The sequence below is a fragment of the Fundulus heteroclitus genome, unplaced genomic scaffold (genome assembly GCF_011125445.2).
Source record: "Fundulus heteroclitus isolate FHET01 unplaced genomic scaffold, MU-UCD_Fhet_4.1 scaffold_210, whole genome shotgun sequence".
Taxonomy (NCBI): Eukaryota; Metazoa; Chordata; class Actinopteri; order Cyprinodontiformes; family Fundulidae; genus Fundulus; species Fundulus heteroclitus.
The window spans coordinates 9-72,097 of NW_023396622.1; the positions used below are offsets into that span (position 1 = coordinate 9).

Here is a 72,089-nt window from a genome sequence, read left to right on the forward strand (position 1 = left end):
CCCCCCTCATGGCGTTCTGTAAAAATTCCCTTTTTCTTGTATTTCTTATCATTCAGCTTTATCACTGACCTCTCCGCCCTGCTCAGGAACAGGGTTCAAACAATGAACTCGAACAAAGCTTTGATGTGAAGACAGTGCTTTTCAGTAGCTGTTTGTCACAGATTTATTTAAAATGTTAATGTCACAAACCAGCCGTGTGATGGGGGTTAGAGGACACACCTCCAGAGGTGTTTCCCTCTTCCAGCCATTTCCAGGTCGGTTGAAAAACCTGTTTTTTTGTTTTTTTTAATGGGCAAAATTGAGTAGGTGGAAATGAGATTAATGTGAAAAAGTTTGGGACATGTGAAACTTTTGAAAGCTACTTTACAATTCATTGTGATTGTAGTTCTATCTCTAGTGTTTGTAAGTTGTTAAAGATGATGTTTAAAAAAACTTTTTGCTTTTCATATACAGTACACTTGTTGTCTTTTAATGTTGTCTTAGGTGGCAAGTTTTACAGTGTCCTGCCCCACCTCAGTTGGAAAACTGGTGCTGATAGAGCTTGACAAACAGCCGCTTGTGGTGTTTCCAGAGGATTCTTGGTTCCCTGCCAAAGTCGAAGTCAAATCACCCGAGGGAGTTACTTACAACTTCCCTATCTACCGCTGGATCACTGACAGCAAGGTGCACCACTTCAGAGAGGGAACAGGTTTGTGGAACAGTCTGAAATTGTATTAAATGCTTGTTTCTTTTAACTATAGGCAGACAGGAGCAGATTAACACCTAAAACTCAAAGAAAGTTTTTTTTTTTAATTTCCAGCACTGAAAGGGTTTGAAGACAATCATCATCTTGGCAGGTACAGCCGGGAGAAGGAGATCAAGCAGCGTCAGAAGGGACTATGGTGAGAAAATACAGAGGTTAACAGCACCAAACATCCGTCCTCCCTGTGTAAGTGCACATACCTACGGGTATGGCACTCATTTCTGTTAGTTTTGTTGAATAAGAATTATTGCTAATTAAAATTCAAAACAGAATTTACCAGACGCCCCCACCCCCAACCCTGTGGAAGAAATTCTAAACAATAACTGGCATGAGACAAAACAAAGACAGTCTATCCTACACAATCATCATCCCGCACAGTAGCTACGCCTCCCAAAACAAATGATTATTTTTGAAACCATGGTATTTAAAATTTTAACTGAATTACTTGACACAGACGAACATTTAGTCACATACAAACAATGACATTCAGACAAACAAACACACACAGGTAGGCCTGTTTTTTCTTACTACTTTACACAGATCTGTGGTCTTTCTCTTTTTTTTTTAACGTCTAGACTCCAAGCCAATGCCAAAATATATATTTTTCAATATGTTAAGTGCCTAGCTTACTTGAAAAGGGAGGGTGTGTGATGTTTACTGACCCCGACGTCTTACACGCGGTCTTATGCTTCAGTTCCGTAAGGATACATCTTTTTATCTCTCAGACACTTGGACTATTATTCCTTTTTCAAGTCATACGTCGATATTAGCAGTCTAGAATACATTTATTCATGACGGAAGTGTAACTAGTTGATCCCAAAGTAAAACTTACCCCACACAACGCTGTGCCTCTTTTAGATCCGGTTGTTTCATTTCTTTCTTCAATTTTTCCTTTTTTTTATTTTATTTTTATTCATTAGTAGCAGTACTGCAATATTAAATTAACCCCTCCGTGGGAAACCTGCATGTTTAATCCAATTATTTACGCATGTCATACTTTCGGACCCATACTTTCAGCATGAAATCAAACTTTCCCCCTGGGGAGAGATTGGCCCTGAAAACGGCCTTTAACTCATTAACGGATTTCTCTGCTTCCAGACCCATTTTTTCTATTTTGTTTATTTTAATGGACCTCCGCGAGGTCAACCGACCAAATGAAAGGCTTCACACTTATTGGTGTTCGGGTATAATGAGAGAAAATTCTCCTTTTCAAATCTACCTACGTCTAGATACAAATCAGATGCTTAAAGCACATCTGCCGCTTTCATCTAGCACTGAATACTGCACAGCCCCATGTGCCCCCAACAAGAGGTCTTGTGTTTCCAGGTGAAAATCATCAGCCCCCTCCTCCCAGCAGGAGTGCTCGTATTTCAGCTGAAAATGTTTATTTAATTTTAATTTAATTTAACCATAAAACTTCAGTCACTGTTCTGTATTTGCAAATCCTATTTTATTTGCTTTAAGGACTGAATATAATTCATTATTTAATACAGGCTTTTGTTTATTACTCCCTGGTAGGTTACAGATTTGCAGATTTTTTTCTCTTATTTTTAAATTTCTTGCACTATTTATGAAATGGGTTTTAAATTTTAAAGCTTGCAAGCATTTTGAAGAAATTGCATTTAAAAGTGCATGAAACAAAACAAAGACAGTCTATCCTAGACAATCATCATCCCACACAGTAGCTACGCAGCATTTGGCCCTGCAATCAGCAGGCCCGTGCTCACATGTCTGAGTGGCGTGAGGCCATAGTGACTTCAGAAAAATATTCCCATAACACCCACTCACCAAAAAAAACAAAAACATCTGCTTCTAGGTGTCAGCCTGCTGAAACGTTTTCGAATATACTGCATAGTATGTGCACCTAATACATGGTTCAGTACTCTTTAAGCACGAATTTCTACATTATAATGCCTCATGGCACAACATCAATCAAGATTCTAGACCTTTACTCTAAAGACCTAGACCTTTAATTTAAAAAGGAGACTTAATATTTGTCCTTAGCCCAGGTAAGGTTAAGTTTTTCCTTCCGCTCAATTTTCCAATAATATTTTGAGACACAGCCCTCTGTGAACACCCTGCTGCTTTCGCTGTGACCTTTTGTTGCTTATCACAACTTGTGACCTGTTGATTCTACTAGGCTTCCATTAACTATGAGACATAATCATGAAAATGAACTGAAATAAATGCTTGCAATATATCACTCTGTGCTAAACAATCTATATCATTAGATTAACTTCTTAAATCTTAAATTTGATGAAATTCTAACTTACTAACTCACTTAGAAGCAAGTGAATAGGACGATGTCTTGTTAACTATAACAGGATTTATAGCTGAAAGATAAAATGTAATTTTCCATGTGTGCTACACTAAAATAAAACTCAATATATATATTTCTCAGCTGGGATGTGTATGCAGAGGGAATTCCTCACTGCATAAAAGCAGATGACCTAGCTTCTCTTCCTGCTGAGGTCAGATTCTCCTTTGCCAAGCAGACAGAGTTTCTATTCAACTCACAGACAGGGTAAAATGTGAATATTTGGATACATTTCTGCCTTCAATCTGATGTTTTTATGTATATGAACAATTTAACACATTTCATTTCTGATTTTTCTTCATTAGACTTGCAGAGCTGCAGTTGAAGGGGCTGGCTGATAATAAAATGGGATGGACGAATCTTGATGACATCAGCAGAGTGTTTTGTTGCAAACAGACTGAAATATCCGGTATGCCTAAAGTGAATCCTACTGAGTCATAAAGCTTGTTCAGAGGGTGTGTGGGTTTGCTCTTTGTGGGTAGTAGAAAAAAATGTAATTTGCAAAAAAAATAGTATAAAGCACTGCAGAGAGACAACGTTGTTTGGTGGTTTGGTTGATTGGGTAGTAAAGTTCTTCCTAGTTGCTTCCTTGTTTCAACAATGTAACAGCCTATTGGGCTGCAACATCTTGGCCTTTTCTTATATTGAACTTTTTATTGACCCTTTTTTTCTATTATCGATATACATCTATCGATTGATATATATTGTTATTGAATTATCGTCTAGCCCTAGTTGGAGTACCCTGAGAGAATCCACACAGGCACGGGGTGAACATGCTAAGTCCATGCAAAAAGACCCCAGGCTAGGTTTGGAACCCGGGACCTTTTTGCTGCAAGGGAACGGTGCTTACAACTGCTTCACTGTGCAGCCCACATACTTCTGTTATATCCATCCATCTATCCATTATCTAACACATCTATCACTTGTGGGGACGTAAGGGGTGCTGGTGCCTATCTCAAACTGTCAGTGGGCGAAAGGCGGGGGACACTCTGGACAGGTCACCAGTGTATCGCAGGGCAACACAGAGACAAAAAGGACAAACAATCATTCTCGCACACAGTCACGCTTAAAGAGAATTTAGAGAGGCCAATTAACCTAACAGTCATGCTTTTTGGACTGTGGGAGGAAGCCAGAGTACCCAGAGAGAGCCGATGCATGCTCAGGGAGACCATAAAAACTCCATGCAGAAAGGGCAACAGCGCTGCCCACTATCCCACTATTCCACTGTGCAGCCCTATCATCATCATCATCATCATCATCATCATCATCATCATCATCATCATTATTTAAATTGAAGTCTTACATGTTTAACTTTTTATACTTTAAATTGATAACCGCAATAAAAAAAATTCAAAAGAATCCGTATGATTAATGCTGAAGAGAGGGGTTTCGATTTAGAAATATTTAAAGTACATGTTTTTCTTTTTTCTTTTTTACAGACTATGTCCAAGAGCACTGGAAGGAAGATGCCTTTTTTGGCTACCAGTTTCTGAATGGGCTCAATCCCATGCTTATTCGTCGCTGTGACGTCCTGCCCGACAACTTTCCTGTGACTGACGCCATGGTTTTCCCTGACTCTCGCTGCTGCTTGGTGGAAGAAATGAAGGTGACTGTACAAAAATACAGTTTATGGATATTTCTAGGTAACTTTGGAGCAGTTGCGTTTGTATGCAAAATTGGCTTTGACATTTGTGAATCTTTCTTAAAATTTTAAACAGAAAGGCAACATATTCCTTTGTGACTACAAGCAAATAGACGGTGTGAAAACAAACATCATCAATGGCAAGAAGCAGTACCTGATGGCTCCACTCGTCTTGCTCCATAAAACTCCTGATGATAAACTCATGCCTATTGCTATTCAGGTGGGATTAGCACTCAAATACAAATAATGACTTCAATTAAATGTTTCTTCTATGTACCAGAACATTACAGTTTAGCAGAAATAGGAAGAACAGGAAGTACATAGCTGGATGTGATCTAAAAATATTTAGAAAGAATTACAGAAAGAAACAAGGCACTTAGATACAAGAGAACCAATATTACGGTTACATTTTTCCAAAGACCAATCATGATCCCTATCATGGAAATCAACGCTAACACTATGACCATCCAAGATAAAAGTAATGATTCTAAAGTCTCCAGCTTGAATGGAAGTTCATAAGACAAAAACTTACATGATGATTTGTCCAATGAAGGGGAAGTCAAGAGAAATGTCTGATTGCACCAGCTACGAGACTTAAGAAAGGCAAAGCAACTTTATTTAGAAACTTTTCAGTATTAAGACAATTCAAAGACGTACCGGGTATAGGTCTGCTAATCTAATGCAGCACAGTAGTGAAGGACCACTTGTGATAAAACATGACAACATTCAGGTGTGCACCACCACCCGTTTTTTTCCAAATAACTGTGTAATTACAATACTTTGAGACATGCAGTGATTGTGTTAAACCTAGCAGCAGTGAATAGAAACATCTAAAAGCCTTACTTTTCAATAAAATAATCAGTTAGTGTGTTGCTCATCAGTGTTTAACTGCACTGCAGAAATACAAATATTCGAATGTTATTGTAACAGTGGCAGTTGCATCCCTATAATCCTACGACTATAGTCGGTCCACATTCAGTCACAGCAACCTCTCATTTGGCCCTAAAAAATCACTTCAAGCTAATGCTGCATGTGGGGTGTTGGAAGGGAAATAAAAAAAACAAACAAACAACAGCATAAAGTATTTCATTAATTTGTCACAGGCACATAAAAAACTTGAAGGCAAAGAATAAAATGAATAAAAACTTAGAAGTCAGATTAAAGGTTTATCACTTCAACCACTAGTCTGCTTTGTTCTTTCTTTCAGTAGTCAAAATATATATCTTCAAACACGCTCCCACTGCTGTTCTCTTACATTTCAGTTCAGACCTCAGGGTGGATTCTTTAAAGTCCTTGTTGAGAATTAGTTTCTAAACAAAAAATAAGTCTGTCATCAGAAAGAAAAACAAAATAAATAAATTACAGAATGTTTTTTTTGATTCATGTGGAATCATATAAATGCCTTTTAGACAGGGTGACCAAACAAACAGGTCTGCTCTTGGCAAAAGTGGCCTGCATGTATTATATCTAACCGTGTTACAACCCTGTTGCAGCTGAAGCAGAAACCAGCAGAAGACAACCCAATCTTTCTGCCGTCAGATTCTGAGTACGACTGGCTGCTGGCCAAGATTTTTGTGAGAAGTGCAGATTTCAGCGAGCATCAGCTCAATGTTCACCTGCTTCGCACTCACCTGCTGGCTGAGGCGTTTGCAGTGTCACTGTTGCGCAACATGCCCATGGTGCATCCTCTCTACAAGGTAACTGAAGCTGCAACGTTACACCGTGTTTAGCTGTGCATATTTCGACATATGCTCAGGATGATACAAGTTGTGGGAAAGTTTGTTGTTACTTTATTACTTATTCTTATCCAGAAGTTTTGGTTTTGTATTATTATAATCCAGGGAAGGAGCATGGTATAACACGTGCAAGCTAATCCTAATGTTGCCTAACATCTACTCACATCTTTTTCTCTTTTCTCAGCTTCTCATACCTCACACCCGCTACACTCTGCAGATCAACTTCTTAGCTCGGAAAAGACTCATATCTGAGGAGGGTGTTTTCACCAAAGTAGGAAAATGCACTCCAAGGGACATCATTATTTCTTCTTTTTTTTTACAACAATGTTTGTTTTTAACTTTGCTTTTACTTTCTCCAGTTTACATCTTCTGGTGGAGAGGGTATGAGCACAATTCTAAGGAGATCCCTGTTCTCAGTGACGTACAGCTCTCTCTGTATGCCTGAAGACATTGCTGAGCGTGGACTCGAGGACATGCCAAACTTCTACTACAGAGACGATGGACTCAGATTGTGGGACATTATCAACAGGTATAATGGGTTCCCTCCATTTTGCATCTTACTTTATGCTACTTCCTCTGATAACAACAACTCATCAGACAGTTTATTATGCACAGGTTCAACAATGCTATTTATTAGGATTAGGTATGTATGTTTCTAAGAAGACAAAATGGGTATTTTTATTCATCTCTCATCTGCCCTCTTTCTCCTAGTACTTTGTCCGATTGCTGTTTATTCTTACAGCTTGTAAGCAGTCATGTCTGTACAGAACTATATGGCCTAATATACTGTGAACCAGCATATGTACACCTAGTGTAACAGCATTTGAGAAATGTCTTAATTTAAATAAAACGTTGTTCATAATTCAGGAAAGGGTTTGGTGGATTTATTTTTGTGCCTTGTTATGTTGAAATTATGTCTATGCTGTAAATCAGGCTCACTTGTCCTGTTACTCATCTTAAAAATAATTGTATATTATCTACTGTCCTTTTGTTCATATAATACCTCATCTAAGAAATATCAGAAATATAAATTACTAAAAAAGAAAATGTTTTTTGTAAATGGAATATTACTTTAAAAAAAAACCTTCATAAAATGATTAACACGTTATTTACCATTGTGTGTCTGTCTGAAAATGTAGTTCATAACAATTTCTGTGTGAAAATGTAGTTTCAAAAATGTTTCTGTGTCTGACAGGTTTGTACGTGGTGTCCTAAGCTACTACTACAAGAATGATCTTGAAGTTCAGCAAGACTCTGAACTGCAAAATTGGATTTTGGACATTTTTGAACATGGATTCCTTTCCCATCCTTGCCCAGGTATGCTGTAACACAAATAATAGGGCCTTTTGGGCATATTACAGATTTCTGTATTAGAAGAATGTGGGCTGCACAGTAAAACAGTTGGAAGCGTTCCCTTGCAGCAAGAAGGTCCTGGGTTCCAAACCTAGCGTGGGGTCTTTTTGCATGGAGTAAGCATGTTTACCCGTGCCTGTGCGGGTTCTCACAGGGTACTCCAACCAGGGCTGGATGGTAATTCAGTTTTCATTCGTTTTGCATTCTAGCCTATAAGGAAGGTTAATACTACAGTCATTACATCCTCCTAACCAATCACAAACGCAGACCCAGGAAGTGACCAAGCTCTGCCCAAAGAGTTCAGAGAGCATGGGTTATTTTTCTTTTTTTAAAACGTGCAGATGGTAAAAAGTTGGTTGAATAAAGGGTTGAGTTTGAATTAAGTATTTGTGTGTTCTGTATCTAAAAATAGGTTGCCAAGCAACAGCATAAAATGGTCAGGACTGCACTTAAAATATATGTTTTGAATTTGCTGATAATTACCAATAATGATCAATTTGATTGCTATTTTATTGATATGCTTGTATTCTATATCATCCATCCTCAACTCCAACTTCTTCTCAGTTTCTTGACTATGTTAATTAAGCTCTCTAAATTGCCCTCGGATATAAGTATGTGTGTGTATGTGTGTGATTGTCAGTCTGCCCACCCTCAGTGATCTAGAGAGGACAAGCTGTGGATGTAATGAAAGCATCAAATATTAAATGTTCAAACGTTAACTTTATTATTTATAATTCTCAGGAATCCCGCAGAAACTTGCTACAGTGGATGAGCTCATCAAGTTTGCCACCATGGTGATCTTCACTGGCTCAGCCCAGCATGCTGCGGTGAATACTGGACAGGTAAAATCTTGGGATGAAAATGCTGAGATTTTGATACACAAAGTCATTTGATATACAAAGTCATTAAGTGTTAGTTTACATTTTTTGTGAGAATGCTACTACACATTACCAATTAAGCAGGGATTGTCTTCGAATCACATATTTTTCTGTAAACCCAGTTTGTAACATGTAGATTCATGTTAATTCCGATATTAAATGCTGTGAACATTCAATTTGCATTGTATGCTGCAGAGAATTGGGGTTATGTCTGAAATCATAGTTAAATAATCTTTACCTATGCTCTTAATGTGAATCACTTAATGTAGGAGTAAACACGTACTTGTTGACCTGATGGTAGATTTGATAGAACATTCTGTCCATGTTCTTTTTAATTTGTCAATAGAACGTGTCACAAGCCAAACCGAAGGAGCAACTAGTACCATGACTGTATTTTAAATGTAAACATTCTTAAGACAGGTTACCATTTCACTTTAAGAGGGTCAACGACAGGTTGTTGAAAAAACAAAAAATAATTTTTACCATCTAAAAATTGTTAAAGCAATATAGCCTGAATCCAGCGAACAGCAAACTGTCTTACCAGCAGATGGAAACTGACATTTTCTAGTATGACTACAACTATTTTGCCTCAAAGTTAATAGAGTTGTGTTTTGGACTTACTTCAGCAAAAATACATGAATACTACATCATTCATTTGTTTACCTCAGTTTGACTACGGTGGCTGGATGCCAAACATGGCAACCTCCCTGCAACTCCCACCGCCAACCAAAAAAGGGGAAGCGACTGAAGAAACGATGCTGAAAACACTGCCAGACGTCAACACCACAGTTCAGGGCATGGCCACCTTGTGGCTGCTCAGCCAGCAGTCCAGTGATTTTGTGAGTGTGTTGACTTCAGTATGCGATACAGCCAAACTTGTGTTCAAGGTTTTTCAAGAACTCTGGAACAGGTTCATATCAATAAATGTAAATATAATTTAAAAGCTAATTTATTTTAATAGTTCAAAAAGGGAGCTCATTCATTGTTAACTTTAATTACACAAATGGGGATCTATTCAAAGCACTCCTTACTGATCATTTTGACAATTATGCCTTACTGCTGATGAAAACCCAAAAGTAGTTTTTTGAAAACTTAAATAATACATGAGACCAGTACAAACATATTTCTAATTTTAAAATGTTATGTCATGGCCACAATCACAGGGAAGACTACTGATTTGACAGCTTATCAGCACACAGTCACTAACACCTTCTCACAAGGAGGCTTAACAATGAAAGACTATTATTAAAGCTAAATTAAAAGTAAGTTGAGTGGAAGAAAAAGGTGGTAGAAAGGAGTAAATAGTATAAATATATAATTTGTGTAATTAATCCTCATAAATTATGATTTCCACTTTTGTGTATGTAATGACTCAAATAAATTAGATTTTTCCATTAGTTCCTTAGTTATTGAGTAGCAGCTGTATGCCAGTAAAATGCAGTAGTCTATATTCTACAAATATTTGCATGTCAGTTGCAGAAAAACGAAGATTGTCATTGATTTCATCAGGTACCCCTTGGACAGTACCCCGAGGACCACTTCAGTGAGGAGACTCCACGTGAGATGATAAAGAACTTTCAAAAGGAGCTTGAGGCGTTAAGTGCAGCCATCAAAGAGAGAAACAAGGATCTGAACGTTCCGTACACGTACATGGATCCAGAGGAAATAGAAAACAGTGTGGCTATTTGAACAAAAAGGAGTTTTCTCTCAGCTTTCTAATAGCAACACACAGTGATGGGCTGCAAGGTTTTCTTATGGATGTTATTCGACATTTTTATGAACATAGGGGAAAACATGTTACCTGTCATGGGCGCCGTATAGGGGGAAAAGTTAAGACAATTCCAGTTCCCAGTTTTTGTGATGATTTAGATTTTTTTGGGGCCCAAAATTTCTGGTGACACCCCTGCCTGTTTCACTCTTCTAACAGTTTAGTTTAAATGTACATTTTCCAAAGTAGATATTTGCAATATACTAATCGGGATCCATGCTGAGAAATATGGAGACATATGTGTGAGTTTAACCTGCCTGTTAGGTTTTAGGCTGTTTTCTGTACATTAGAATGGGCAATGGCCTTTTACAAAATTTTAGACCAGCAAGGCACTGGCTGAGAACACTTTACATTGTGTTTTAGACAACTCTTCTTCACAAGCAATTGCTCAGAAAATGTAATGTCTCAAACTTCTTGTTTGAAATTTAAAAGATCCTTGTAAAACATCTGTTGCAGAGTGCAAATAAGAATACTGTCTACCAGAAAATATTGTGTAAGCCAATAAACGTTGGCTTACACTTTCAAGCCTAACAAAGTGCAAATAGGTAGGAATAATTCCCCACCACAGCCATTTGATAAGTTCTTCAATAAAGAGATGTCAGAAATTATTTACATCATTATCTGTCCATGCAGAACACATAATTGGGCTCTAAGAGAAAGAGAAGACCTGAGAGATTGATATATTAAAGAATTATTTTTGTTCTTTGACAATGTATTTTGGGGAAAAAACTGGTTAGTTTTAAACTAAGAACAACATGTGTTATTTTGCTATAACTTGTTTTAACTTGTGGTGGGACCTATGACAATGTGTTATGGGAAGACTGATTCTGTATTCCTTATTTTGCTTATATTTGTTGTATTCTGAGTTTGCAATATTATTTTGCTTCACACGCTGCTGAGATGCTGGGAACGGTTTCTGTTTTGGAAACATGTTTTGGGAAACAGGGCGGCTGTGGAGGGAGAAGTGGACATTCTTTCTCCACACCTGGCCCTTTGTTTATAAGTATATAAAGGGGAGACTGGCTTCAGTCCAGCGAAGTCTACCGTGGGTCCGAGTTGGATGCCTGGCCGCATGGATTGTGCTCTTACCGGACTGACCGGCTTCCAAGTTCTGTGCCAGGGTTAGGTGGTGGAACATCATGCTGGTCTGAAAGCAATGTTGCTATTAAGTGCTTGCTACTTTGCGTGTGTGAAGAGCTTGCTGTATTGTGTTGCTGTATTCTGTGGGGGATAATAAATATAAGCACTATTATCCTAATAGAAACAGTGTTTATGTGTTTATTTGTGTGTCGCCGATCTCTTCCGAATCTGAATAAAAATTTCATAAAACCGAGATGAACTGATTCTGATTCACAGCTATGACATAAAGATACCTTTAACTACAAGAAAGGCAAAACCAGAAGGAGTGGACTGATAATGTGTTGAATACTAAATTTGATAGGTCTGAGCATGAAAAAAATTAAACTTACATTTATTCCAACAGACCCAAAGTTCAGATTCAGTGGAAGAAGTGGAACAAATGGTTTAAGAGAGAAGGCATGAAACTTCCACTAACTATATGATCTGGACTCTTTAAAGGGTGAACTAAGAAATAAATTATTACCATAGCTATATAGCATTTTAGGGAACAGTAATTTTGTAAAAAAAAAAAAAAAAAAAAAAAAAAAAAAGTCAACTACTTTATTTGTTTTTCTGAAAATGTGTGCTTACTTCACTTCACATTAGCATTTCTGTAAAGGTGCATTTGTAACCCAGGTTAACATAGCCTTCACTAAACATAAGCCCTTTCATAAAGGATAACTACAAAATGCATTAATAAAGAATAAATAGGTCTTAATATAGATAAAAAGAAAATATAAAAATAACAATTGCAAACATTGTAAATGCTGTATTTCATGTTATTTTATTTTCTTTTGTTAAAATCGTATAAAACAGAGATTTATTTTGTTAGCATCTCTTATTTTGAAGGGTCACATTGATGTGTGGCCCATGTGACTTGTTCCAGCCAACCTAGTTGCTACGTGCTCTGGCGCTCAAAGAAGGGGAGAGAGCAAGAAAGAAGCAGAGAGAGCAAGGGAGAGAGCATTGAGCTAAGAGTTGTGCTGTGAGAAAAAAAAAAGAGAGTTAAGAAAAAATAGACAATTAAAAAGCGCCTGTTGTTGGGGAAACTTTTCCATTGTTGGGGGAGGAGCTTTCCACATTTTTCACCGACCGTGTTCAGCGTGTACACGTTGTAAGAACTGGACTTGGTGAGTTGAAAAAAGTGTATTTTATTTTCTGTAAATGATGTATTGTAAGATAATTTAATTTCATAGAAGTGGAAAGCTAAAGTAGTGGTTTTTATGTTGTTTTATGTTCGAAAACTGTGAAAGTACGGGACGAGCTGGTGTGGGTGAAGCATGCCCCACACAAGGTTCAGCCGCCAAAACGGCGAGTTTATTTTATTCGGTACAAAGCGAAGTTTAAAGAACTTTTGTTATGCTTTGTCGGATATTGAACCAGGCCTTTTTGAAGTTGCTGGAGGTTTGACCGGGGAACTTCGAGTCAATCTCCAAGTTGGATTCTGCTGAAGAGAGCGAAACAAGATGGCAAGCCGTAACCCAGGAACTCTGTAACTGCCGTCTAGCAGGAGCCACACATTCCGCTGGACAATCCCAATCATCCAAACTGGTATGATCTGCCCATGTTTCCTGCTGAGTTAGCATTGGGAACGGGATAAACCCTGCAGGACCATCAGAGGAAAGAGACATTGATCTAAACACAAATTATTCAGCCTTTTTCTTGTTGAATTGTGTTTTATTGTTTTCTTTTCCCGAAACCCATTCAATGTCCTTTGTGTGTATTGAATGTGAAATTGTCTGTTGGGTAGAAATGGAAATAAGAAATGGTTAAAACAGGAAATTAAAATCTTAACTTCCTTAAAGAGAACTCTAAATAGCTAAATTAGATTTAAAAGATTAGAGAATCGATTAGACTGTAAATTACTAAATTAATTCATATTAATTCATTATTCATCGGAACTAAAATAGAACTATAACCTAGGTTAGAAAAAATAAAATAGTAACCCTTTTAAAACCTAGCATTAGGGTTAAATTCCAAACAGGGGAACTATTTTAGGATCTAAATGTGTGTCATTGTATGTCAACTGTTGTAATATTGTTGTTGTTCTTTCTTTGGATAAAAAAAATTAAGCCGGCAGTTCAAACTATTTCCTGGTCTGTGGTCATACTCTTCCACATTTCTCTACTCCCGTAGTCGAACCTAGTACTGGTCTATTGTCTATCCAATTAACTGTAAGCACATCGTAAGTGTTACACATTCACAGATGTACAGTACATGATATCCCTATGCACAGTTGCCACATGGGAGTGACTTGTCACAAAGCGATGCTAAGCGAGGCCACAGAGGCAATTTTTAAGCTTTTGTATCTGTGACGTGGGGTGAAGAACTCTAGCAGAGACAAAGCTGTTTTCATTCAACATGGAAGACAAGCTTATAGTAGCAGTCTACGGTCAACCTGAGTTTGTGACTCAACAAATTATTACTACTGAGACAAGTCCAGAAAGAAGCAAGCCTGGAGAAAAGTGAGTTGTGGGACTGGAGTAGCAGTTAAGTGAAAGCATCACTAGATAGAGGCATTGTACTGCTGTATTTCTGGCTTGTCGCCTGCTGTGCAATTGTCGCGTGCTGTGCGAACGGCCGGCGATAATGTTAGGCGAGCAACAGCACGTTAAATTGCAGACTTTGTGGCACCAATCCGAACGCACCTTAATACATCACAAAAGACACCAAAACTGTTTTATATAATAATTTACAAGGCATGACAACAACAATCCCTGAAATAACTGGACAGGGATTTATCTAGGGACGCCACAACATTTGTACTATTCACTCTGTTCTCATATCTGCCAAATATATTTAACAGAATCTGATCTTTTGGCAGCAAGTTAAAAAAATAACACCCTAGCATAAGATATACAGGTACAATCTATGTGTTGCTTAATGGTCAGTACTAGAAACCACAGAGAAGCTCATTCAGTCAAGGAGTTTATGAGAGGAAATTACAGTTATTCCCCACAAGATAATACAACAATATAAAAGGGAATCGTTAAAATATTGAGTGAGAAAATATTTATATTTATTCTATTTACTACTAAGTAACCAGGCAAGCCAGCCGCCCATCAGTCAAGAGGTTTATACACAAATATAGATTTTTTTCACAGCTCTCAAAGTTTTGATTAGTTGATGAACATTCTGAATTAAATGCAATTTTCAATTGATTTTCTACTCTATTCATTTTTGCGTTGCGTGTTTCTTCGGTTTGAAATTGGATGCTATACTCACAACCTGTATACTTGCAACTTCTTTCCTTCTCTTATGATCTTCTTCAGGAATGTGACTTCATGACCTCTGCGAACGATTTAAACTAAACCAGCCTAAAACATGTGGGGACTAAATATTGTGACCACTCAGCTTGTGAGCATCTAAGTTATGTGAGTTTCTAAGACAATGATCCATAACATTTTCAGTTGAACTTTTCATAATAATGTTTCCTGTTGGGTGGGTGGGCACTTTCATCAAAGTATAACAGCCTCCTTCCATTGTGATGTTTTTTCTGCCATAAAAGATGTTGAAGTTAAAGAGGGGTTGTCTGTGTACTCAAAGTTGTAAAAATATGTGAACTATTAACCCATTCTGGCCTTCTGGCCCTGAGGCAAGATTACATTCTTCAAGACCAGAGGTTGGCAACACAAGGCCCTAAGATGACAGGTGGTGCGTGAGGGATTAACTCATGGCGTAAAGTACATTATTCCTAGAATGTGCATTAAAAATAAATATATAGCACAACCAGTGCAAGCTCCAAGGCTAGCACTGTAACGTTCCTGGAACTGGAGCTGATCTGATTATTACTCCACACACTCCACACTGCATGCAATCAGCCTCTACTGGTTCCACCTGTTGTCATCTCCATATAAACCCCGCTTGGATCAGCCTCCAGTGCCAGAACGTCTCTACTCTTTCCCTGCTCGCAAGCCGTTGGTAAGAGCTTTCCAGCATCTCAGTCTGCAAGCCTGTTTTTGTTGTGCGACCTGTTTGCGCTGTTCTCTGTTTCCGTACCTGCCTGTCCGTAAGCAACTGAGCCTGGAGGACTCTCCAGTGCTTTTGGAGTCCTGCCTGTTACCTGGACTGTCTTGCTGCTTGTTCAATCCTGTCAAAACTGCTGCTGGAGCTCTGTCATCCCACCTCAGACCTTGCCTCTGTCTTTGGCTGCTTATTGCAGCGTAACCTGCCTGTTTGATCCTGGACTCAGTTCGGTTTTCTGTTTGCCTGCCTTGTCCATGAATAAATACGTTAAGCATCAGCTCCGTGTCCGGTTGAATATCGGGTTCTGTTAAACCATTCAATACAAGCACAAGCTACTTCTTAATAACAGTAGCTTAGCTAACATCCTGCATACTAGGTTTGACAAGTGGTCGGCTAGAAATTTCTGACCATTTTGAGCTACTTTCCCAACTGATGAGCAGGACATTACTAGCTCATCAGTCTTATAAAATATGGCTTTGAAACAAGCAAAAATATATAGTACTCTGTTTTCTATGACAGAACAATGGAGTACTGTGCAGTAGAAAGGTTGTGCAGTATGCCCTTTGCCTCGAGTGTTGTTTGCACAACCTGCAGTGTTTACTGAAAACTTTAGCCACACCTGAAGGTTCAGGAGCAGATTTTATTGACAGACCAACGCGTTTCGGCTAGTGGCCTTCTTCGGGGTGAATTACCCTGAAGAATGACCCAGAGTCATATGTGCTCTTCATCCACCTTGAAAGTTGGCAAAGTTGTGCCTGAAACGTTAGGAACTGCAGTGACATGAAAAAACATTCAAGCATGAAGCAGACGGTTGAATCAATTACATGCCGTGTCAAGATATGAGCCACTTTTTCAACTACACTAAGCTATTGTCTTTCCATATTGCATTTTTTCCATCACCTGTGAAGTTTATTGATTTAATTTAACAGTGAAGATTACAATACTTGCAGATCAAGCATAAGAGCTTTCCAAAAAAAGTAAAAAACAAGGCAACTGGACTTGTTATCCGTAGTAGAAGACGTTTTGCTTCCTCTCCAGGAAACTTTCTCAATTCAAAAAGTCTGGAGTAATGTGGAGTAACCAGCTTTATACAAAGATTACACACATTCACCTGGCCAGAGTTCACAGCAGTGTGCTGAGCAGACACAGTGAGGATCACCATGGTAACAAACTTGATGAGCTCATCCATGGTGGAAAGTCTCTGTGAAACACATGAGAATCAAAAACACTCCTTGACAAGAGTACAACAGTGACATTTCTCATGACAATCAATTATTAAACAAAACTAATAATTTCCATAATCTGATTTCAATATCTGTCATATGTGTTTTCTCATACCATGCAGCCCTAGTTGTCTTCTGTAAATTGTGGCTGGGTTTGAGTTCCACAGCAGTCCACCTATCCAGTAACCCTATCTTATGCTAGTGATACTTGGAATACCTTATACTTTCAATTATTTGAAACTATGCTGTTTTGTTAACTGTTTTTTCCAACAGGAACTTTCATGAGGGTTCCCACACCCGACTGGGTAGGCCTAAATCCCAACATGAACTCAACACAGCTGATCACCTAGATGGTGTTCAGCCTTTGCCCACTTTGGGGAAGAAGCATGAGGATCACCATAGGAAAATAAACAATGTACTTTTTTTGGACATGGTCAGTAGCAACTTGCATTTTCAGACACCTTGTAAAATCTATATCAGTTTCTGTGGGTACATATTTAAGATGTTGTCAGTGCCTTACATGGTTGTCTGAAAGAACATTTTGACTAGAGATTTGTTACTGTTTCACCGTGTCCCGTCTACGGTGAAGCACCCTCGGTGGACCCAGCTCGTTTTACCCAGTCAGGCAACCCCCACTTACTTATTACCTTGAACGTAGGACGCATAAAACAGACAAGTATGCTTTTAGTTATATTTTATCTACGTAAAGACAGAGAAATAGTTACAGTCACACCAGTGCTGATGGGCCCCTGATCGGCAGGAAGGCCTCGAGTGCTCATCACACAAACATTATGTAGGGATCTCGGGACACACCCATACAAGGGCGGTACACATCCAAACTGTGACATCAGCAGGGAAACTGTGTCACCTCCGGGGTGGTATCTGATAGATATGTGCCAATCTTTTGGGTCAGTGCCATCTAAGTGTGCCATGCAGTTCTGGGATAAACAGCTCGTTCCACTTGACCTTGTTGATATCCTAACAGACCCCCTGATGATGTGTCATTATGGCACATCACCAAAGATGATCAAGCAGTGGAACGACAGCTCTCAGTCTGTCCCTCTCCCAGAACAGTCGGTCATTCCGTCCAGTCCAAGCAATCCACGCACGTCAGCTTCCGGCTTCCAGAGTCCATCCATCCGTGATCTCCATGGCAGTCGATAGTGCGGCTCAGTCTCTGGGGTCACACAATCTCTGCTGGTGTGCCCGAAAGGCACATCACAACGAAAACAGTTCCAAGGAATGGGCCGGACAAACCACAATGGAAACATCGTAGCATCAATCAGCATGAATACTTCATAATTCAGCATTTTTTACTCAACACCACAGTCCAAGCATTTTAACTACAATTTAGGGTTCAACTATTTGAGCTAGGCCTGTTTTAGGTTCCTATGCGCACATTATTTTAAGTTTACTTTAGACTAGATAAGCTAAAGGTGTACCTTAATCAAGGCCAAATTCGTGTACTCTACCCCCTGCAGATTTTCACTCTCTTGTTGTTTGTCGAGGCCTGAGAAGCATATGCTGAAATAATGTTCAGTTAGTTTTATCAAGCCTGCTATTTTGATTTCCTCTTTTTGGCATTTTTCTCTAGCCAACTCACCAGCATCAGCTGTTTTTACTTGTGCTTGGGCTAGTCTACTTTTTAACATTTGCAAACAGTAAGTGCACATTTGGGCTTCAGGTGGAGGTCCTTCTGTATCACCAAAAACCCCGTCTCCCCTCATTTTTTCACACCACTCCTCAAATTGTTTTAAATGGTTTTCAGCATCTTTCTGTGGAAAGCTTGCCATTATGCTCCCTTTTCCTGCCTCCAGCAGTGTTCCTAAAGAACACCCCTGGAGCTCATTTTCTACCTGATTCTCAGCCATTCCAGCACTCACACGTCTTGGCCAACCTGCTGGGACAGCGTCCTGACCCCGGTCCAATGAGAGCTTATTTTTTATCTCTCAGACACCAAAACTTATGTTCCTATATGCCTTATTATTGTGTTTTTACACGGCAGTTTCAATGAGCCAGTGTACTCAGGATGAGCAGGTTATATGTCACCTGAACAGGTGCACCCTTACCCTTCACTTCCAAAGGCTCAATGTAGTAACGTGTCTCACACACCCACACACACACACACTCTCTCTGGCCAATCTTTAGTTAACTCAGTAGGTACCTCCGGTCTTGCTCTCAATCAAAAAGGCTGCTTTTATATTACCGCAAAAACGAAGATTTTTATGTTCGTCCTCGCGGAAAATAAGGGAGCTCTAAACCCACATTTTCTAGGCTACACAATGTTTTAGAAGCCACGCGTGTTCTCAGTCTCATACGTGCTCGTTTTTCGAAAAAGGCTGCTTTTATATTACTGCAAAAACGAAGATTTTTATGTTCGTCCTCGCGGAAAATAAGGGGGCTCTAAACCCACATTTTCTAGGCTACACGATGTTTTAGAAGCCACGCGTAATGACGTGCCTGTCAGAATGGCCGCTTTTATGCTACACACAGAGGAACACGTATTTTCCTCTGTGCCTAACAAGGGGACCTTTTAAACCCTAAATTCTCAAGGTTCACAGTATTTTCAGAAACCTGGCCAGGGTTTCCCGGACTTTCACCTCTGTGACCGCACGCAAATTCCAAGTTCTTATCGACACGTTTGCAAACAATTATCCTTAAACACTTCTCTGCCTTTAGGAATACAAAAAAAACGGCCCTTCCAGGAAGAAAAAGACACTAGGAGATGAATGAAATCTCCTTACCTTATTTTGTGGCCGCAGGCTGTGTGTTTTTCTTCCAGAATGACGTCCTGGCCGGAAAACGGAAGGTGGTACGCCGCCTTTTGGGTCCGGGTGGAAACACCAATTTGTTACTGTTTCACCGTGTCCCGTCTACGGTGAAGCACCCTCGGTGGACCCAGTTCGTTTTACCCAGTCAGGCGACCCCCACTTACTTATTACCTTGAATGTAGGATGCATAAAACAGACAAGTATGCTTTTAGTTATATTTTATCTACGTAAAGACAGAGAAATAGTTACAGTCACACCAGTGCTGATGGGCCCCTGATCGGCAGGAAGGCCTCGAGTGCTCATCACACAAACATTATGTAGGGATCTCGGGACACACCCATACAAGGGCGGTACACATCCAAACTGTGACATCAGCAGGGAAACTGTGTCACCTCCGGGGTGGTATCTGATAGATATGTGCCAATCTTTTGGGTCAGTGCCATCTAAGTGTGCCATGCAGTTCTGGGATAAACAGCTCGTTCCACTTGACCTTGTTGATATCCTAACAGATTTAAGCTATAGCATTTTCTTCACACTAACCAAACACCATGCATTTGCAATATAATCGGAATTTAATAATAGGCAATTTTATATATGCACTTTATGTTTAACAAGGATTGATGTCCAACTCAAAAAGCTGTTCTCTTGAAAAAGAATATTCTGATTAATATTTTTTTTTGTTGTTTATTATTTTTGTTTATAAATATCTTTATCTCATGTTGCTTGTGGTTAATGCAGAGAAAAGTCAAAATCAAATTGCAATTATGGTTGAATTATCGGTATTTTGATCTTTAGCAAAATTGTACAGCCTTAATCCAATGGAACACAAACCATCTAATAAGGCACTGATTTGCTCTGATGACATTATCAGTGGTAAGGACAATTGCAGATGTTTAAAAACTGTGAGGTGAGTCAATAGTGTATTAAACTTGTTGCTGCAAAATATGTACTTTGTAAGCAAAGCTGCTAACTTGTAAGACAGATCCAACCCAAAATGGGCCCCTACCTTGAGGCTCACCTACACAGCAACTCCCTCAGAAACTGAGCACAAAAAGAGACTGTAAAACTAATCTGAAAATGTACAAGTGTTGTCCGTTGCATTATTTATTTGCAATCAGATTTAGCAGTTATGTACCTTGAATCTCGCCAGATGGATTTCGTTCCGCAGAGCTTCAAACATCCATCTGGGATTACACCATTGGAGATGTATTTCAGAAAGAGGCGCCTTATCAAAAATCCTTGCATGTGATTGGATAAACCAGTTGTCCATCATGTTTACTGACATGCTGCTTCAACCACTCACATCGAAACCAACCATTACTCTGACGAGAGGGATGCTAAGAAAACGGCCCAGATTTTTTGGCAGATTGGACAACGCTGATGAAATAGCAGCATCAGTGTTACCCAGACCTTGCAACAGAAAGTTCTATGTGAATTTATGTAAATTTTTTTGTTTTATCATTTGTACCCCTTCAATTTGAAGCGAAGCAGGAAGAGTGGTTCTAATCTGCTCTGTCTCATTTTTGTAAAAATGACAAGAGTGTCTCGGCCTGTGTGCTGGATAAATGAGACTGCTGAGTGGCATAGACTGACCTGTGCATGCTCAGTTGTGCACTTTCTAGTCTTTAAAAGCACGGTGGGAGTGACTTATTGTTAGTGAGCTTAACATAAAAATAAAGTAATGCTAACTTAAAAGACTAAGTATTTTGCACTTTTCACAATGCAAGTAACTGTTACTTCATAAATACAAGTCATGTTAACAATGCAGACAATCTAGTAAAATTAACTAATATATATATATATATATATATATATATATATATATATATAAAAATCTTGGTAGCTATTGGATTTTACAATGTGGATGATGAATTGCTAAGTTAAAGGCTTTGGTCAGCTTGGTCTCACCTGTTCGACATCTTGCAACACAAATACCCCGCTAGCCATAATACCATAATACGGATTTGTGACAGAGTGCTGCTGTAAGAAGAGGGATGAGGATGGAGGTGGGAAAGACGTGGGCATGTTTGACTCGTTTTCCAAATATGGTTGCAGCCAATCAGACTAGGTGTATCATTACTGTACACAACCTGAGGAGGGAAATCTGGCCTGTCAAAACAACCCCCTACAAAAAGTTGATGTTAATTGTTCTATGGAAATCTATGGAGAATTTAAATATGCCGTAATATCAATTACAAGAAATAGGTGAAACAATGATGTAATGACACGCCTATTTTGTTTTCTTCTTTTGGAAATTTTCTGCATTTTCCCATCGTAGTATGTATCTGTAAATCCAATTATAGCTTTCAAATAAAGCCCTTTTGCTGATAAAGAAATTCTAAACTATTTTCCTTTGTGCAAATTAATGGACAAAATAATTGTATATACTATATAGTATATGTTTATAGTGTATATGAGCCATATTCTGAATTAAATTTTGCACTTATTACAGATTGATAAAAATGTTGTGATATATAAAACCTTTACCCTGTTGGCTAAAACAAACCAAAACAAAACTTTGATTTTTATTTTCCACAACAAACAAAAATCTATCATGCTGCATAATTTTTGTGACTGTAATATCATTGTCCTGTCTCATGAGCTGGGTGTATTCTTACACCTATAGGCACCTGAACAATGGAGAAAGTGGAGCAACTTTAGATGTTTTTTTTTTGTTTTTTGTTTTTTTAATGTGGGGTGCAAACTTATGTTTTCGCTTATCCAATGTCTGTCCCACAGAAACCTAATCACAGCTGCTGATTTCAGCAATTTCACAAAGTTACTTCCCCTTACACTATTAAACTATCCAGAACATTTTTTTTTTAGAATTGATTCCAAAACATTCATTCCACCCTCCTTCTCCTCTGAATTGGTTTATTCCAGGCCACCCCATACGCCACAGTTGATTGGTTTGCAGAGTCTGTTTCTCTCAACTGATTGAATATATGTACAGGAAAGGTAAAATGAATGAAATCTGAATTAGTTTTTGAAATATATGTTAAACATATAGGTGAGCAATATTTGATCTAATTTACTGTCACTCTTTATACCATAATCAGGGTCTATGGTCACACCACTATTAGCTATCTCAATTGTTGGCATCTGAATGTGGCTTGATTGATGAAAATAACTTTCTAACTGTATTACTGCTTTTGTTAAAAAAATACATTTATCTTTTTGTTTAGGAAAAAACCCAAAACAAAACTTTTCTACCAAGAAAATTTATTGATCCAGTTAAACAGTTTATTCACAATGCTTGAATATCTAAAAAGTACATGAGGGTAAATTATAAGATTTGTGTGCGTGAAATTAATTGATTACAGCTTAAATCTTTCTTTGATTAAAAAAATTTAATTATTTTTAATTTCACTCAAAGATTAAAATTAAACTAAAAGCCTTCACATTACAGTTCTACATTTTAGTTAGAGGACCACACAGCAAACAAGATTTAAAGTATAACAGTAAGAGAACAAAGTTTACATAGTCATTAAACTTCTTTTATTTACTTTTTTAGCTCTAATATTTCTGGACCTGAATTTGGTGAAAAGTTGAGATGCTCCATCTTTTATTATTCAGATGGACACACTGTTCTCTACTTTCATAGGATCCAAGTATGTGTAAGGTACTTCCAGTGTCTTGTTTCTGGCATTGATGAGATTACTCAGTGCTTTTAGTTCTCTTTGGAATTCCTCTATCTTCTTGTGGGGAAAATCCTCAGTGAAGTGTTCCTCAGGATATTGGCCAAGAGGGACCTAATAAGAGCAATGACAGGTTTTAAATGTTTATCAAACATAAATCTCAACATTAAATTGTAAAAGGGTAGTCAGGATAATTTGGTAACTGTAAGTTATCTAACTCGAACAACTAACTTGTGGTTTGAAAATGTATTTTTTCTTACAAAGTCAGTAGACTGCTGACTGAGCAAAAACAGGGTGTCCATCCCTTTAACTGTTGTGTTGATGTCTGGGAATGTTGCCAGCATTTGGTCTTCATCTGCCACCCCCTTTTTGGTTGGTGGAGGAAGTTGCAGAGAGATGGGAGTGTTTGGCATCCAGGAAGCATAGTCATACTGTAAAGAACATATGAATCATGACACACTGTTGGTGTATAAAATAAATGTCTATAAATATGGTGAATTTTGTTTGCCTAGTTTGTCCATAACACTACTCTTCTTGTTCCTAACACTGTTATTGCAACCTTTTAACATGATAACAAAATACACTCACATTTACAAAATACAAATGCTATAACTGAATGATGTAATTACATTTTATCTTGATTTACCACCATGGCAAGTAGATCGGACAGCCACTAGTAAGATAAAACCCTACTTTATCCAAGTGATGTTTTTAATGCATCAATTAACAAAGATAGGAAACACAACAACACATCTTCAAAATAGATAGATACAAAGATTTACCTGTCCAGTGTTCACAGCAGCATGTTGAGCTGAACCAGTGAAGATCACCATGGTGACAAACTTGATGAGTTCATCCACAGTGGTAAATTTCTGAGGGATTCCTAGAGGAAGGAAACCAGCTTAACAAAAATCACTTCTGATGCAAAATCAGAGCGTTGTCATTATTGAATCTGTACTATGTAAAGTTATAATGTGTCGCTAAGGCATGGCTTTAAAGACAAAGTTTAATATATCCCAGTGCCCACAGAGACATATGTATATGAATGAGCAGATATACTTACTCTAACTCTAATAAGATAAATACTGAGATAAAACCCACCTGTACTAGTCATCGAAAGGAACCCATACTCAAAGATTTCTTTGATCCACTTCTGCAGTTCAGGGTCATTTTCAACATCAGAATTAGTCCTATAGTAGAAGCTGAGGATTCCCTTGACAAACCTTTTTAAAATGGAATATTAAACAGAAATCATCATATACATCACATGATTTAATTCCAGTTTGAATATTTTTATTAGATAAAAAACATGTGGAAGCAGACAAAGGAGAACAGGAAATTATCTGCAGAGAGACAGCGAAAAATAACTCAAAACAGTAAGGCTGTAAGGTAATCTGAACATATTGCATGGTAAAGTAAGTAAAGCCCCCATCTTTCTAAAATTCCCTATAAAACATTGCTGAACAGAAAAGGCCTGTTATACCTGTGGATAGTCTTCCAAATTTCAATGCCATCATCCTTGTAGTAGAAGTTGGGGACGTTCTCCAGCCCACGCTCAGCAATGTCATCAGGTATACAGAGGGAGGTGTATGTCATTGAGGACAGAGATCTCCTCAGGATTTTAAACATTCCTTTGCTTTTTCCACCAGAAGCAGCAAACTGTAAGATAGTCGGATCACAATTACTAGTTACTCTGTCTGATATACCATGGGACTTCTGAACACAAGCTTAATTTATTCAAACAGACCAACTTTATCTTATGTAAGTCTGTAAAAGAAGTTTTAAAATAATAGACATTGCTAGGATTGTTGCATGGTGAACAGTAACCAATTGTAAGTAATGTAATAATTTTGCACATTTTAAATGTACTAATGCCAGTGATGTAATAATAGTTTCGATTAATTGATTGGCAGAATATTTTGCATCCAATACTGCCTTGGTTTCCTTGTGTCACTTTCTATCTAGATCAAAATACATATGTTATCTGCTCCAGTCTTACCATTTTCATCATCAACACTTATTAAACACATAATCAATATTTTATCTATTTTTTTATCATCAAGGTGTCTGTTTTTGTAAAACATTTATTTTGTAAAACTTCTACACAGAAATAAAATTGTGGCTCTCATATAACCATTATTAAATGTTCGTTGAGTAAATAAAAAGAAAAATGGACACACTATTCTACAACAGTGGGGCTGTCAGGGAAGGGCCATGCCCCCTCCTTATATAACTGTGGCCCAGACCCGGCTGCATGGGCGGGCATTGGGGGGCTGTGCCCGCCCTGTGAGCCAGCCGTGCCCGCCCTGGACTGGAAGCTGTCCTCTTTTTTTTTTTTTTTACCTCGGAGTGGCCATCGTCCTATTAATACTATCTTGATGTGTCAATCATGCAATTTAACCAATCAAATCAACGACTGAAAGCAACATGCAATTGTCAGACCGAACTCTAAACTGGAGTAAACATTCACGCTAGGAGGATTAGCTAGACAGCTAGGAGCACAAGGAGCAGAACCAGGCAGGAAAACTGCTGAACTGAAGAAACTTGGGTTACTAGCAGGCAGAAGTGAACCCTGCTTTGTTCTGATCCTTGTTCTCATAGCTGCTGTAATTACAGAACCTCTGCTAGTATGAATTTTTACTTCAGTCAGTTTTCAGCCTGACATCAGTGCTCATGTTAATCAGCGTGTAGCTTATGGTGGACTTTTGAGTCATGAAACAGCGCTACAGGTTACCCTATGTCACTGTTAGTTTCCAGTAACCCAAACCAGGACAAAACCATTCCAACTTAAAAGAAAAAAACAAGCCCAAATCTCAAACTCTCTCATGTTAAAAGCACAGAACTATTAAACACATTAGAACATGCCGGAAAAAAACAACAACTTATAAATAGCTTCCCAACATGAGTTGTAAATCAACCTTAATATAAACTTAATTTCTCTCAGTATAGCTCAAACATTTCTCTTACATGCAGTCATGAAATATTTTTAAGTTGATAAGTAGAACTCAACCTCTCGTGGGTGTTTACACTGACTTAACACTTGATTAACCCTTATTCCTGTTTTATTATAACAATCAATATTAATTATTATAACTATTATTCATTGATGATGTCAGATCGACAGATTCGACTTATTTATATATCTTTTTTTTTATTTTAAGTGTGCCCCCCTAAAAAAATGGAATGCCCCCCCTGTAATTTGTTTCTGCAGCCGGGTCTGCTCTGGCCACCCCTGTGGCCACCCAGAAGTGGCAAGCAGAATTACCAAATGTAGCCGAGTTGTTCACGTATAAGCAAACAAACCCACCTTTTCCGATTAAAAGTGAATGCAGAATAACAATACTTAGTTTGCAGTAGTGTTAGGAGTAACAGCATTAAAAATAACATGGTAATGTCGTTATTTTTTCATGTACAGAGTATTCTAAGTCCTTTTTATTACAGTAACACTTAAGTTACAATATTATGCCGCACATTACTGCAACTCAGTCAATTAAACCATCTTTTCTTAAGAGCACACTATCTGCTGTTAGAAAGTAGAGGCATACATTATGCTGATTGCCCGAGGAGGCTTAATGCTTCACCGAGCTTTGCGCACACAGTAGACCAGCAGGAAGAGACACACACCACAATCCAGGATAGCTCTGTTTAGGCACTATTTTATGTTTGTTCAAGTCAAAGGCAAAACTGTGCAGGATGGATAGATCAATAAGTGAAGAAGGGTTAATATGGAGTGTTTTTTATTTTTAATAAATGATCAGAAATAGACCAAAGCTTATACTTTTTTGTTATTGTGTGTAAAAAACTTGGTTCTTTATATTTGGATTTACTTCTTCTGTGGTATGCTATTATAAATTACCTTAATAATCTTATTCAAAGTACATTCTACCTGGGATAGTGTGACTCCTATTTAATTTTACTACAAAGTGAATTTTATTTTGTTGCCTGGAAAAAAAAAAACATCTTTCATACCTATACCCAGAGTTCCCTCTAAGCTGCTCGCGTGCGCCATTGCGCACGGAATCTGGGTTCACCACGCACAGCAAATCTATGCTGCGCAGAAAATAACATCCAAGCTGAACTTGATAATAAACAAAATAATAAACCAAGTTGTTTTATATTATTTTGTAACTCTGGTGAGACGGTGTTTCGCGGCCCGCTCTGTGAGCAGCAGGTGCTGATCGAAGCGCACCGCTGATTGATGGGTGGGGCAGACGCCTTTTGGCAGGTTGCGGTGTGCGTCTTTGTTCTGGATTCCGTTAAAGAAAAAAATACCGATCTACCCCGAGTTGAAAGCTGCTGCTCTGAGTAGTTCTTCCACCCTCTGTCATACTCAGGTTTTCGGTTTCAGAACAGGTGATGTCAGCCAGGTAACTAAACTCAGTGTCCATCTAACCATGACTTCAACTCAAGCACGAGCATGAAAGAAGCCCTGATCAACGGAACGCAGATAACGTGCTTCAACATGGCAACGACAGGAAATAAGCCTTAAAGTGCGCATTTCCAATGAGTGGAATTAGAACATTTTAATGAAAGCATATGGAGAATATTTAACCATAGGAAATAATGCTGTTGCTGCTGAAAAAGCGAGTTGGCTTGATATGAGAGTTTTTTTGATGGAGAATTAAACATGTTTTCTCCCACTTCACTAATTCAACACAAAAGGGGGGAGTGGGGAGGGCACATTGGTTACAAAAAGCATTGAAAGGACAGGGCAACCAATCTTGATGAAGTTTAGTCAGTTATGGTTAAGTTCTAAGTTTTTCTATGTTTAAAGATACTCAACCAAATCATTAATTGGCTATATTCAACATATGCAATTAATATTGGGATGGTGTGAGTTATTGATTAACTCACACCAACGCTTGCAAAAAGATGTTCATCTTTTTGCAAGCGTTGGTCACCCATTCTTCTAAGAATTAGTTGACATTAATTGTCTTGTAAATGTTTAATTTGTTCCAACCTCACTTTATATTAATCATATAGGTCATATGTATATTTCCAGCTGAAGAAAAGGTAGTGTTAATTAAGTGTATAAATGTGCTGTAGCCCTAAAAGTGTTGGGGGGGGGGGGGGATAAGTGAATGGAAACTAAAATATACGAATAATACAGTAGAAATGGAAGTGCCAAAATTTGACACAGAATAAATTATTGCTTTCATTCTGTAAAGTTCTGTTATTAATATTGTGGGTCTCTGACTATGGAACACCTTTAAACTATAACTGAGTACAACAGTAACATCCCTAACAGCACGACATACAGCTGCCTCTGAAAGATTTTCTGTGTCTCCTATGTCATTAAAAAGCTGTCGTTGGTATATAAAAAAAGGAGCAGCACAAAGAAATTGTTCAGAACTGAGAACGTTCCCTCGTTGTGTTAGAAAAGCGATGTGCAGCTGAGAATATTAAAATAAATCATCTGATGAGTGTTTTACACTGGTCAATCATTCACCCATTCACACCCTGATGGTGGTAAGCTATGTTAGGAGCCGCAGCTGCCCTGGAGCAGACTGATAGAAGAGAGACTGCACAACACCACATCCTTGAGCTAAATCTCACTGCAGAAAATGTAAATAATTTAATGGAAATAAGAGTGAAACTCTGAAAGATGTGCACATCTCTCAGTTCTTCCTTAGTAGGACCCCTACTCTGAAATAAAAATAAGCTATACAGTAGGGTGACCAAACGTCCGTATTTCCCGGGACATGTCCGTATTTCACGTCCTGTCCCGGGCGTCCCGGGTTTTTTTTTAGAAAGTGAGGAAATGTCCTGTTTTTTAAATTACCTTCATTGGACCATTAAATTGACAGGCACTAGGGCACTGCGCACGGCGCTGCGTGTGACGTAATCCCTGAGCCGCGTCAGTGCGGGCAGCCCTGTTCTTAATCAGAAGATAGATAGCGTGGCTGTCAGTACGCCAACAACATGCTGAAGCGCAAATGTATGTTTACAGACGATTTACAAAAGAGTTTCCCCGCTTTCAGACCGGGTCGAGACAAATGGGAGGCCTTTATTGTGCTATTCATTCATTACAGGAATTGTTAAGCATTTTTTAATAAATAAATTTTGAATAAAATTATCATTTGTTATTGGAGTTATTGCTGTTGACTTTTACTGAAAAGCATTTTTAATAAACCAACTGTAAATATCATGTTATTGTAGGATTACGTAGGCCTATGTTAAGTGAGTGCATGCCACAGACATCTCTATGCATGGGAACAGAGATTCCCACCAAGTGCAAAAATGGCTCTTTCGGTTGTAAAAAAAATGCTGATACCTGCCATAGATAATGGCTTCTTGCTGTGCTTCAAAATGTAGTGAAGATTTGCAAAATTATCTGAGGTGTGACAATTATACATATTATATAATGTTCTTACATTGTTCTGTAAAGCGGCTGCTGTCTTTCCCCTATTTAAAGGAGGAATAAATAAGCTATTCCCTGTGAAATCAACCTAAATCATTCTCATTTGTCATCTTGGATGGAAGTAACATTCCCTTTAAACAAGCGGTCCTCTTAATCAACAACGTGTTAGTCATGTTTTTCTCCTTTAAAACCTAGAGATACGTCGTGTTAACTTCCTGGTTCCTGAACTAAAGAGCAATGCTACTGCACACAGAAGCATTGCTCTTTTTCCCCTGCTTTGGAGCAGTTGTTAGAGAACCTTAGAGGAGAGTGCCTCTCTATCACTGTCTATTCTGTGGAAATTTTTGTCCAACACAGGAAAGCAGGGGAAAACAAAAGTTGAGACAACAGTGTCAATGTTGAAGGCAAATTTACATTTGGGAAGATTTGTGCTGAGATATATTCATATTTAGAGCTTCCACTGAAATTCTGGTAATGAACTACAGAGAAGGTTACTCACTTGATTGAAAACCCCATCAGGTGATATCAGTCTCAGTCGGGCCAACACATTGATATACAAAGTGTAGCGAGTGTGGGGCACAAGAAGCTGTGGGGGAAAAAAAATGTTTTTTGTTGTTTTAGTCTGCTTTTGTATTTTCTATCATGTTATAATCAGTGTCGGTTTTCTAAATGTGTTCTTTCAGTAAACCTTAAGGTTGATGTTGTTCCTTAACTGTCAAATTTTAACATGCAAAATCAGAAAAGTGTGACCCATATTATGTCCTATTCAGTTTACTTTCATACCCCTCAATAAAAACCTGTGCAACCAACTGCCTGTTATTGTAAGATAGTTAGTTAATAAAGTCCACCCTTGTTTAATCTATTTCACAACAAATAAAACTATTGTTGAGAAGTTTAAAGCAAGGCTAAATTATAAAAATATACCAATCTTATGAAAAAAAGTCCTGGAGTGTTGTTATATCCATTAACAGAAAAATTGGAAGAGCTGCTGAGATTCACAGCTTAGGTGGAAAAATCTGTGGCAAGGTAAATACATTTTTTTTGTTCCCCCATATATTTGATTTTAATGAAAGAATGTAAAGAAGAAAGTCATTGCTGAATAAAAGTCATCTGTTTGTGCCTTCAAAATTCGTGAAATGAAGTCCATCTATGTGTAATCTAAGCATCACATGATCTGTCAGTATAAACTCACGTTTTCTGAAAGCCCCCACTGGCTGCAACACCCCTTAGCTAGAGGCATCACACCTTGAAGACAGAGGACTTCCTCAAACAAGTCAGTGACAAAGTTGTTAAGAAGTACATGTTAGGGTGGAGTTAAAAATAAATATTCTACTTGTTCATGTTCCGCGGGAGAAACCTTCACCTTCAAGCCATGCAGAGGACACAGAAAGAATGTGCTCTGGTCAGGTACAACCAAAATGTAACTTTTTGGTATTCAGGTATAATGCTATATGTACGAATAACACTGCACATTACCTATATCACACCAACCCTTTTCTTTAGCAGTGTAAAGATGATTAGAGTTGATGGAAAGACGAATGGCACTAAACACAAAGTAATGCTGGAACAAAACCTGTTTTGTAGAAAAATACCCTGAACATGATGCCAGTACTACATTAGAAAGGTTTAGCTCAAAGTGTTACATTGGACCAGTCAAAGTCCAGGTGTGAATTCATATGAGAATCTGCAGCAAGACATAAAAAAAACTTTGCAACTTTTTGCTAAGATCAATAGGCTAAAGAATTCAATGGATGTTCAAAGCTGGTGAAGATATATACCCAAAATACTTGCAGCTGCGAGTTCTGCAACAGGTTGTCTTCTAAGTATTGATGCTGTGGGGCTGATTATAAACACACAAGACACTTCTTGGATTTGTATAAAAAATTATTTTCTATCGATATACGTATATATATAAAATCTCAAAAATTAAAGCTATCCGCTGCTCTTAAATATTAGATCTGTCAGGGCCCCGGTTCAGAAAGAATGGCCGAAAGCAGCTACTCTGAGTGTGAGGGTACAGCTTTGATTCTCAGTCAAATAACGCTGATATCACTGATTCACTAAATTTTTCAGCAATTCTCTGCCGCTAAGTCGCTTTTTTCTGCAGCATCAGCATTATTTATTTTTAATATCCTCCATATGCATTCATTAGAGATTTATACTTCCACTCACAGGAAATGCGCATGTGGTAGAACTAGTCCTTATATACATATAAAGTTCAGTACCAAAGTTGTTTGCAAATAGAACAGATTTTCTGAAAATGTCCCAATTCAGCCAAATAAACTACAAAAGCACACAAGAAATCATACCCCAACCAAGTTCCTCCTTCTGCTATCTCGATGTTCTACCCACAGGTTTCTTTAAGAAAGTTTTGCCTGTTATGTCTGATTTGAATCAAGTAATAAACACGTCCCTTCTGTCAGGTCCCCCCCCCCCCCCCCCCCAAGTCCCCAAAACAGCAATTGTCAAACTGCTGTAATCAAACTACTACTGCAGAACTAAAGATCCATTTAAAACCTCCCCTGTTGTAGTTTACTGAAACATCATTAGATCAAGTTTGTAGTCCAACTTATCATGACCTGTTGCTACTATTCCACTGCAATGTGCTTTCCTTTGTATGTTTGCTTTTATTATGTTCTGTTCATGTACAGTACCTTGAATTGACTTGTTATTGAAATGTGCTATACAAACAAACTTGCCTTGCCTAATAGAGATAAGAAAACGGATGTAAAACTGATATAAATATTTGAAAAAAGAATAGCTGCAGAGCAGAGTGGAAGCAAAGCAATGAAGATTATTGTTAAATCATTTATCATTTGATATTAACCGCCCTCATTTCTTGTCCCCAAAAATCATCATAAAAAAAGTGACAAATTAAAGTTATATAACCCAGGTACAAACTGGTAGTCAATATACAAATGCTTAAAATATCAAAACTAGTATAGCTCTGTACTTAGGAAATTAATTTCTAAGAAGTCAAAGATTTAAGTGTAATTTTTTGCCTCTCCAGCCATTATTTACCACAAGCTTCAGTTACCTTGTACAGTGGATGCACCATGGGCACATTCCGCAGCAGCGACACAGCAAACACCTCAGCTAGCAGGTGAGTGCGTAGCAGGTGAGTGTTGAGCTGATGCACATTGAAATCTGCGCTTCTCACAAAGATCTTTGCCAGCAGCCAGTCGTACTTAGAATCAGTAGGAAAGAAGATTGGGTTGTCTTCGGCTGGTTTTTGCTTCAGCTTTAGGATAAGAAAGAAGCACATGGATTAAGTGGTAAATTTGTATAAAGGTTCTCAATAATGATTGAGCTAAGAAATTATAAAGAAGGCAAAAGTTTAGTTAAGCCGACCTGATATGTTTTAAATTTATGGTATTAGAATCAACCAAAAATAAGTTCAGTTCAATAGTTTCTACAACAGGATTAACACTGAGGCTATCAGGAGTCTTTTATTATGCCTAATAGCCATAATGGGGATATGAACATTGGATGGGTGACACACTATTATAGCTATGATTGTCTAACTGTAATCTAACCTTTTTAAGACAGCCCTGGAAGGGAGGAGTGTCACAGCTGGAGCCCCATCCTGCACAAAACCTTCCTCCAGTTGCAAAGTTAATCTCTTTCCCACCACCCACCACAAGGGTTGCACAAGGGAGCTAAACGTATATGATTTGTGATGATGGTGTCCGTTTTGTGGGTAAAAAAGTCATTTAATGAAACTGGAACAAAAGGTAAGTAAGTTGCCTAACAAATTAGCCAGCAAGCCTGTTACATCTTTGATTTTTCATCATTGTGTGGTGTCTCTCTGGAAAGTTGGGAGACAATTTCAAAATCCTGCTCTGTGAACCAGGCATTTCTTAGCTGTGACCAGATATCTTAGTTGCCATGTAATCACAAATAATAGAGTGGGTTTACAAGCCTGGTAGTACTTCTGTGACCCCCCCGCCCCCAATAAACTGTCACATTGCAGGCCTCCCTCTCTCTGCATTTATTTTTCACTTTGTATGGTTATATAATGTGCTTAATAATTATATTATGAAGCACCATGGCTTGCATTATGCAAAACACATGTTACATACAGTTCAGTAACAAAATATCTTTGGATTTCTGTCACAGGTAAACATTTGATATTATCAACCAAATTTTTAGATGAGAAAAAGATGAGCTCAGTTTAAACTATAGTTGGTAATCCTGTTCTGAAACACCTTTTGAGTTTCTGAGCAGGATTACCATCTATGAATTAGATAAAATGGTCCTTCCATCCTGAAAGTGGTCAATATATTATGTATTTAGAAAAATAGGTTATAAAATCTGATCTCTGAGGGAGTTGCAGCCCTGTAAATTATCTGACCAATCCTTGCCCTTCGCACCAAAGAGCACGGGTTGGTCATAGTTTGGTTCTGCCTAACAGCTGACTTACAGCTATAACTGTAGCAAAAGGTGGTTCCACAAAATACTGGCTCAGAGGGGTTGAACACTTTTTCAAAATGTCTTTTTAAATGATTTATTTGTAAAAAAAAAAAATATAAAAAATAAAAAAAAAATAAGACAACATGTATAGTTTTCTTTCTACTTCACAACTGTATACCACTTTGTGTTGGTCTTCCACATTAAATTCCAACAAAATATATTTATGTTTGTGGAAATGTTCAAGGGGTATGAATACCTTTGCAAGCCAATGTATTTGCAATTTAATCTCACCTGAATAGCAATTGGCATCATTTTGTTCTCAGTTTTTTGGAACAGCACCACTGGAGCCATAAGGTATTGCTTCTTCCCATTGATGACATTTGTTTGTATACCATCCAAAATCTTGTAGTCGCACAGGAATATGTTTCCATTCTGTTAAATTTCAATAAGAGATGATTTTTTTCCCCCCTTGCATAGCATGTGCACATTGCAAAAACCAGTATATATATTTGGTAAGAAATATAAGAGAAAGTACATCCACATACTTTTTGATGTTTACAAAGTTTCAGGGTGAGAAAATTACCTTCATCTCCTCAGCCAAGCTGCACTGACCATGCAGGAAGACCATATTGTCAGTGAGAGGAAGGTTATCTGGCAGGGTGTCACAGCGTCTGATCATCATGGGATTGACCCCATTAAGAAACTGGTAGCCAAAGAAATCATCATCCTTCCAGTGTAGATGGACATAGTCTGCAGTTAATAAATACATAAATACAAACATTTGTGTATGGCAATGTAATTACCCCATTCTGTGTATTTATCCTCTTTTTGACAGGATGATATATATATATATATATATATATATATATATATATATATATATATATATATATATATATATATATATATATATATAATGAGACTTTGTCTGAGTTCCAGGTAAACTCAGCCTTGTTAGCAGTATCTTTGCATAGCGGTTCAGTAAGTCTAACTGGTTGTTCACATGCCAAAGAGGACTTTCAGGCTACCAACTGATCTTTAGAGCGCTGATGGTTGCACAAAAATGTCTTCCTTTTCTCTCCTTTCAAACCAATGTTCCTCTCTATCCAGGATGAGAACATCTCCATCCCTGCAGATTAGTGTAAACGGGAGATTCTTGGTCTGATGAAGTTATTCTTCTGTGCTGGACCATCCTCTTGGCAGTAATGCAAACCCACCCACACAGACAACTACATGAGGTTTGGCAATGTTCTTACAAAGTTAACAGCCAGGGAGAAGTATAAATCATACGCAACACAGGTTATAGAGAAATGTGGCTATCTCAAACAGGCTTTCCTCAAAGCAGACAAGAAGCCCAAACAGGACTCCAGCCAGCCATTTGATGAAAAGGAGGACCCCAAATCCAGACACTGATCAGTAGTCATCTCTTATGTTGCGGGAGTTTAAAGGAGCTATAAGTAATACTGAGACCTTGTGGCTAGGGATAGGTATATGATGTTGCACTTGGTTCTATTTTTGGTCTTTTGCAAACATAAAATACCAAATGCTGCACTCTGTTTTGGGAACCCTGTGAAATGTCATAAGATTGGCTGAGAAACCAGGAAGTAAATACGGGCTACACCCTGAACCAAAGTAATTCAAGACCGTACCTCTAGGTTTAAAAAGAGAAAAACATTGTTGATTGAGAAGACCAGTTGTTTAAAGGGAATTTTACTTCCATCGCAGGTGACAAATGAGAATTATTTTGGTTGATTTTACAGTAAATATCTTACTTATAGCTCAGTTAAGAGAAACTGAGACGTTTATTGTCTAACGTCTCCTTGTGCCTTTTAAAATAAATTAAGCCAAAGACTGATTCACCCCAAACATATGGCCCTCTGGCACAAACAATAGCATACACAATATTGCTCTAAGTGCCAGGAGAACTGTGACCAGTTATACATTGGAGACACAGAAGAGCAAAATGATCAATCCAGGATTCTGCAGTTTACACTTATCTGCAGGCAAACACTTTTGTTAGTGATGAACATGTTCTTGTTCTTGATACAGAGGAACATTGGTTTGAAATGGGAGTTAAGGAAGCCATTTTTTTGAAGAAAAAACACCCACATTTATACAGACAAAAGTAATTGGAATTAAGGGCCGATTGGAATAAAAATTATTCATGTAGACACACGAATTGGAATATTATGATCGGAAGCCAAATCGGAATGAAATTGTAATCCCGATGAGAGTGGTGAATTATGCCGATTGATAATCAGATCAACTTGCATATAAACACTTGTCAGGCTCACGTTATTCCGAATGTAACACTCTGACCCGTGTGCACATGTGCGCCCGACGTAAACATGACGTATTTCTGCATTACTAAGTGGTGGAAATACGTTGAGAACCAAAACTGTTCGATACAACCTTCCTGTTCATAAAAATAAAACAAAATTGTTGCTTACTCAGTAACATTTCCACTGTAATTAGAAAATCATGCAAGTACAGTCTGGGTGCTCGGAAGACAAAAAAAACGTGTACAATATACTGGTTTGTGATAATAGTGGAATTTCATAACTGTGCATGTCAGAGTGGTTCTATTCTGAATAAAGCTAGGTTCATATACACGCACACTATGATCGGATTAATCGATTTTATGCCCATATAAACGGTACTCTCTGATGATTTAATCCGAATGCATTTTAATCTGATCGGGAAATTTGGTGCATGTAAACATAGCTATTGTTAAACGTGGAGGAGGCCTCCGGTTTCAAATATCCTCAATCATAAAATGCTGTTACTGGGAGCATGTCTCAGCCCTCTGGGAACAATAAATGGCCATCAGAGCACTAAAGATCGGTTAGTGACCTGATGGTCTTCTTTTGTTGGTGAAAAAGCAATTTTGACTGTCACACATAAGCTTGTTGAGCCACTATGCAAAGGTTCCGCTTATAAGGCTAAGTATATCTAGAACCCTACAAACTGACAAAGTCTCTTGGAGAAGAGACAAAATGTTTCAACAAAGAAGAACCTGTTTCAGTTCTCTTTTTTTAATTGTTCAATTGCTTGTTAAAGCCATAAGAGAATCAGCCGATACCATGGTAGCAGCTCAATATACTTTGGCATTTGGTCTTTATGCAGTTTAACCTGAGCATCAAAATGTGGAAGAAAAGGGATTTAGGTGACCTTTGAACCTAATATGGTTTATCAGATGTACTGTAATTTACACATGCAGCACTTGTGGCTGACCATACCCATCCGTTTGTGTACCCATCTTTTAATATAGTAACTTTCACAAGGGCAATGCATGATGTCACCAAGCTCATAACTGTACTCCAGTGACCTCTAATTCAACTCATCTTGAATCTCTATCAGAATACTAATAAGATTTGGAGGAATGGAGATTATCACAATAAATATGGCACTATGGACTAAAATCTTAGATAAATGTTTATGACTGCTTGTGCATCTTGTGAAAAATTAAGGTAGGTCTAAAAGAAAAAGTCAGCCCAGTCCATTTATGTACTTAATAATGTGACCAGTGAGTGTGGATCAAATGTAACAAATTGATATGAGATACCTGAGATGTCAGTCCTATATTCGGTCTTGAATATACGTGTGATGTCATCCATTTTTGCCCATTTATTTGTACAGTTCATGAGTCTCTTGACTGATGATAACCGGCTGTAAAATAAAGATATAGTTTTACGAATATTGGATTCATGTTTTGAGAACCAAACATTGAATTAATATGTGACAAAAGGTGAGATGCAGCAACCATGCTATTGCTGGTTGATGCCAATTTCTGGTTTTCTCAAAGATCTGACCTGCAAATTCCAGTTTTCATTTAAAGGTCTCTAATACATTCAAAGCTATTTGTGTAAACTGTGTTTCAATTCAGCAATTAAATATAAAAAGTATTGTCCTTAAAATGAGCAATGTATGTATGTTCCTTAACAGAAGTAATTGCATTGAAAGCAGTATTTTTTTTTAATTATCCAAATTTATTCCTGATGGCACAATGTGCAATAGTGAACACACCACAGTGTGAGTTAGTAAATTTTGAAGCACTTCATCTTAAAAAAACAATACAGGTAAAATTTGTCATATTGATTCACTTGTTAATCACATTACAGAATAAAAGGCAAAATGAGAACCTAACCTTGTGAACAGAGTATAGCCAAACCCAAATTCCTTGGTGTAGGAGAAGGTGACCTCAGGAGGCAGTTCATTTGGCTTATCTGCTTTAATGCAGTGAGGTAGTCCCTTTTCATAACTGTCCCAGCTATAGAAATAAAATAATAAAATACAGTACAAGAGTAAGGGATTTACACACAAAACATTTTGTTTCTAATGCAAATGGCCTCAATGCATTATGAGTTCAAACATAACATGTTTGAGCCCATAATGGCAACTTTTCCATAGTGTACCCTGCATTTTGCCTATTGACAGCTGGAGATAGACACCAGCTCCCTGCACTGAACAAGGATGACTGGATGAATTGAAATTACAGATGAATAAGACTCATTAAAGAGGCAGGCATATTATGTTTTATGTCAAGCACTGCTGTCAGTGTGAGTGTGGGATAGAGAAAGCACAAGACTTTTGTTGAAAAGGATTTAAATTATTAATATAGACATTTATAAAAAAACAATTTAGGATTTTATTGCTTATCACACACAAACTGTGTTGTAACTGCTGCAGTTTAATTGACATTTATTTTAGGATTCTTCACAACACAGTGAGATAGTTCAGTAGACAATAAATGTGCTATTGTTTTCTACTGAACAATTATTGCGTATTCATAAACCCTAATTCCAAGATGGTGGAGATGATATGCTGGTTAGCACATCGCCAGTCTAAAATGGAATAGGTTGGTATATATGTTAAGTTTGTCTACATTATGCTAAATCATATTCTAACACAGAGCTCTTACCAATAGATTTCCTCGCGCTTCTTTAACTCCTTCTCTCGAGCGTTCTTGCCACTGTGAACTGCTGTTTTATTAGAGTTGATATCTTGTTTAGGTGTAAAAGCTGAAAAGTCGAGCAGAAGCAAAAAAGAATCAAACTTTTTTCAACTTTGTATCTGTTGATGCCCTACATATGGACCATATTTTTTATACTTGGACATATAGATATGGTGCCTTAATGATAATTTTAAAAAAGGGATTTATGTAATAGGCCAACAAAAAGCACTGTATAACTATGGAGTAAAAGAAAGGGGCTACATGGTCAAAGGTATTGTAACTGGAAGCATTGTTTACCTGTACAAGGTTTTTCAGAGCTAATTTAGTAATAAGCGTTTAACAGTTAGGCATATACAGACCACAATATTCCTGGAAACTTGAGTCAGGGTTTCAGTTTATTCTGATAATCAGCAAACTAAAGAAGATGTTTCACAAACCAGTTCCTTCTCTGAAGTAGTATGCATTGTTGTCAGTGATCCAGTGGTACACAGGAAAGGTGTAGGTCTTATCCTCAGGGGATTTGACAACAACCTTGGCAGGGAACCAGGAGTCTTGAGCCACAAGAAACACCTCTTTCTCTAGTTTTATAACCTCAAGTTTTCCAAGGGAAGAGTCACAGGAAATAGTGAAATGCGACTCCTAAGGAAACAATAAGGGTAAACAATTAAACACCATAAGATATCAAATGAATTTTACAAAGGGCATGGAGTCTAAGTAAGCATTTATTTACATTGTATTACATTAAGAAAAAATATATAAAGTTTGGAGCTGAGTGAGCACACGTTTTGTGCATTTTACTTGTAAAGTGAGGACTTTGATATAAAATGAGGACATAGTCCTCACTTTTTTGGGGTGGAGGGTAAGTTTATCAATTAGGTTTAGGTTAGGGTTAGGTACATACTTGTAAAAGTTAGGGTTAGGATTAGGCCATAGAGTTGAAAGGCACTGTGTGTGTGTGTGTGTGTGTGTGTGTGTGTGTGTGTGTGTGTGTGTGTGTGTGTGTGTGTGTGTGTTCGCTTGTGAGGTGGAGGGGATCAAAGTACATCCCAACATAATCCAACATGTGGATGTATATTTGTGGTGAAGTGCAATTAGACAAATTTAAAACATTATTCATAGGCGTCATTAAATAATTAATCAAGGTAAATCTCATCAAATAGCAATATCTGCCACAATAGTAGCTGATGATTCTGATAAGCCCAGAATTATTCATACCTCTTACAGATTTCGAATTCAATTTAGTTATAAAAAGATAAGAAGTTTGTTTCTGAAAGGAAATGAAGAGGAATCTTTTAAAGAGAATAAGAGGAGGGTTTATTTTTAAATACAGTATTTTTTTACATAAAATGTCAAAAATTATTTACCCTGCTCTCATTAATATCATAAATCATTGCAAAAACGTGTAATAATATAATTGCTGACCCTTTTGGTTAAAATGTCACAACATCACATCTTTAGCGTCCTCCAAAGATTATGTAACAGATTCAAGTCAGGACTCTGGGTGGGATTCTCCAAAATGTTAACCAGAGTTAGAATAAACTTTATTCTCAAGTTTGAGGGTATAAAAAAGGAATTTCACTTCGGATTCCTATGCTTGCACCACAAAAAAAGAGAGAAAAACAGACAACCAAGCCAAACAGCATTCTACATATAACAAAAAAAACATTTACGACAAAAGCTAAGAACTGGGGGAGTTGTTTTTACACACACACACACACACACACACACACACACACACATATATATATATATATATATATATATATATATATATATATATATATATATATATATATATATATATCAATTTTCTTCCACGATTGATTGAAGTCAATAAGTCATATTTGCACTGACTTATATATAAGTCAAATACGCTTACTGTTTCCTGCTGGCTACACTGGCTCTAGGGTAAGGTGTTCATCAGAGACATGGCCTCGGGATAGAAACTGGCTCATTCTAGCCATCAGTGCTCTGTAGAGCCTACGTGAGGGTAAAAGTCTGAATAACCTGTGACCAGAACGTCAGCAGCCCTTTTACTGGATCATCAGGACTGATCAGGAAGTCCTGATGATCTGCAGATATAATCGTTCGTTGCAGTATGGACCTGTTTAACTTTGTAGATGAGTTGAACCACAGAGAGATGAATTAACACAAGAAAGACTGAATGGTGATCAAACTGAAAGTGATCAGTAGCTTCTACAAAAGATTGTAATTTTTAATGAAATATTACCTCAAGAAACATGTTGGTAAAATTAAAAGATAAACCTAAATATGCCAGCATTAAGGAGGATTTTGGCTTCACTATAGGTTACACTTGGAACAGAAATATTTAAGTTACATTTTTCCTTCCATGATTGATTTTTTTCTTATAATTCTGAATTTTAATAGAGCTTTGTAGACATTTGACAGTCATTAAACCCTAGTCATTGTGAATTGTCTGTACAGTTAGTGTTTAAATGGTTTTCATAAGAAAAAACATACGCACAAAAGGAGATGATTAGTACAATAGGTTGCCAAACGTTCTAGATGAAAGTGTTATTAATTTAAATTATTAACCATTCCAAATAAATCAAGGTATTTTTGCAACACGTTTGACCAAAATCCTTCTAACAATAGTTTATGTTTGGTACATGAAATATTACAGTGTTACTTTGATTTAATTTGACACACTTTCCTCTTATGTTTTGAAATTTAAAAAATATGATTAAATTAATTATTGCTTAGCATAGTAAAGAAATTTACACCTTAACTATTTATGTTTATCAGGATTATTTTTTATTCCCAGCACCATAAACATGAAGGGTAAAAGGTTAAACTTACTGATCCGATACCAAAGACTGCAGACCCTGGTAGTGGAGTTCGTTTACTCTTAGCAGCTGTGCCCACCAACGTGATGAAGATATGGTCAGAAGTGTTAGAAAAGGCTTGATCAGAAGTGTACACAGTGACACTGTACTCCACCATTTTGACTCTGGCAAGTAGTCAGATTCTGTGAACAGAAGGAAAAAAATTGTTATGACCAACATAATTCTTTCTTTCTTTCTTTCTTTCTTTCTTTCTTTCTTTCTTTCTTTCTTTCTTTCTGTCTAGATCACTATTAGAGTATCAGAAGGTTAAGTTAGTTGTGAAAGCCTCTGGTTGCCTGGAATAATATTGAAAGGAGCATTAATAAAAGGTAATCCAGCAAATTGAATAGATTTTAAATTTAGATTTTTAAATCTCAAAACTAGATTTGGAAGTGTCTTCCTTTACCTTTGACAAGTCAGATCAAGATGCTCCTTTTCGGAACTACTGCATCTATGCTGGTACTCTCTAAAATGTCCTTATATACACCTAGAGTTTTGACAGGTACCTTCTACTGTAAACGGACATGTCTGCTGATAAAGCATGAAACCTGTTAAACAACTCTCTCATCAAAGGTACCGAAGAAGCAACATTCCCCTAGGAAGATAATGTCGCTCACAAACGAGGAAAGGGAAATGTAATTAACTGAAAAATGTATTTAGGTAAAATTTCCTCAACGTCTGCTGCTGTGAATGGGGTTTGTTTTACAGCACAAACGGAAGTATTCATTGCAAAATAATCAAAGGCATTAATCATTGATTTGATTGATTCTCAAGTTTATATATTTGGCCATGGAGGACTGCCTAATGATGACTTTTGTTCTGTTACCTAATTTTGTTCTGTTTTCCTAATTTTTACCTTTTACCTCTACCTATTGTTGGCCTTGGATTTCGGGCTGGTTCATCCTGAGACTTTCTGCGCGGTGTTGGGAGCCAAATTCAAAAATAAATGGATAATGGTTTAGCATTATTCTACTTTTATTATCTGGCAATGTTCAGCCTAACTAGGCTAACCTAGCCTAACCAGGCTGAAACTCCAGGCTGAAATGAGCAAATCTGTACACATATACATATATATAAAATCATGATATTGCTTTTAATAGCAACAATTTTAACAGCACAATTGGGTGCTATTGGAACAGTCTCTTCTGTTACAAATAGCAAATAATTTGAACTTTTGACATTGAAACTTGAATTTCAGGAAGGATGGTTCCTTACTATCATGGCCCTCTTTCAGCCTGCAGCAAAACTCAAATTTCTTTAAACTTTGTTTCAGCATTAAACTGTGGTGAGATTTTGTAATTGGAGAATCTAAATCTTGATTGGCAAAACTAAACTGTGGATGAATGTGGCTTGATGTCAATGACTGTGTCTTGATGGCTTGAGTAGTTGTCATGCAATCAGAAAGTTTGAGTTCAATCCCGGCTTCCCCTTGTCATGTTTCAATGTACCCCTGGGCAAGGCACTTAACCTCAGGTTGCCTACCAAGCTGCATATCACTGTGTGAATGTGGCTCTAGTGTACAGTCCTTTGAGTGGTCAGTATGACTGGAAAAGTCCTACATGAGTTAAATCCATTTAAACCACTGTTTTTTACTCACAAGAGATTTTAATGTGTGTTTTGCATGATTTGTCGTATTTTGAGTGGAGACAAATTTCTCTCCTTGTTGATGTTGAGACACATCTCATGTGGAATTTTAAAAAAAAGCAAACACAAATCTCTATATTTAGTTACTTTTCCTTACGTTGCTGTCAATGTTGCTGTTAAACCATTAACATTCACATTTGAAGAGAATCATTTTACTTCAACATAACAGTAGAACACCTCCAGATGCTACTCAACAAATTTTAACAACATCTGATGAAGAATGTAAAAATAAAAACCATCCAAAATCCCTGTATATAATCACTTTAAACCTTGTTTCAGTGTGTCTAAGCTCTGTTTCGGGAGATGGGGCAAAACTTCCAAGCACATGCGCACACATTAAGGCATCTATGTCTTCTGCAATATGAAATGCATGAAATTTATAAAAGTCAACTTTTTATTGTCGTGTATATTTATATACAGACAAAGAAAAATAAGCTTCATGTCCTGCTAAACCCCCAAAGAATGGTTTGTAGCCTGAGAAAAAAACACAGTGATCAGGTAATAACCACAATAACCAGACTGAAATGTTTAAAGTAGGTATCAGTGTTTAAAGTCCAGAATGCATGTAGGAGAGAAAGATTGTTTTTACAATGCCACTTACTGCATTTGAGTAATTGTTGGGATAAACTACATCTCTGGTCAGGTGGTTACAGAAAAACAGTAAAGTTGCATCCCCATTGCTTTGTTGACCAGATTTAGCTTTAGCAGGATAATTTTGACATACTTACCTTGATTTTAATTGTTTTGAAATTACATTGCTATATCATAAATATGATTTTGATGTTCACAAATAAGTTATCCTGTTATTTAACATATAGCACCAAAACTAAATTTATATCAAGATGTCGTACTGTGATTTTTGAATAATGTAGTTATTCTTGGTGTATGTAACACATGTGACCATAAAGGTGATGTTACCTATTTTCTTGCATTGTAGTGTTTGATTCATGGAAGAACTGATCCTTGTGTTCCATGGCAAAACCAGCTGGAGCATGGCGTGCAATTGTCTAAAAAATAGTGAATACATTTATTGTTTGGTACCAATTTTCTGGCATTCAGTATCTGAATACTCAGCATGTCAAACATTTCATAGTATCATGAAATACCATGACTGTGGCTTAATGGGTTGAGTAGTTGTTTTGCAATTGGAAGGTTGTGGGTTCGACAATGTTATGTTGACGTAAAATCATTCAATGAAAACAAATGCTTTAGTAGCAACATTGGCAACAGGTAAAAGTGACTAAATGTAGAGATTTTGGAGGGCTTTAGTTTTGAAATTCCACATCATGTAGATGGACTTTGATGAGTTACATCTTCATCTCTAATCTATAAGCGGAAGTAGTCACCTGGAAAAATATTTTGCTTTAGTAGTAATTGAGGCTAATGAGAGTGAACACAATATATACTTCTATATTCACCAGCAGACCTGAATAGTAAAACAAAATATTACATAAAGCAGTAAAAAATATATATCAACTCACTAAAGTCGATATGTGTAAGAAAAATTAACTAGAGTTTAAAATATGTCAAACAAACTAATTTTTTTTTTAATAGTTTACTACCGTACTGCTTAGTGTTCATGTGACCTAGAAAACCACGAGGGCTGGCTTGACTGCAGCCATCTGATGTCAAGATCCAGGTTTCATCTGACGACAAGCTCGGGGTTTCATCTGACGACAAGCTCCGGGTTTCATCTGACGACAAGCTCCGGGTTTCGTCTGACGACAAGCTCCAGGTTCGTTGCAGCTCATTCTTCAAGGGTGTTTGTCTGAGTTGTCACCGGCCTCCAGGGGTCCTGCTTTGTCACCGGCCTGCCATGTCAATGTTGGCCTCCAGGACTTCCACATGACCATTTATTTTATTCTGTCACCTTCCAGCCACTCAGCACCTGATCAGCTCCACCCCCTACCTCTAATTAGTCTGACAGGGATCACTTGTCACATCCCATATATATACCTGCCAACCGATTCCTGCTAGATCTACTTGTGTCCTGTGCGCTGCTGTTTTATCTGCTCTGGTGAGCCTCCGGCCTGGCTCTGGTCAAGTCTGATTCTGCCTGCATCTGGTCAGGCCTGGCACTGCCTGCAACCCCTGGTCAGTCTGGTTCTGTTTGCCTGCCTCATCTACCACAACTCAACCTCTTTTATTAAACTTTTAAATGTCACTTTGTGTCCGGTTTGAATATCGGGTTTGTACTTGTAATGATTACGATTTGTATGCAAACTTATTAAATGCCTATTATAATTATTATGCAGATGATTCTATAATTTATTGCAGTTTAGAATTGAAATTCTGAAGTGCCCCGTTGATGCGATGTGTTCGCATGGAGAAAATTTTTAAATGCAGAATAATCTAAATTAATGCTTTTCAATTTCATCTGTTTCTTCAGAGAACATACACCTATTAAAAACTGCTCAAATTAATCCCCTCAAACTTAATACCAATTACAAGTCCCTGGGAATAACTATTGGTGCAGAGCTTTCTTTCAAAGTCCATACTAAAGATTTTATATGTGAAATAGGGGTGAAATAGGGGTTATATCACCAAAACAAGCCATGTTTGTCTCTTGGAGCTCAGAAGACTTTGATAACTCCTACTTTCCTACCTTTAATTGATTAGGGCAATGTGGTGTAAGCTTTAACCAATTGCTTGCAGTCTTTGACTCCTTTGTACCATTGTGCTATGAGAATTATCACTGGTTTTTGTTACCTTACCCAGCGCTTTGAACTGTATCCTAGAACTGCATGCTTTCTTTGAATGATACACTGGATGAACCTGATTTACAAGACTTCTATTGGTTTGGCTCCAACTTTTATTTATGTGCTTTTCTTCTAATAATTGAACATTATTACGCCTTGCGCTCTAAAGACATTTTGTGCCTTTCTATACCATGCATTCTAAACCAAAAGGGAAAGAAGGCTTTCAGTTTCTCTACTTATTTTTCTTTGAATGCTCTCCAGTCTGAACTGAAACTTGATTAACCTGTTTTACTAAAGGTTTTTGTTTCATCTTAAGAAACCGACAACGGAAATCCTTTGAATAGTGCCTGTATTTCAAATAACAAATTATTAAATCTTTAGGCTTCTAATGTAATTACTATAATTATTATAAAAGTATGTATGTAAATATAAATAAATTAGGACTGTGAAATAATTAATCACACCCAAATAAAAGTGTATATATAAATAAATATATATATGTGTGTGTATATATATATATATATATATATATATATATATATATATATATATATATATATATATATATATATATATATATATATGTGTGTGTTATATATAATGTATAAACATAAATACCTTGTGCATGTGTATATTTATTGCACCTGTATGTTCTATTCAGTTCTTTTCACATGAAATTCCATGGTTATAATTATTCATAAGTGTGCAGTGTCATAACTACATGTCTGACTTTTGTTTAACAAACCAAACAGTTTGAGAATCGTTAGACAATTGAGGAAGTTATGGTTATTTAAGTACATGCGCCATTGAAACACAATGTTACGAATGAGCGAGCTGCCTGTGGCAAGATGGCCGCCATGTGCGGACGTCGACCCCCATTGGCCAGCAGCACGGACGAGACATCTAGCCTTTATTATGGATATCTATGGGGATCGGGATGACCCCCACTGGTGTTTGACTGTTTACAGCATCTAATTCATGTTAAAATGGAAAAATTCACTGCTACAAATTCAACATCTCCGGTTGTTCATTTCCAAATGACTTTACATCGGCAGCCAAACAGCATTTCCTCTCTTCTTTTCACTATTGGGACTTCAAAATAAAAGTATGCATGGATTATAAAAGTTTGACGCTTTTTGCTTGGTTTGAGAAGACATAGCATACATGCATAAAAGGAAGATACAAGGCAAGGCAGGTTTATTTATACTTTTCACTAACAAGATGAGTCAAAGTGTTGATTCAGGAATACTTTTTATGTTGGACAGGGTAATGGCAGACTAACTCCATAGTTGGCTGTGTCTAGGAAAGAAACACAGTTAAGCAGACAGACTCTGAGCCAGTTTTCTGGTCAAGAAAATGAAAGAGAGCATATATAGTTATTTGCAGTAAAAGCTCAACCAATACCCATGTCTAGGTATTGGCCTTCCTCAAAAATCACTCCATAAACTACAACCGGTGCAGAACTCAGCTGCCCATTATAACGAGAACTCCCTCTATCCACCACATCACCCCGGTCCTCCAACAGCTCCACTGGCTCCCTGTACAGTTCCGCATTCAATATAAAATTCTCATGGTGTCATTCAAGGCCCTTCACCACCTTGCCCCCCATATCTGTCAGGCCTCCTTCATGTTACTACCCCCTCCTGTGCTCTTAGATCCTCATCTGCTTTACACCTATCTGTCCCTTCTGCCCGTCTCACCACTATGGGGAGCAGAGCATTCAGCCGCTCTGGCCCCCGCCTCTGGAACTTTCTACCACCCCTACTTAGAAACACGGACTCACTTCTCCATTTCAAATCACAACTCAAAACTAATCTGTTTAAGATTGCCTATTCTTTTTAATATCAATTTCCCTGTCCCAGCCTTTGTGTTTTTTAAATGGCTTTTATTCTGTGTTTTGACTTTGTTTCTGACGTTGTGTTTTTATCATTTGTACAGTGACCTTGCTGTCCAGAAAGGCACCTTTTAAATAAAATGTATTATTATTACATTTCTCCCTTTCTCCTCTTCATTCACTCACTCATACAGTCACCCTCACCATTTTAAAACATTTCTTTTAATTCTCACACATGCCAATCACATCCACATACTAAACATTTAAAATATATGCTCTCACTCCTTCATTTGCCCATATGTCCACTCAATTAGTGCCATCTACAAATGTGTACATGCATGGTTTCATTTAAACCAAGTGTTCAGTCTCAATGTGAACATTTTATACTCTCAAATGGTCTTGAGTTCTTGAGAAACTTACCTACTGAGTACATGAAAATTATGGATACAAATGTGCTCCTTCTTAAGTAAAAGGGACCACATTCACCCTGCCGTGACAGTGCTCTCGCTTTGAAAAACGTGGTGACAACAGCCAGCAGTAAACTTACAGCTTGTTTAAGTAAGATATTTAATGTAAAATCAACCTAAATCATTCCCAGTTGTCATCTAGGATGGAAGTAACATTCCCTATAAACAATCGGTCCAAAAGAGCAGCAGTCTGCAAACATGGAAACAAGTAAGAGAAGCGGACCAGGATTAAAACGAAATACAACATCATATACCTGTCCTGTGGAAGTAAAAATTCAGAGCAACAATGGACTGTTGAATAAATACTCGGTGTCCATGAAGGTTATTGTGTATGCACTGTTCCGATTTGAACCATTAGGTGTTATTATTACTTGTTATTCCTTTAAACAAGGAAGCACACACATAGCCTTCAGTCTTTAAAAAGACGGAAGAAGGAAGACAGGGAAAAACAAAAACAACAGTGATAAGTCAACTATTCAACTGTCTGCCTTACCAACAAAAACTAAAATGTAATGAGTTTATGTGCTAATCTATTTAAAACCTGTTAAACCTGTGTTTTACAATGTTTCTGAAATCCCTGTAAGGAGGAAGCTGTAATGTTTTTTTTTTTTTAAAGTCCCCAATTTTTTTACACAAATCCTTTCGGTTTAACAGCATTATAAACACACAAGATGCCATTTAACAGTCTATCAAACATTGCTTACTCAGAAAAATTTGTCTCACCTGTCCAACAAGATATGCATTGACACGTCTTTGATATAGTAATGTCTGTGTAACATACCTTACATATCGGTCAGTCACTGCTGCTTTGTGCACAGGGGGCCTTCCGAGACCTGTAGCTTCTTAAATATTGACAACAAAAAATGGTATTCACTTCCTGTGGCAGCTGCAGAGTTTCACTTATGTGTTTGCCCTCTGTATTTTATTTTGGTTTTACCTATGGAGAGACAAGGATGGATTTCTTCCCTAGCTTAAAGGTCTGGTCTTGTCTCAGAGGGTCCTTTCATCCTTCCCAAATGAAACTGTGGTGAAACATTTTGTATAGATTAGTGTTTCTCAAATTCATCGAATGCGAGCCTCCCCTTGGGACATGTAAAGACAACCAAGCCCCCCCCCCCCCCCCCCCCCCCCCCCCAACCACAAACCTACCCCACACAGGTCCCTGCAGTAAATGCATCTTTCTTTTGTGTTCCTGAAACGTTGTGTTTCAAAAACAACTGATAGCCAGAAGCTGGGAAAAATCTTTAAACAGACAACAGTATTTTCACACCTCACTTAGTAACTCTTAGTAACTCAAATATTTAAATATTGTAGGCTAAAATATTAAACTGTTTATTTGTTTTTCTTTTTTCTTCAATCCCACCAATTATGTTTAGTAATTTCTGCCAAAAGCTGCAGCATTTTGATTTAATCCATCTGAATGCAGTGTTGCAAGCCATACTCTGATTGGAAAGAAACCTGTCTGTGATTGGCTGGTGAGGTGGACATTTTCCAGTGAGCGTGAGCACAGCTGGTGTTGATCGTAGAAGGAAAAGGTAGAGCGTAAGCAAAGTCGCGCGCCGAGCAGAGATGGAACTGAGCACGAGAAGGACAGTGGGTTGAGAAGAGTTTTTCAGAATTGAGCGCGCGCCAGACCGGTTTTGAGCGCGCACGTAGTGTCTCACTGCACGTTCAATCTGAAGGCACAAATATCGCTCCATACTCCTCCGCCTCAAGCCTGCTGAACTTGCGCTGTGACACTCCCTCGACCCCAGCGCTCTCCTATGGGGCCAAAATAGTAGCTTTAACATTTGCAAATGTGTGTGGAGAGTTGTGCGTCTGTATAATTCTGTAAATTTGTGTGTCTGTACAACAATCTGCAAATGTGTAAAACTACTTGTGTGTAATCCGTTTTGCAAATGTGTAAAAAATCCACAAATCTGTATTCAGATCTGCAAATGTGTACAGAGATTTGCAAATGTGTAAAAAATCCACAAATCTGTATTCAGATCTGCAAATGTGTACAGAGATTTGCAAATGTGTAAAAAATCCACAAATCTGTATTCAGATCTGCAAATGTGTACTGAGATTCGCAGACTGTGTAGATCAGTCTGTAAGCACCCACAGAGACACTTGTGTCTGAAGTATTTTCGCTTCAAGACCCAGAAATACAGACAAATCATTGGTTACAAGTCAAGCGGTTTTTCGGTTGGCTCTCTTTACACACGTGATTTTTGCTACTCTTCTGCCGCGTGAGATGCACAAATGCGTGGAAGGATTTGTATGTGTATCATTTCGATTTGTGTCCCCTTGCGCAGACTCACAGGCTCAAAGGCTCACATACGGCCCTGAGCGCAGGCTCACAGGCTGTGTCTTCCGGCTGTGGGAGGTCACGTGACTTTCAAGGCTTGAACCAAAGTGTTTTGCTACCACACGGCTGACAAGGCAACTTGTTATAACTATAGAACTTTCTCCCTCTAACGGCAAAAGTTTCTTGCTATAATGAGAGACTTATCTAGCTAAAACGACATAATTTTTCTTCTCATAACAACATAACCCGGCATCAGCTCGCGGGATAGTTCAGTGTCACGGAGAAGAGGAGAGACGGATGGGTGCCTTTTATTTCTTTTTAAGAAGTCGTCATTTGTCGGAGGAATGTATTTCTGCACTGAGGAGTGACAAGGTAAGTCATGCATATACAGCAAGTCCTCTACTTGAAATTTTATAAATTCGGCAGTTATTTATATTTAACAACTATGCTTTGGAAACACTTGTAGCACTGTAGTACAGTCTCTGGCTCTGTTTACACAGTGAAAACAGGTTTGCGTTGCCTTTGTACTCTCCATTTACACACTACAAGGTTTATCTGTAGCCTCGTGAGACCACCCTGATCTCGCGAGCTTTCAAGGTTTCACTCGCAGATCAGTCTGGCTACTCTCCGTTAAAGAAAATTTGGAGCCGTTGACCAAACGAACGTCCAATCAGCGTTGGCTTTGAGGCGGGTTGAGGTGTGACGCAACGGGAAGCGCGACAGTTCAGTCTAAAGAACATGGCGGCTTCAGCCGATGAAACTAGCGTTAGCGTGGCTATCGAGCAAGTTTTATCGGAATTACAGAGTATTTCTTTGCTGAGCTAACGAGCCTTTACCTGCAGCAGCAAGAGTAGCTTGGCTTGTGGTTGTGTTTTCGTCGTCGCTCTGTTACGTGCGACGACGAATCTGATTGGTTCATTTGGCCCGTCTATCACCAACATAGGCCAATCAGCTAACCAGTATTTTCGCCCCTTCCCAAAATTACTTCAACGGAAGGTTTCCAGATGGATATGCGGAGCAAATCTATCTGGCGGAGTCAGGTAAGTTTATCTGTTGCTTAGGGGGGCTTTCAGCTATAGCTGTGGGTTTATTTACAACAGTTTGCAGCCGAAACAGTCCTCCGCCAGCCGCTGTTTTCTTCTTCTGGGCAATTTGACGTGGAGCTTCAAAAATCACAGCGCTACTAGTGGTGCGGCATGGGAATTGCACCATTTAAGTACTCTAAACAGGGCCTGTGACTGCAAATGTTCTACATGGATGTTAATGAGATAGAGATAAGGATAAGCAGCTTATTTAAAAAAAAAAAAAAACATGTCATGCATTTAATCATAAATTCTGCTGTAAAGATTAATAATCATGTGCTTAAAATAGTCTTTTTAGTTTATTTCTTTTTTATATTAACCATAATTTCATTGTGCTTGTAGACATATCAGCTATATCAAGCATGGATGAGAGCTTGGCCATCTACATTCCCACCTATGCTGACAGAATTGCCACCCAGAGATTTTGCTCCGAGTTCCAAGGAAAAGGTGAAAGAGATGTCCTTCAACAGACGTGGCTTGAAAAACTCTTTACATGCAAATCTTCATGGAAAAAGTCCAATTTGATCTAAAATGTTTTTGGTTTCAGGTAATACCACTATGTAATATATTTAAAAAGAAAGCTTACCATTTGACTCAAAATGTGTTTTCAATATGTTTTCAAGAACATATGGAAGTGAGCCACAATAGTCAGTTAGCTTTTGTTTTTGCTGACAAATATATAGAGCAAAAATACTGATTAAAAAATTACTCCAACAACATTGTGAAATACAAGTTTTTGAAGTGAAATTATTGCTGTTGCTATTAAGCTTCTTTAAGGTAAAAAAAAAATGAAGCATGTGTTTAAACTGTACTTATTTTCCTTTTCTTTCCATAGGGCATTATATTTATTTTATATTCTTCAAAGTTGATTGTAAAATAGATAAATGCTTTGAGCGCAATAGTGCCCAGATTTTTTACATAACGATTTTTGTCATATGTAAAAGAATTTTCTCATGTTCAATTTTGAGATCCGTGTATTCATCTTTTTAATACTCATAGATTATATTTTAGTTAGGTCATTATCTGGAGGTAGAGGACTTCCTTTCAAAAGGATATTTCAGAGAACTTGTTAAAAGTACTTTTAATGTATGTTCTTCTTTGAATTGATGTAACATTGCAGTATAATGTTATGTTTCTAAGGAAAGAATGAGTTGGTTTGATCACAAATCAAAGTCAAAGCCCAGTCCTCAAGGGCCGGTGTCCTGCAACTTTTAGATATGTCCCTGGTCCGACACGCCTGAGTCAAATAATCAGGTAATCACCAGGACTCTGAAGAACCTCACTGCATACTGAGGAGCTAATTGTGCCATTTGATTCAGGTGTGTGGGGCCAAGGAAACCTCTAAAAGTTTCAGGACACGCCCTCGAGGACTGGAGCTTGACACCCCAGGTATACATCATGTAGGGCCGGCCACTTGGATCAATTGCATCTATAATTTTACAAATGATGTTCCATAAGTGAACCACTTTTTAGAGTTGTTCCTGAAAGACAAGAAAATAAACAAGTTCTTAAAGTACATACTCCATATTTAAAAGCATGTATCATATAGTATTTATCTTTTACATTCAAACATACCTCAGTGATATTTAAACAGGTGAGCAGAATTGGCTGCTTATCCAAGAAGTCACCAGTAAAGTAATCTGTATTTTTCAGTTTTTGAAAAAGGTTAATCCAGTACTGTGCACGACGTTTCCTTAAGAAATCCCACCAGTTGTTGATGTGCTGGCTGTGGGTGCTGGATCCCACAATGAAGTAGTTTTCAGGATAGCTGTCATCAAGACACAAAAATCTTTGAATGTCTTTCATTGTCCTATTCTGTCTCCATGTCTATAAGAATTCTGGCTGTGGTACCCCCTCTGTTACTGCTGGAACAAAATATCCAGGAGTAACTTTTGGACAGCTTCCATCCATGTATTCAGCTTTAGAGATGCCAACCTCTAAACACAGCAGAGATTTTGTTAGCGTTTTTTCAAGTTTTTTATTTTAAACAAAAGGTAAAAAATAACATAATTAATTCTTTCTAAAAAATGAGCACGTCACTTATGCTAAATGTGAGAAGCTAAATATTACAAATTCAAAATTTTTAAGTATTTAAAGTTTGAGTGTCAGATCAAATGCACCAGCATTCTAAGATGTAAAAGAGAACATTCATTTTATGGCTGTATTTTTAATGTAGCTATCTTAATCCTGGTCCTCCTACCTTAATGTTTTTGTTTATAGGAATTTTAAAAAGTACTTTTACAGAATTCCCATCAGAAGGAGAATAGCTGCTGTTTAAAATTGTGATTTAAGGTCAGACTGGATCAATGTTAAAATTGCTTAAACTTAGACTGCAATGGAACAATGTTGTTGAGTAAGATTTGTTTTCTTTTCTGAGTAAGTTTAAAGACATCCGAAAAAACAAATGGAACAACAAATAAACTGAGAACAGTGGCGCCTTGCTGCCAGGTGCTTTTATTGATAAGTTCTGATATTAACTTTTAAATTTGCAGCAATGATTATCGATTATCAGTTTTTGGTTTTCCCCTTATTAAAGCCTGTCAGTAGTTGACTGGGTTTATTAATGACTTACATATAAAAAGTTGTCCTTCACTGGCTTGTGAATTGTCCCATTAGAAAGCTCTGTATTCATATCTTTGTTTTGAAACAATAAAATATGAATAAATGTAGCTTTATCTAGCCTCACTTTCATTGTGTAGAATACACATACTTTTTATTAGCCTTACAAGTGTCGAATTAAAATTTATTTTAATCATATTTAATTAAAATACATAAAGGCATAGGTACATTTGCAGTCACAGGCGCTGTTTACAGAGTACTTAAACGGTGTAATTTCCATGCCGCACCACTAGTAGCGCTGTGATTTCTGAAGCTCCACGTCAAATTGCCCAGAAGAAGAAAACAGCGGCTGGCGGAGGACTGTTTCGGCTGCAAACTGTTGTAAATAAACCCACAGCTATAGCTGAAAGTCCCCCTAAGCAACAGTTAAACCTTGTAGTGTGTAAATGGAGAGTACAAAGGCAACGCAAACCTGTTTTCACCGTGTAAACAGAGCCAGAGACTGTACAACAGTGCTACAAGTGTTTCCAAAGCATAGTTGTTAACTATAAATAACTGCCGAATTTATAAAATTTCAAGTAGAGGACTTGCTGTATTTGCATGACTTACCTTGTCACTCCTCAGTGCAGAAATACATTCCTCCGACAAATGACGACTTCTTAAAAAGAAATAAAAGGCGCCCCTCCGTCTCACCTCTTCTCCGTGACACTGAACTATCCCGCGAGCTGATGCCGGGTTATGTTGCATTGTTATGAGAAGGAAATTATGTCGTTTTAGCTAGATAAGTCTCTCATTATAACAAGAAACTTTTGCCGTTAGAGGGAGAAAGTTCTATAGTTATAACAAGTTGCCTTGTCAGCCGTGTGGTAGCAAAACGCTTTGGTTCAATCCTTGAAAGTCACGTGACCTCCCACAGCCGGAAGACACAGCCTGTGAGCCTGTGAGCCTGTGAGCCTGCGTTCAGGGAAGCCTGGTAGCCTGTGAGTCTGCGCAAGGGGACACAAATCGAAAAGATACGCATACAAATCCTTCCACGCATTTGTGCATCTCACGCGGCAGAAGAGTAGCAAAAATCACGTGTGTAAAGAGAGCCAACCGAAAAACCGCTTGACTTGTAACCAATGATGTGTCTGTATTTCTGGGTCTTGAAGCAAAAATACTTCAGACACAAGTGTCTCTGTGTGTGCTTACAGATTGATCTACACATTTGCGAATCTCAGTACACATTTGCAGATCTGAATACAGATTTGGGGATTTTTTACACATTTGCAAAACGGATTACACACAAGTAGTTTTACACATTTGCAGATTGTTGTACAGACACACAAATCTCCTCACACATTTACAGAATTATTTACACATTTGCAAATCCCACTGCACACACACAAATCGAGATACAGACGCACAACTCTCCACACACATTTGCAAATGTTAAAGCTACTATTTTGGCCCCATACTCTCCCATCTACCCAGGAGGCTTCCTGTGTTTCAGCACCTGTCTGGCTCTGCAGCGCAGCACCCACGGTCCTCCAGCTTCCTTCACGCCCGCCTGCTCAGCTCCGTCGCATCCGCTTCTGCTGTCATCTTCCACATCCCTCAGTCTGGTCCAGATCTCTTGTTCTCCTCATCCAAACTCAACCAACTTCAATAAAACTGTTAAACGTGGCTCTGTGTGTGGCTGAATTCGGGTTCACCAGAACAGTTTCCTGACAGCCTAATACATGTTGTATTTTTTTTGTTCGTTTTTTTAAGAAAGTACAACCATAAAACAAGGCATTTCTTTATTGTTTTCAACAGCAGACAAACTGAACCAGACAGACGCCAATGTCGAACTAAACTCACGTCAACAGGAGACATCGGCTAAAATAATAAAAATAAAGAACCTGAATTTAACACACGTCAACATATTTTGATTTACTTTTTAGGCTAATTAAACATAATTTAAACCTGTTGCTATTTTAACAACCATGTTCTCAATGCGAACAATGAGGACGCGCCTTTGATGTGCAAAGCTGTTCGATGCGGGGTTGCACAGAAGTAAGAAAGAGACTCAAGTCATCCTGCACTTCCAGCCTTGACCGGTATTTGTTCTTGATCAAGGTGAGAGCAGAAAACCCACATTCACACAGGTAAGTGGAGGTGAAGGGGATCAGGACTCTCATGGCTTTGGCAGACACATGGGGAAACTCGCTCTCGACACTTAACCAGAATTTTGTAATCGGCATTTCCACCAGTCTCTGTTTTAAATCCAGATTAGAGCTAAGCTCAGCAAGAGCCTCCTCCTCTTGGATGCTCAGTTCATCGTGGACTGTGGGTGGGAAGGAGAAGGGGTTTCTGACCCACTGGTTTTTCAGTGGCTCCTCTCCAAAATAGTCTCCAAATTGATCACGCAGCCCGGTCAGATGCGCGCTGATGACCGGTTTAACAGAACTGAGCGGCAGCGCTGTCTTTTCCAGCGCATCCTCCAAGGTTGGGAACATTTCAACCGATCCTCTTCCAATACGATCACACCACACATCCAGCTTCTTACTGAAGCCGGACACTTGGTCGTGTGCCGTAAAGACGTGACACTCTTTGCCCTGGAGTGAAGTATTCAGGGAATGGACCTGCTCGAAAATGTCAGATAGGCCAACAGCGCGAGCCAGTTCAGGTCTTCCAGATGTTTTGCGAGAGGGGAGTTAATCTCGGTGAGGAAGAGGAAGACTTCTTCTCGCAGCTTGCAGAGCCTGGTGAGGACTTTCCCCCGAGAGAGCCACCTCACCTCAGAATGCAGGAGCAGATGGTTGAATTGAGCGCCCATTTCATCGCACAGGATTTTAAACAGGTGTTGTGCCAGTTCAGACGTGACAAAAACGGCATCAATTTGGGACGTAACGGACTGCGTTACCCATGATGCAATGTGGTCAAAATGGCCACCAACTCATGTGGTCAAAATGGCCACCAACTCCCATCACGCAACACGGCAAAATGGCCGCCGATCAAGATAAGGTTGCTATGGTGATGGCTATAAAACCCGATCACACACGACAATCTTCCTTCTTCCCTGGCTTTAGCCAACCCGAGAAGACACAGCTGTTTCCGTTGGGGCAATCCCACGCCACGTGTTCGATTTTCTCGCTGGACCGAGATTTTTCGACGCAACGGTTATTCCCTGCTTTGCATAACAGGAGGTCGACTAAAATAAGTACTTTTAAATTCCCTCTGATCAAAAGACAGAGAGACACCGTATCTCCCAGTGATCGAAGAGGACCCCGCTTTGTCTGGCCAACAAAGCGACTGTGAACCCGGAGGAAGAAACGAAGGAGCTTCTTCCCCGTCCCGCTGCAGCCTGCGGACAACTGCGCTCGTCAAGACGCGTCCAGAGAGCCGCACTACTCGGAGCGCTCCGGACCAGCCCTGAGGCATCTCAAAGTAACGGGGTCTCCCCTTTTTATTCCTGTCTCACCAACAGGGTGTTTAGAAGTGCCTGGGCAGGCGTTAGAACTTTGTAGGTGTTGGTTAATGCTTTTATTCCACGATGAAGTTGGAATTATTTTGCTGAACATTTTATTTGTATGTGCATGCATTTTACAATTGATTTTTGCTGTGTTGATTTGTGATTCATCAATAACCCCGCCGTGGGTCACTGTTTCAGTTTCTTTTCCATCTTCTTCCCTGCTTTCCCCCCCTCTCTCTTTTCGCTTCTCATTATCAGTTTAATCTCTTTGTCCGAGCTCGATTCGCGGGTTTGTTTAAACTCCCAGTTAGCTGCGCCCTCTCGAAGCGAGGCATTATCCCATCAGCGTAAGCGTGGTTATGTCATTAGGACTCCCCTCATACGTCATCGTAGCAGCCATCTTGGGAGGGTGACGTGTATCTGAACTGTAGGGAGCTTAGCTGAACTAGCTTTTGGTAAGACATCAAAGCGTCCAGTGAGATTCCCGAAGCTGTTCTGTCTATCAATGCTGATACGTCAAATGCCGATGTTTCGAGGGCGGTGTTAAACAACTTTGAGTTAAGTTAAGATCTGCGAACCGCTCATTTTAATCCATTGTTTATTTTTGTTTTGTTCTTTATTTCCACATATATATTTTGCATGTTTTAGTTTAGTAATGAGTAAGAATTCCAAAGTTGTTTGAATCAGAGAATTACTGTAACAGGGAATTGCTTTTGGTTCAATAAAACCAACGACTGTGGAATAGACATTGTTTTGTGTTCAGTCCAATTCACAGTTGCCTGGGTATTCAGACTTCAGAGCTAACCTCCTTTGGAGTTAACATCTGATATTAATACAGAGACAATATCATTGGATGGTGATAAGGAATAAGGATTTAAACTCTAATTGCAGTTACATTGGGGTTCTCACAGCCTGCTGGATAAACCTCGTCGGTTAACAGTCCGACCGGATCATTTATTCCAGCATAAATGAGTTCATAACAGCAAATTAACTAATGCATTAGTGGTATAAATGCTTACAAGCTTATAGCTAACATCACCACCATTTGAACTATATTTGTTATAGCGGAATTTTGAGTTGAATTATTTATTATTTAAATTATAATACCAAATTATAATTAATAATAATAATAAGCATATTCAACCAGCTTATGGCATAACACAGGCGTGCGTTTAAGGCACGCGATTTAATTGTGTTCACAATTTTCACTGCCTCATCCAGAACCTCACACAATTCTTTGGGCATCATTTTTGCTGCTAAAGCCTGGCGATGAATGATGCAGTGTTTCCAGACAGCAGCAGGGGCAACGGTCTGCACTTGCTTCACAAGACCGCTGTGACAGCCGGTCATGGCCCTCGCTCCATAGGTGCATATGCCACAACACCGGCTCCACTCAAGCTCTTCAGCTTGGTAACAATCATTCAGAGCCTTGAAAAGTTCCTCTGCTGTTGTGCGGGCAGGGAGAGGAACGCAAAACAAAAAATCTTCACGCACACTTAGCTCTTCAATAAACCTGACGTACACCATCAATTGAGCGCAGTGTGCAACGTCAGTGGACTCATCCAGTTGAATGCCGTGGATGGGGCTTTTGCGAACGCTGTTCACCACCTGCTCTTTTAAATCGTAAGCCATGTCGGATATTCGTCGCTGGATGGTGTTGTCAGACATTGGGATTGTGTCAAGTTTAGCTGCAGCTGCTTCTCCCAGCATCACTGAACACATATCTCTAGCTGCAGGGAGCAGAAATGTTTCTCCATCAGTATGGGGTATGCCTGCCTTCGCTATATGAAGAGCAGCTCGATAAGATGCCTCAGTTGCCTTGACGTTACTGGTGCCAAACGAGCACATTATTGATTTTTGTGACCGCAATTCATCCCGTTTCCCCTCAAAAAATTCCAGTGGCTTGCTGATTAAATTGGTGTGCTTTGTTTCCATATGACGGCGCAGTTTGCATGGCCGCATACTGTCGTTTGCTAACAACTCTTTGCACGCCACACATTGTGGCAGAGGTACGCTCTCAGAACCGGTCCATGTAAAACCTAATTTTAAACAATCATGATCGTATTTCCTACGTTTTTTTAGCAGACTCCTCCCTTTCTGCTGACTTCTGTTGGGGTATAAGAAAACAATGAATTTTGTTAGGCCTACTTATTCACACAGACAAAGCACAAACAATTAGCCTACTGCAGATGTTTACAGAAACCGTTATATTTCTTCGTGCCTCCCCTGCGACTCTTTGGCGTCCCCCAGGGGAGGCGCGCCTCACCTATTGAAAACCCCTGGTATAGATAACACTGTTATATAAGGGATTGATTTAGTTTTGTATAGTTAGAGCAGATTGGAGCAGAATACACTAGACCAAAACCCTCTCATGGACATGTGTTCCATGCTGTTCTCAAGCTCATGAGAAGATAATAAATTCTGACTTTGAAAAAATGTTTTCCTTTTATTGATTGACTACATGGGGTAATGTTTCTGAATGTAAGAAGGACTAGCAACCCATTCACAATGCAAATCCTGAGTTAAACAAAACATTATTGAAGAAAATAACATTTTAAATAATAATTTGCTCTGTGAAAATAATGCATTTAGGACATTTGATTTTATTAGTGCAATTATTCTTAGAAAGTAGAGGTTGGCCGATACCAAGTAAATACAGGGTCAATATCGCCTATATCGGGACTAATACCAATACGTTTTTATATTTAAGCTTGATGCGTCATGAAACTCTTGACCTTTTGGTGTTTTTGTGATTATTACTTTATTATTACAATTATAATAATAATGTTCTGTTCATAGTGGGGGGGGGGGGGGTTCTAAGCCACCTCTTATGGTATTATATTTTTCAATCCCTATGTAATTTTGTTTGTGTTATGTGCACTTGCCTGCTGCTTTAATTCTAAAAATTTCCCCGTTGTGGGATAAATATAGGATTATCTAATGTTATCCTGGCTAACACTTTTTAATGGGATAAATGAACTGGGTTCTTTCAAGGTTAAATTACATTTTTTAAATGGGCTCCTGTAACATATGAAATAAAATCTACTTTGAAATATAATATGAATTGCTGCTCGATCTACCTGGATATTCTCTGGAGGTCTAAATAATAACACCATGATACATAATTGATATCAGATTGGATTCTGAACACTAGGGAAGAGGTGACAAAAATAATTCCATCATGCTGCAAAGGATACACAGGCAGAAAGGACGCCCCTCCTTCTCTTACCAGGGGTCCTGCTGCTATAACACCTTCCTCCCACAGACAAAGATTGCTCTTCACTTCTGCAGACCTTTTCAGCTCTACAGCAGCTCTCTCAGACCACCTCTCCCTGGAGCAGACAAACCAAGCCGAGCAGAGACCAGTCTGAGCTTGGATCAGTTAACCAAGCCGAGACGACCGTTTACACATCACACTATCCCGGTTCCTTGGTTGCTCCTCGCCTCCTAGTGACGATCTGCGGTACTGCTGCTCTGTGGGATTGAAGGCTGTACCGAGCAAATCAAAATGGCGGCACCCGTAACATTCAGGATGTTATGGTTAGACAGAGTTGGCTTTTGGGACATGGATAAGACAAACGGACGTCTAATAAGGATTTACAGACGCCGGAAACAACGACAGACGCTGAGGTTCATCACGCTGCTAAGCAGAATCATCTCTGGAAATCATGTGGCATGGTAAGGAAGCTAGTATTATTATGAATGTCTGAAATTTGTCTGAATGGAGTGTGAATCGGGACGTGCAGCCAGACACGGCGGAAAAAATGCGGACAGTCAGCTGACTGTAAGGGGATGACACGGTCTGCTCATGCGCTCTTCGTTATCAGATAACCGGGATAAAAAAAACAGTCCGAGACCTGCTCAGGAACTGGTCTGCAGTTAGCGCGGTCCGGTTATGTTTAGCGCGGTCCAGTTCAGTCTGCTGACCATTCACACACAAGAGATATCTCGGTTACCAAGCTCGGACTGGTCTCGGCTCGGTTAAAAAAGTGTAGAGTAAAAGGGGCTAAAGAAGGCCTGGACCATGAGGGCCTGTTCGGCCCTGACCGACACACAAGCCAGCAGCTGAGGGAACGTGCCTGGACCAGCCATGCTTGATCCAGGGTCGTCTGCCGGTTTCAATAGAGGACCTGACCCAATCCGTATAAACAACACACTGGAACAGACCTAAGTTTCACTCTGACTGCTGCGCAAACCAGCCGCAAAGTACAGATCACTGAAACAGCTTTGTTCATTGTTGTCAGCTGTTGCAGGAAAGCAGACGCGAGACGGTGGATACCTCCCCTCAACAGACAAGCTGAATGATCCGACTATTGAATGGGCATCGGTCCCGACCACACATGCGTGTTTCTGCTAGGCCGCAGACACCCCAAGCATTCCCTCCATACGCTGTTGGTTAGCTCAGGGTTGAAGAGCTAAGCGCTAGCCTACCAAGTAGAAACCAACAATTCTCCCTGCTTTTGGGTCCTTCCTGGAACGGCCAATGTGGACAAAACTCACACATGAGGCATCAACAGGTTAGGCAACGAGCTGAGGGTGAAGTAAAAGGTTTATTGGGAAATGTTTTGTAAACCGTTGGACACATGATGCTTACAACAAAGGGCTAACGAAATAGCTCACGCTAGCCTTCCGTTTATGGTACTGCTAATACCATTTGAGTGTATTTTATGGTATTAACAGGAAGGTTATCTCCACAAGGGTTTCATACATTGATAGGACATTAATGTTTACGTTATCCAGCCCACTCATTATGACTAAAAATAAAGCTAAAACCTTTATTTATTAGTGCCGGACACCCGCTTGTCATGTTTGTAGCAATTCGCTTGACCCACATGCAGATACACAACTAGGAGATTAAATCAGGTAACCAAAGTTTATTTTCCACTGGAAGACTGATGTGAAGTGGAGAAGGAGGAGTCTGGTCCGATGGCTGGAGGATTCTCAGGTTGCAACCAGGAGAGTCGTTGGAGGGCGGGCAGCGAGTCTGACAGTCAGTGGGTCCAGAAGCAGAACTTGCAGCTTTCGATGGAGTTCAATTGTTCCTTCAGTGGAGGTCCCCGGAGGACTCCTAGGAACCACGAGGGTAATCCTGCAAAGAGTTTTGGAGAGGTTCAGGTTGCTAGATTCTCAGATGAAAGAAATCCAGAAGACTAGCTCAGAGGGGCTCAGAGTACCATTAGTGGCTAACACTCAAGCGCTGGAGAACTGGCCGCCTTCTCCTTTTATGCTGGCAGTGATGACACAGATTAGACACAGGTGCGCTGGGATCACCCTCTGACAGCCAGCAATCCCATAGCTCCCCCCGGTGGAAGAAAAGAGGCAGCTCCCCACAATAACAGACTTCAGAACCCAACACCGCTAGCAAAACTGCTATTAGTCTTGCTAACATCCAGTTTCGGACATTTAAAAAGGAGTTTGTTTAAAGCATCAAAGCTTAATCATTCGGCTCCACCATCCTTCGATGGTGCTATGAGCCTTATCACCGCATTACTATCGAATATTAATGTTGGTAAAGGCCATTTTGATCATTTTATGTTGTAACCTCTTAGCCATCGATTTGCTACAGCGACCCCAGACGCCCGGAGGAAGAATCGCATTAACACACTCGGTCGTAAGCGTTTAAATGATTTTACTAGGCAAATCAGTAACCAGAATATTATTTTCTCAAAATAATGTTCTGGTTAACTTGTGCTTTGAATTGTGAATGGGTTGAAACACATGTCAAATGTTGTTCTGAATTAGTTAAGCTAATTTAACCATGATTCACATTCTTTAAGGTGAACTTTGGTTCTTTAACTTAAACAAATATTATTTCATCAATTAATGTTTTGTTTAACTTGGGCTTTGCATTGTGAATGGGTTGAAACACATGCCAAATGTTTTTCTAACTCCATTCCATGCTTTTTGGAATCAGATCTTCAGTGAACAAGGATTCAGTAAAGTATTCTGATTATGACCAACCACTTTTGTTTTGTCTTTTGTTTGTTTTGCATGTAATTAGTTCCTTAGCTTAGCTTCTTTTTATCCTCATTTTGCTTAGTAGTTTAGTTAAGTTTTACCGGCCTAGTAGAGAGGATTTGTTAATCGAAATATTGTGTTAATTCAGATAAACAGCATTACATAGTGATGTTCTCTGGATGTTCATTTTATTTCTGTTATTAAATTTTTGGACTTGAAAAGAAGTTGTCACTCCTTTATTCTATGTGTGTGCAGGTTTTGCTGTTAAAAGATCGCTAGTGCTCTAATTCATGCCTTTCAACCATTGTCTTGATATCAGCTTAAGAGCTGGTCAATCCCCAGACAATACTTAACAGACTGAGGGTTATTTAATAAACATTAAATAACTTTAAACAGTGTATAATTGCACAACACACCTCTGTCAAAGATGTCTGTCTGTGGCCCAAGGGTCTGGTTCTGTCTGGGCAAGGCAATGAGTGAAGTCTTGTCACCTCTCTCCATTTCCCTCCTGATGTTTTTTCATGTGCTTATATAAATCTGTTGTGTTTCCACTGTATTTAACTGCCTCTTGCTGTTGTTTCATTTACGGCATTAAAATATAGCCAAACTGGGCTTCTCCATGGTTTTCTGCTCCGGCGGTCGGTCTCTCTCTCTCTCTCTCTCTCTCTCACTCTCTCTCTCTCTCTCTCTCTCTCTCTCTCTCTCTCTCTCTCTCTCTCTCTCTCTCTGAGGAGCAGCAGCATGGTTATATAGACGTTCATGACCTGGTGTCAGAAGTGGGATACAGGACGCCTACTGAGTAAGTCATGGCAAACTTCGGACCGCCAGAACCCTTTGGCTTCTCCCGTCCGGAGGACTGGCCGATGTGTTGCCGTCGCTTCGACTGCTTCAGAGTAGCAGCGAAGCTAGACAGGGAGAGCGGGGAAGTACAATGTAACACACGCCCCTTTATGCCCTGGGAAGAGAGGCAGAGGCTATTTATGACTCTTTTGTGTATGAGAGGCAATACGACGAAGAAGTGGCAGATGAAGAAATGGCAGAAACTCATCGCGAGCTGGACTACATGACGGTAATGGCGAAATTTAGCGACCATTTCGTGCCTAAATGGAACGTTATTCACGACAGAGCTTGCTTTCATCAGAGAGTGCAGAAAGCCGGGGAGCCTGTTGAAGCATTCGTCAGAAGCTTATACGAGCTAGCACAATACTGTGAGTTCGGAAGCACTAAAGATGAACAAATAGGGGGCAGTATTGTGATAGGCATATTGGACCAAGAGGTTTCCCAAAAATTACAGCTGGAGGCACACCTCACGTTCAACAAGCTATTCAGATAGTCCAAAAAGGCACCTTTTAAATAAAATGTATTATTATTACATTTCTCCCTTTCTCCTCCTCATTCACTCACTCATACAGTCACCCTCACCATTTTAAAACATTTCTTTTCATTCTCACACATGCCAATCACATCCACATACTAAAAATTTAAAATATATGCTCTCTCTCCTTCATTTGCCCATATGTCCACTCAATTAGTGCCATCTACAAATGTGTACATGCATGGTTTCATTTAAACCAAGTCTTCAGTCTCAATGTGAACATTTTATACTCTCAAATGGTCTTGAGTTCTTGAGAAACTTACCTACTGAGTACATGAAAATTATGGATACAAATGTGCTCCTTCTTGAGTAAAAGGGACCACATTCACCCTGTCGTGACAGTGCTCTAGCTTTGAGAAACGTGGTGACAACAGCCAGCAGTAAACTTATAGCTTGTAAGATATTTACTGTAAAATCAACCTAAATCATTCCCAGTTGTCATCTAGGATGGAAGTAACATTCCCTATAAACAATCTGTCCAAAAGAGCAGCAGTCTGCAAACATGGAAGCAAGTAAGAGAAGCGGACCAGGATTAAAACGAAATACAACATCATATACCTGTCCTGTGGAAGTAAAAATTCAGAGCAACAATGGACCGTTGAGTAAATACCCGGTGTCCATGAAAGTTATTGTGTATGTACTGTTCCGATTTGAACCATTAGGTGTTATTATTACTTGTTATTCCTTTAAACAAGGAAGCACACACATAGCCTTCAGTTTTTAAAAAGACGGAAGAAGGAAGACAGGGAAAAACAAAAGCAGTGATAAGTCAACTATTCAACTGTCTGTCTTACCAACAAAACCTAAAATGTAATGAGTTTATGTGCTAATCTATTTAAAACCTGTTAAACCTGTGTTTTACAATGTTTACGAAATCCCTCTAAGGAGGAAGCTGTAATGTTTTTTTTTTTTTTTTTTTAAAGTCCCCAATTTTTTTTTACACGAATCCTTTCGGTTTAACAGCACTATAAACACACAAGATGCCATTTAACAGTCTAACAAACATTGCTTACTCAGAAAAATTTGTCTCACCTGTCCAACAAGATATGCATTGACACGTCTTTGATATAGTAATGTCTGTGTAACATACCTTACATATCGGTCAGTCACTGCTGCTTTGTGCACAGGGGGCCTTCTGAGACCTGTAGCTTCTTAAATATTGTTGACAACAAAAAATGGTATTCACTTCCTGTGGCAGCTGCAGAGTTTCACTTATGTGTTTGCCCTCTGTATTTTATTTTGGTTTGACCTATGGAGAGACAAGGATGGATTTCTTCCCTAGCTTAAAGGTTTGGTCTGGTCTTGTCTCAGAGGGTCCTTTCATCCTTCCCAAATGAAACTGTGGTGAAACATTTTGTAGAGACAACACTATTATATAAGGGAGTGATTTAGTTTTTTATAGTTAGAGCAGATTGGAGCAGAATACACTAGACCAAAACCCTCTCATGGACATGTGTTCCATGCTGTTCTCAAGCTCATTAGAAGATAATAAATTCTAACTTTGAAAAAATGTTTTCCTTTTATTGATTGACTACATGGGGTAATGATTCTGAATGTAAGAAGGACTAGCAACCCATTCACAATGCAAATCCTGAGTTAAACAAAACATTATTGAAGAAAATAACATTTTAAAGAATAATTTGCTCTGTGAAAATAATGCCTTTAGGACACTTGATTTTATTAGTGCAATTATGCTTAGAAAGTAGAGGTTGGCCGATACCAAGTAAATACAGTGTCAATATCACCTATATTGAGACTGATACCAATATGTTTTTATATTTATTTGTTTGTGTTATGTGCACTTGCCTGCTGCTTTAATTCTAGAAATTAAAAAAAAAACAAGACGACATCACACGAACATGAAGAAAACACATAGGAACCATAACAGAATTAATCATAATGTGGGACCCCTAAAAGGTTGCCATGCTGGAACTTTTAGTCATGATCAGCATGAATGCTTCATGGAGTTTTAACACACAAGATCAAAAGTATATCATTTGTCTACAATTTATGGTTTGACTAATTAAGTTAGGCCTGTTTTAGGTCCCCTCTAAGAGATGGTAAAAATTGATGAGACCCTGAGGGAAATCCTGCTCTCGGCCAATCTGGGCAAGAAGACCCTGTATTGAATCTGAAAATTATCATTACCAAGTTTGTTAAGGATCTTTGGTGCCGATCAGATCCTGGTTCTCCCTATGTCAGAGCAAAAGATTGCATAAACTGTAGATCTTGGTATCCAAAGCAGACAATATCCATTCTTTATCATAAAACCATAATGATTAACATAATGCAACATCACAGTGTAGATGTCATAACACAGAAAACCAAACAGGATCATGTAAGTCATTGGAACTGAGCAGTTGAAAAAACACAGTAACGTAATATGAAAAGAGTCAGTACAATAAGAACGCAACGTAAAGAAAGCCCTCAGGCCATTCAGAGCACATGGCAGATGGGAATCTAATCGCACATATGTGGTCGGCCTAGGGTTATCAGGCAACTCTTCTCTGCTTCAGGATAATGAATCATAGTCCTCTGGCTTCTTCCCAAGTTTCATCAGTCCTCTTCTTGTTCCTCCACTGGCAGCAGATGATTCAGCTGGATGTCAAAATGTGTTCAGTTCTGGCTCGGGCAATGAGCATTTTATTTTGCATTTCTCCCCAATAAATCGCTTCGTGAGGATGGTTGGCAAACACAAGGCTTTGTTTTCTGTTCGGAAACAGAAACAAAAGTGTAATAAGTGTTCAAACTCCCATTCATGTGTCATTTATTCAAAACATCCTTAAAGTACTTTCACATCTTCAGATCATCTTCAGATCTTCCCGTTCACAATTATTTAGCTCTCGGCTTAAAAATGCTGCACTGTAATCATTAAATCCTGCATGTCCTATATTATAGAAAATCTTGAAGTTCAAATGTATTTGCAGTAGTTTTCTCAGCAATGCTTAACAGAATTCATCCAATGTGTGTCTTAACTTTTAATGATGACGATTGAAAGTTCTCTGCAACACAATTTTATCATCTTATCTATTTCATGTTTGTTTTTACTCAGTACCGTGTCAAGGTTCACCTTAACTTATTTAACACACAGTCAGTCTGAACAAAGAATTGTACTAAAACCTTTTGGAAGCTGAATCAGCTCTTAAAAAAAAAAACTTTACATGTGTTCTTAATACCCAAACAGTAAACCCCTAAATTTGTAAAAGACTTGGATTTCCAGAATTTATTGTAATTTTAATCAGAAGCATTCCTACATATCTTTTGTCTTATTTTGAAAAGCTCAGCTTGAGAATAAAGGAAGTGTTTGCATGCCCAAGAGCACACCAAGTCGTAATTGGTTGATATTCAGAAAAAGGGTGTAGCCTAGGGAGGAGATAGGAAGTAGTTCTGTGAATCAGCTTCAGCTTGACCGTGCATAAAACTGAAAGGACGTCTTATCAAAAGCAGTTGATACTCCTTTTACCTACAACGCACAGCAATTCTAGCTACTTTAATTCCATATTTGGATCATTTCTGTTTGCTTTAACAGACTGTCCCCTGTCCATTAACTGCTCCATACAACTCTAGATAATTTTTTATGAGAGTTTAACACTGTTTCACTTTAACTCAGTTCTCATGAGTTAACTTTAAACCCTCTAAAAAATTAACCAGACAGGACTCACTATGATTTTCAAACATTGTCATTTATCCATTATTATTACTATTGCATTTACTACAATTCTTCCAAATTTAGGCCGCAGCGTTTGTGAAATTTCAATACCCAGTGATCTGTAAATCCTTATTTTATGTTTGCACTACATTTTGTCCCAGTAGATTAATCATCTCAAAGTTGAAGTTTTCGCCCATGCTAGAATTTGCATTTTCATATCATTATCAATCGCTGTCTATCATGAATATTGAAGAAATTATTTAGTCCTTCAAACCCTTTAAATATTTACCACCTGTGTTTTAATCATCTGCACTAATTCCGTGCCTGTTTTAATTCTGTTTAGCTTTAGTAGCTGCATTTTAATCTGTGGATTAAAAGATCTCTTTGGATGAACGCGTCTCTGTGTCCGTATTTCTCTAGACCTCGGTAATTGGATCTTTGCGTTTTGAGCGCGGACCAGGTCATGACAGAGAAAGTCTTCTCTGATGCTTCCTTCTTCGGCAACCCTGGCAAACTCCAAAAAACCCTTTATAATCAGTGTTAGGTTTCAGGTACTCCCTGTGGGACCCCCTTGTCATCTCCTGAGTCCAACCTGGTTCCAAGCCGTCGAAACACTTTTACCACCTTTGACAAGTTCACAACAGTTTCAAACCACAGCAGCTTGTTCTGGGTGTCTCCAAACACCCTGTGTGTGAAATGTCTCTCCACTTCATCCTCCTGGAGCAGCTATATATATGCCTCCCCATAGGCTGAATCATGAAGCATTGTAAGCCAAGGATATCACCAAATGTCCTGTTCAAGACGGGGTGCCATTGCAGCTTTGATGTTTCTCAGAGTCGACCTTCATTCACTGATATCATCTTCAAGCTCTTATCCTTTTGTCATCACAGCGGCCCCGGTATCCTGACCAGATCCAAAATGTCCAACAAATAAGTAAGGTAGAGGAAAATGTTTAAATTATCCTGGCCTAAAAGACCCCTGGGCGAATAGTTAGCTAAACTCAATAATATGTGTACGCATTCATCAGGATGTATTAACATCTGGTTAAAAGGAGAACTATTGGGTTATTTTTTTATCCAAGCGCAGGGATATTAAATCTCTATAAATCCTGTAGGTAACTGCATGCAATTTCAAACAATTTTCCATTGTTGCTTCAATCCTCAATTTACCTTACCTGACTCCGCCAGATAGATTTGCTCCGCATATCCATCTGGAAACCTTCCGTTGAAGTAATTTTGGGAAGGGGCGAAAATGCTGGTTAGCTGATTGGCCTATGTTGGTGATAGACGGGCCAAATAAACCAATCAGATTCGTCGTCGCTCGTAACAGAGTGACGACGAAAACACAACCACAAGCCAAGCTACTCTTGCTGCTGCAGGTAAAGGCTCGTTAGCTCAGCAAAGAAATACTCTGTAATTCCGATAAAACTTGCTCGATAGCCACGCTAACGCTAGTTTCATCGGCTGAAGCCGCCATGTTCTTTAGACTGAACTGTCGCGCTTCTCGTTGCGTCACACCTCAACCCGCCTCAAAGCCAACGCTGATTGGACGTTCGTTTGGTGAACGGCTCCAAATTTTCTTTAACGGAGAGTAGCCAGACTGATCTGCGAGTGAAACCTTGAAAGCTCGCGAGATCAGGATGGTCTCACGAGGCTACAATTTACCATTGTTAGTTAACAAATCCAGTCATTTAGCTAATTTTGTAGTTTTTATCCATTTTAGCCTGTAACTTTTGTGGCGCTTTATTGATGTCTGCAGGAGTGGCAGATTTTAGCGGCATCATAATTATTTGCATCTTATTTGTGCCTCTACTTCAAGATATCCAGTAAATGCGGTGTTTGCAATTTCTCCTTTGCATCAGCATGTAGTGTAAAGTTTCAGGTTACTCCGCTTATATTGAAAAAATTAATTCATTAATTTATTCATTCATCTTGTTAACTGTTGATGCAATGCCCACTTAATTTATTAAGTTGCTCTATGATTCCATTATGTACATTAATATTTTGATGCAAAATAATTTTCTTAATGGTTTTCCCTGTCTGTTGTGTTTTATGAAGCTTATTAAACCTTAAAGTACTTCTTGATTCTGAGATCATATAAGTTGCTAAATGTTAAACCGATCAGAAGCGGGGTTTCACGGCGCTTCTGATCGGTTTCTCGGTAAAACAACTCATATAATCATGTCAAGATTGTAACATTCAGTTCAATCGGCAGCTGTTGTTCACAAAATTGTAAAATAAAAATAAATAAAAGCTGTCTCCAGGCAGCTGAAATATCCACCGAGATCTGTCGCCACCTGAGGCGTGGTGGGGATAGACCCACAGCCCTTTCGGTTCGGAACCCCCATGCCCCCCCCCCCCTCCCCCCAAGAATATGAGCGCCGCGGCGCGACAGATAAATGCTCGTCCGCTCTCAGAGCGCTCACGTCCGGATTATTTAGTAAAATTGCGGGAACACATAATGCTGAGATGAATGCTGTGGTTTGTGCTGAATGTACATCTTTTTCTTTAATGTGCTGTTTTGGCGGATTTCAGCCGTCATAAACGATGCCAGGCAATCGAGCTTCAACGAGTTGTTTCAGTGTTTACATCCGAACTGTCAGCCATGACCGCGATTATGAGCACCGATTCCAATTATACACCAGCAAACCATATCGTTTATTCTCCTAAAATGCTTTTGTCAGACTTACCCGAGTCGTAACAGACGCTTGCACTGTCTTTCGTGTTAAAATCATCACTTTGTAAATCGCCATCTGAACTTGTTGTGGTGTACTTCATTGAACTCTCTGTAACGTAGCCTGGGCAACACCTACGAATTACATCATCGTACCACGTGACCCAAATTGAAGATTTTTAGCCTAGCGATCGCCGAGGGACAATTTTAAGTCCTTAAAAAAAAACTTTTAACGGCGCAATCATGATCTTAATGCCAAATTTTTTGAAAATATGGTCACTAATGCATGTATTTCTGAGTTGGTCAATCTCAGAATCAAGAAGTACTTTAACTTCAAAGGTAATCCATCACAAGGATCTGGTAAAGTGTCTTCTTGCTGCATCTAAAAAATGTCAAAAATGTCACAGTATAGAAATGTTGTATTATTATTACCATTTGCAGATTTGTTACAGTTTTTAGCATAAATGTCATTTTAGTAGTAGTACACATTGCTTTTAAACATTGATACTTGTAAATGGTACTTTCCAGGTCCCTCTTGGGATTTTTAATCTCAGTGAGATTTTAGCTGGACAAATAAACGTTTATGTATAAACATTTCCTCAAACATCAACAATATACTGTATGTTAAGAATATTGATATTATTAGAATCTTTATTTGTCATTACAACATCTTCTACCATCCAATAAAACGTATCA

At 38.6% G+C, this 72,089-nt stretch overlaps 2 protein-coding genes across 2 annotated transcripts; one reads left to right on the top strand and one right to left on the bottom strand.

Annotated features, from left to right (window-relative positions):
• Positions 1-483: 483 nt before the first annotated feature.
• Positions 484-10,740, top strand: LOC105925044 (polyunsaturated fatty acid lipoxygenase ALOX15B; the record flags this gene model as incomplete). The annotated part of the gene is given in 13 exon segments (XM_036129739.1): positions 484-688; positions 800-881; positions 3,144-3,266; positions 3,365-3,468; positions 4,499-4,665; positions 4,778-4,921; positions 6,195-6,398; positions 6,622-6,708; positions 6,797-6,966; positions 7,633-7,754; positions 8,532-8,632; positions 9,337-9,507; positions 10,178-10,740. Coding segments are annotated over 13 exon segments (1,860 nt in total), but the record flags the coding sequence as incomplete, so codon positions are not given.
• Positions 10,741-22,436: 11,696 nt separating this feature from the next.
• Positions 22,437-37,554, bottom strand: LOC118559048 (polyunsaturated fatty acid lipoxygenase ALOX15B-like). The gene is made up of 10 exons (XM_036129741.1): positions 37,493-37,554; positions 34,511-34,677; positions 34,219-34,359; positions 32,552-32,755; positions 30,014-30,100; positions 24,637-24,812; positions 24,255-24,376; positions 23,936-24,036; positions 23,414-23,584; positions 22,437-23,267 (listed from the first exon to the last, which is right to left on the bottom strand). The coding sequence occupies exons 1-10, from the start codon at positions 37,542-37,544 to the stop codon at positions 23,088-23,090; spliced, it is 1,401 nt and encodes a 466-aa protein (XP_035985634.1). The 5' UTR covers positions 37,545-37,554; the 3' UTR covers positions 22,437-23,087.
• Between the last annotated feature and the right edge of the window lie 34,535 nt (positions 37,555-72,089).

What these genes read in the sequence shown, in the direction of transcription:
- LOC118559048 (XM_036129741.1), bottom strand. Translation starts at nt 37,544, where the DNA reads ATGGATGACATCACACGTATATTCAAGACCGAATATAGGACTGACATC. An exon ending in TGGTGCATCCACTGTACAAG is followed by an intron (nt 30,101 to 32,551) that starts GTAACTGAAGCT and finishes TTTCCCCCACAG; the next exon opens with CTTCTTGTGCCCCACACTCG. An exon ending in CTGATGGGGTTTTCAATCAA is followed by an intron (nt 24,813 to 30,013) that starts GTGAGTAACCTT and finishes ACTATCTTACAG; the next exon opens with TTTGCTGCTTCTGGTGGAAA.